Below are 72089 nucleotides of genomic sequence, written 5' to 3'. Positions count from 1 at the left end.
CTGCTTTGTCCCCTGCTTGCAGAAAGAGCAGCCCGTTGGAGCTAGCTGGTAGGAGCTTGGAACCAGGATGGACCAGCAGCTCCCTATCAGCTCCCCTAAATTCCCTGTGCAGCCACCCAGCAGGCTATCAATTGCTGGGCAGTTCAGCTGCCCCTCCCCGCACTGCTGTGTGCTGCTCCTGCCCTCTGCCTTGGAGCTGTTCCTGGGAGCCTCCTGCTTGCTGTGCGGTGGGGGAGGGAGAAGGGGTGTCCCTCTCCACCCCACTCCTTTACCCCATATGGCCATCTCCACAGATCAGTGGGGGGGACATGACAGGGCTCAGAACGGAGGGAGCTTGCTGGCAGCAGCTGCTGTCTCAACTTGCTGATCTACTTAAAAAGGCAATGTACCTTTAGTGGGATCAGCTTTCTTAAATGCACGTTTCTCTCTCTGCCATGCTGTCTCCCCTCCCTCCATTCGTGCTGCCTTGTAGAGTGTGAGGCTACATTAACAATGTGTTAATCCTCAAGGGCTCAGCCGAGTGCTAGTTCATCATCTAGCAGTAAGGTGTTCCCTGGGAAATATCCCACCCTCTTCCACCCTCTGACTTCACCACCTCAACCAAGCTTCAGAGTCATCATTGCTGTGTACAGTATTAAATTATTTGTTTCAAACTTATACTGTTTATATGGTTGTGTGTATGTATATGTATATATATATATATATATATATATATATATATATATATATATATATATATAGTCTTATGTCTGGCAAAAAAAAATTCCCTGGAACCTAACACCCGCCCTCATCAAACCTTCCCCAATTTACTTTAATTCTTATGGGGAAATTGGATTCACTTAACATCATTTTGCTTAAAGTAGCATTTTTCAGGAACATAACTACAACATTAAGAGAAGAATTACTGTATTTGGAACTGATGTTGAAATACTGTGTCCAGTTCAGGTGCCAACAATTCAAGAATCATGTTGATCAATTGAAGAGGGCTCAGAGAAGAGCCACAACATTGATTAAAGGTTTAGAAAACATGCCTGATAGTGAGAGTCTCAAAGAGCTCAATTTAGCTTAACAAAGAGATGGTTAATTGGTGGCTTGATTAGGCTATAAATATATATGTGGGGAACAAATATTTGATTTTGGTCTAGCAGAGAAAGGCATAACATGATCAAATGGCTGGACACTGAAGCTAGACAAATTCAGACTGAAAATAAAGTGTCCATTTTAGACAGGATAATTAACCATTGGAACTATTTAGGGAGGGTTGTGGTGGATTCTCCATCAGTTGCCATTTTAAAATCAAGATTGAATGTTTTTCTCAAGATCTGCTCTATGAATTATTTGTGGAAAGTTCTCTTCCCTGTGTTATACAAGAGGTCAGCTAGATGATAACAGTGGTCCCTTATGGCCTTGGAATATATGAATCTATGAAATTTTAGCAAAACTAGAGGAGAGCAACAAAAATGATAAAAGCTTTGGAGGATATTACCTATGAGGAAAGATTTAAAAACTGGGTATTGTTTAGTTTTGAGGAAAAAAGACTGAGGTGGGACTTGATAACAGTCTTCAAATATGTTGTGTTGTTAGAAAGAGGACTGGAATCAATTGTTATCCATGTCCATTGAAGATAGGACAAAATGTAATTGGCTTTACCTGTGGCAAGAGAGATTTAGGTTACATGAGGAATACTTTTAAACCATTTGGATAGTTAAGTATTGAGATAAGTTACCAAGGGATGTTGTAAAATACCCATCATCAGAGATTTTTAAGAACAGGTTAGACAAACACCTATCAGGATCTAGGTGTACTTTGTCCTGCCTCGATGTGTGTGTGGGTGTAAACTAGATGATCTCTCAAGGTCCCTCCCTGCCCTACATTTCTATGAGACAGGTGCTTATTTGCTTTAATAAATTAATATATGAATTTTGGATGAAAAAAAGTTTTCAGTTTGCATAAATCCAGGCATTTCTAGCCAACAGGAAAAGAGCATGTCATGGAGTTGCAGTTAACTTCAGTTCTAGACTATATTTTAATACTTTTGTTTAGTAAGAAAACACAGTATGCAAAGCACATAGCTAACTCAATCAGTTTACAGAGTAGCAGCCGTGTTAGTCTGTATTCGCAAAAAGAAAAGGAGTACTTGTGGCACCTTAGAGACTAACAAATTTATTAGAGCATAAGCTTTCGTGAGCTACAGCTCACTTCATCCGATGAAGTGAGCTGTAGCTCACGAAAGCTTATGCTCTAATAAATTTGTTAGTCTCTAAGGTGCCACAAGTACTCCTTTTCAATCAGTTTAAAAACTCTCAAGGTATGGCAACTCTTGTCTCCTGCTCTTAATCCATTTTTTCTCCCAACATCCTATTTCCTTCACACACACACCCTGAGACCACCACTACAGTTTCATAATTTTCTTTCTTCTCCATCACTTTAATGCTGAACCATATCTAATACGGGTGAGAATCTAAAAATATAACATCCATTGATCTTCCCTTTCTCCAAGACCTCCTTGCCTGAATACGTTGTGGTTGGAAATAATGAGTGTGCACTTTTACACCTGTTCACACACCATATCTTCTAAAATGGCTTCACAGATTTTCCTGACAACTGAATACAAAAATGAATGGTCTCTAGTTTCCATGTTGTTCTTGTGACTCTGTATAAACTGTGGATTAAGTTATCTGCTACCTTCCAGTCAGAAATTTTCCCAAAGCCAATAAATTGGCAAAAATACTTTAAATTTGGCTGATTTCCTTAATTAGTTCCTTTCAAATGCATTTATATAGAGCTATAATTCTATAAACATAGGCTTTTTTTAGGAGCCAATTCTTCTATTACTTGAACACTATTTAACATCTCAAGTTCCAAGAATAATGACTACCACTCCTTAGATAAAGTGCAATCTTTTTCTTTTAAAAAAATGCAAAATACTATTTCTAGTACTGGATTTCTCTCCAATCGGACTATAAGCGGACAAAGTTACCTTATCTGCTTGTCCCTTTTGTCTACTGTATATTTCAAAACACATTGTTCCTTTCTGTTCCTATTAGTGTCTGTTCTTATTTCTGATTATTTTCATACCTCTCTCCTCCTCTTTCAGAGTTTCTTTGTATCTTTTAAGTACATTAGTCTTTCTCAATGGTTTCTGTATTTGTTATAGATCTTTTTTGTCCTGTGTCTCTTTTGCTGTATATTTATTCTGTACTTTGATTTTTCTTTCCAATGCTTTGAGTTAGATCATGCCCAGCTCTTTCACAGGTGCACAGGAGTGGAGGAGGACATGCCCCCACTTCACTATGCTGAGCCCAGATCATTTTCATCCCTGGCACTCAGAGAGAGCAATGGCAGTTCCAAGGTGACAGTGGCACTAGCCTCCTCAAACAGGTGGCCAGCACACAGAGGGGAGGGTTTGCTACATTCTTTCAATAGGTAGAACAGCAGCATAATTCTTCTGGGAGCCCCTACAGAGGAGATGCACCTTTACATCCACAGTTTAGACATTTATGTTAACACCAGGAGTTTTGTCACCCTGAAGTGATGGAACAGGACAAGATGAGATATCCTTAAATAAGATAACACCCTGTATGTCTGATGGACTGATTTTGAAGCCTGTAGACAATATCAGTGGGGCAATAGAAGAGAAACTGACTGAGAGATTATATAATTCATGGATATACTGATTGCCACTTATTTCTTGTTATCAGAGGTACAAAGCTCCTTTGTTTTCATTGCCATTGCTAAAGAAACCTGAATTGATTTGATTACATTTTATCTTGTTCTTGAATCAGTTTTCTACTAAATACTTCCTCCAGTAGTTTTTCCCCAAACAACATTGGAGCAGGCAGAAGCTTTGAATGCATCTCTTTTCTGATCTGTAGCCATCATCTTTATCCATTGGTCAATACATAATAAAAAGAGTTTTAAGTCATGTATCAACTTGCCCTCCTTTTTATTTATGTTTCTTATTGAGAACGGAATAGTTGTTGTAGCTTGTAAATTGTTTCATCTATAATAATTTTATGATGCATTGTAAGCAACAGCTGCTGTCTTATTTTTCTTTATCAAATCTGACATCAAAGCTAATTGTGCAGCCAAACAAAGCGTAGCCATCTTTCTTATGGGTGTAGCTGGGATGTATTTAGCGTGTGATCTTGTTCCCATACAAGTCAGTGCGAGTGTGACAAATGCAATGTGTTGGAAATATGGACCATTCAAAGAGTTGTTGAAATATGGGAGATGCTGTAGACACACAGAATATTCAATGACTATTATATCAAATGTATAAATGTTACATGAATTTTTATGGGTTGGCTAGTGATTGCATTCCTGGCTTAATGGAAGAACTAAAATCACTGGTGATATTTAATGCAAATTTCTTATAAGGGGTCACAAGTCGGTAGAAGTTTCATCCTCTGGGGGAAAGTGCATATACTGGATTGAGCTGCTTCTAGAGGCCTGGCAAACAAAGAACTGTATGAACTTTGTGACCACCCTGATGTGAAAAGATTGGGTCACTCACCCTTGATCCAAGAACTGACATGAGATTGTGACTTATCAGGCCAGACCCTGTGAGAGGCTCTGAAATACTTTGGAAACTGGTTTACACATGGAAGATGGGTGACACGTGGTAAGCCAGACGTGTATCAACTGTTTCTGTTTTTAAGATATGTTTTTTCTGTAATGCTTTTGTCACTCTTTAACCCTGTCATTGCCCCTGGGGGCTTGTCTACACTGGCACTTTACAGTGCTGCAACTTTCTCGCTTGGGGGTGTGAAAAAACACCCCCCTGAGCACTGCAAGTTTCAACGCTGTAAAGTGCGAGTGTAGAAAGTGTAGACAGACCTTTAAATGCTCTCAGCCAAACGAGTCCAGAGCATGAGGACACACAGAATGCAGACTCTGGGCTCTTTCCACCACAGTGTTGCCATTGGGAGGACACAGAATTCAGGTGTCCCCTGCAGAAGAGGCAAGCACAGAGATATTTAAGGGAGTGCACAGTCAAAGTTGGGAATGCTGGAATTCAGCAGGTCTGTACATTTCTGACAATACAGACATTGAAAAGTTTTATCATTTTGAGTGGTATAAATATTTTTGATGTATTGGAGAAAAAAAGTGTATATGGATACTGGTTCTTTGCTACGCCTTTTGAAGGGTGAGAGGAGGTTTGGAGGAAGGATAGAAATGTACAATATGTGCCAGATAGGCTGAGTTGCTGTAATAACCTTATCTCTTTTATGACTTGTGTATTTAAATTCAGTGACTTAGTATTGCATTACAAGTATATTTTTAAACTTCTCCTTGGGTTTTTTACTTCAGTGTGATGGCATGAAGATCACACCAGTGCACCCCCTTTCCATCAGGTGTGGCAATGTAAGTAAGTCCTGCTTCCCCCGGGTTTTAAACAACTCCAGACAGACCTTGTTTTTTAATCAAAGAGGACTCCATTCCCCTTCCAAGGGTCTCATTTATTAACAGCAGCAATCAGCATAAATAGGAGCTTACTCAGATACACTCAGGGACATTCACTGCCTCTGGTTCAGTTCAACTAAGAATCTCGGGCTCCTTCCTTCGAAGACTCTTTCTTGCACTTGGAAACAGTCTGTCTCTGGAACCCTTCCCAGCTCTATCTCTGGGTTAATCCTTTACAATCCTTCCTTAAGCAGGGGCCCCAGTTCTCTTCTTTGGAACTTGGCTGTATTACTTAGTCCTTCAGAGTATGTCTACAAGGAAATAAAAGATCTGCAGCTGGCCTGGGTCAGCTGACTTAGGCTTATGGGGATTTGGGGGTTATACAATTATAGCATAGATGTTCAGGCAAGATCCCAGCCTCTGAGACCCCACAATGGGGGAGAGTCTCAGTGTCTAGGCTCAAATTTGAGCCTGAACATCTTCACTATAATCTTTCACCCCCACATATGGACTAGAACCTGGTTTAGCAGAGTCTAGGAAGTTGATGTCCCTACAGTGCTACATAGTATTCCACAGAGCACTGTGGAGACTGGGTGCCACAGGAAGTACCACCCAAAGAACCAAGAGTGACACTATCCTGCAGCCAGGCAATTATTTAACCCCGGAGGGTGCCCCAGGAAAGTTGTCTGCACAACTTATGTCTGCATAAGACTTCAGCCCTCACCTTGTCTTCTGATCTGTGGTCTCTCACCCTGATTCTTGCCTGCAGCCTCATAACTAACTCTGGTCTGCGACTCTGGCCTGTCTCTTGCTTATTGAACTTGGCTCTAACGTTTCCTGTGACCCCGCCCTGCTCACTGACTCAGTCCTTGATGTATGGACCCCAGCCCAGCTGTGACTGCTAGGCCAGACAGACTATGCCCTGGTACCTGACAACCACAGATGACCGGGGCTCTGAGACTTGGGGCTTTGGGATATTTATTGCAGTGTACATGTATCTGTATGCTCTTCAACAGGAGTCCTCAATGCCCCTCACTGGAGCTGGGTTCTATTAATCAGATTCTCTGGTCCTTCTTAAGCAGCAGCCCTCTGCTCTCCTCTCTGGAGCTGAATTGTGGTGAGCCAGATGCTGTAGGGCCTCTGCCAGCTTCTCCCTCAGCTGGCCCCTTTCCCTTAACTAGCCAAAAAAGCAAATACAGTTTTAGGTTGCACTAACAGATGCAAGTCACAGGAGGTGACGGTATCACTCTGCTCAGGGCTGCTTAGGCCTCAGCTGGAGTATGGTGTTCAATTTTGGTCACTAATGTATAGAAAAGATGTGGAGAAACTGGAAAGGATCCAGAGGCGAGAGACAAAGATGATTGAAGAGTTGGAATGCAAGCCATATGAGCAAAGGCTGAAGGAACTAGATATGTTTAGTTTGGAAAAGAGAAGATTAAGGGGGAACATGATAGCGGTCTTCAAATACTTGAAAGCTGCCATAAAAAGATGGACAACAGTCGTTCTCTTTTGCCACACAGGGCAGGACAAGAGGCAGTGGGTTCAAACTACAGCACAGCAGATTTAGATTAAATCTCAGGAAAAACTTCCTAATTGCAAGAACAGTAGGACAATGTAACAGGTGGGCTAGGGAGGTTGTGGAAGCTTCTTCACTGAAGGTTTTCAGAAGGAGGCTGGATAGCCATCTGTCCTGGATGGTTTACACGCAACAAATCCTGCATCTTGGTAGGGGGTTAAACTAGATGATACCTGCAGGTTAAGGGAGTTTTGCCCTATCCTTTCTTCAAGACTCCTGGTCCCAGGCCCTTAAAGATGCAGAAACAGGATTTCCTTCCAAGCACTGTTCATTCCCAGGACTGCTTCCTCTCTGTGCACTTCCTCCCTTAGGTCCTAACATTTATATCTCTTGGGCCTTTCACAAAAATATGAGAAAACCAAGCCTTGGGTTCTCCTCTGTTGCAAGTACAGAGTCCTGTGAATATAGCCCCCATGTAGTTCTTGGCACACCATTGTGGCAGGTTCCCTCCGGGGTACCACCTGGAACTGGGATACCACCAAGCACCCTGACCCAGCAGCCTGGGCTCCCTCTCACACTGTACTGCTGTGACAAGCTGCAAAGCCCTCCAGCCTGCACTTTCACCAGGTGAGGACACACCCAGCTGCAGTTACACGCAGGCTGTCTAACCACCAGCTTCCAAGTGGAGGACTCCAGAGCAGTACTGTCCTGTCCTGGTCAAATCTGGCTAGTATGTGGATTTAATACCCGGTTTGCCTCTCCCTCAATGTGAAGAGGACAATGCACACTTGTGGTAACCAAGCAGAGATTTTCCCCAAGCACTCCAGTCAAAGCTCACTGGTTTAAATTAAAACAAAAACAAATTTGTTAAAACTACAGAAGATTGATTTTAAGTTATTATAAGGGATAGCAAACAGATCAAAGCAGATTACCTAGCAAATAAATAAAAAATGCAAACTATGCTTATTATACTAGATAAATTGGATATGAATTAGCAGATTCTCACCCTAAGAGATGGTTCAAGCAGGCTGCAGATCCTTATGGGGCAAGCTGCACTTGCTTTACAGCTTGGAATCCTCAAGTATTTCATACACAGGGTAGAAATTCCTTTAGCAGGGTCAGCGCTTCCTCCAGTCCAGTCTTTGTTCCTCAGGTGTTTCCAGGAGTCTTCTTGTGTGGGGAGTGAAGAACCCCAGATGATGTTATATAGCTGTTGCATATTGTGGGAACCCTTTGTGCCAAATCTTGATTCCCAGACCTGTCTGTGGAAAAATACTGACATCCCAAGATTAAGTAAAACATCATGTGGCCTGGTCAAATGTCCTTGTAGAGTCATAGTAGCCATCACTCATAGGCTGTCTGTAGCGTTCTCAGGAAGGCTCATCAGGTGGGAGATAAGCTTCTCCTAAGGCCTATTGTTCTTTCTAATGGCCCATTACCCTGAATAGGCCCTTTTCAACCAGCTATTTAGACAGAAAGCATCTTGTTTGGTGGGTGTTATACAGATGTAATTACATATGAAGTATAGATACATAGTATTTATAACTTCAGATACAAAAATGATACATGCATACAAATAGAATAATCATAGAATCATAGAATATCAGGGTTGGAAGGGACCTCAAGGGATCATCTAGTCCAACCCCCTGCTCAAAGCAGGACCAATCCCCAATTTTTTCCCCAAATGGCCCCCTCAGGGATTGAACTCACAACCCTGGGTTTAGCAAGCTAATGCTCAAACCACTGAGCTATCCCTCCCCCCCTCCATATTCAGCAAATCATAACCTTTTGAATGACATCTCACATAACGACAGGTTTCAGAGTAGCAGCCGTGTTAGTCTGTATTCGCAAAAAGAAAAGGAATACTTGTGGCACCTTAGAGACTAACAAATTTATTTGAGCATAAGCTTTCGTGAGCTACAGCTCACAATGCATCTGATGAAGTGAGCTGTAGCTCATGAAAGCTTATGCTCAAATAAATTTGTTAGTCTCTAAGGTGCCACAAGTATTCCATCTCACATAACCTGTCTTGTATAAAATGCATCATAATTATGCTATAACCATATCACCATAATATGACTATGAAGAATATGGGGTGCAGTGTCATAACCATAATTTACAATATGTGGACCAGACCATCTAGTACTATAGCCCATCTACAGTAGTTAGCAAAACTAGGACTTCATCCTGCTTAAACTTTAAGGCTACTTTCTGATCTTGTGAGAAGATCTCCCTGATAGGCACACGCATATGCATCCCTCTGAATTAAGGATGTCATTATCTCTGTTCCATTTCCTTACAGGATCCCCAAAGATTAATGACTCTACGGTGTTGCCTACAGCTAGAGTAGCTCACACAGCAACCCCATTTTGGTTCCTTTTATAGCTCCACTACTTTGTGAATGATGTTCAGCTCAGCAGGGATACTCATTTTTTTCTTTGAGGTAGATCTCTTCCACGCCTGTGTGTCCTGACTGGGGCTTTGCACAGTCTCTTGGAAGTCTCCAGTTAGCAATTTCTATTATCTTCTCTTTTACACATTCTGATTCTTGATGACTTGGTGTTTCTTCAGCCACAGTCATACTGCCCTTTTCCTCAGCTGACTGGCATAGCTTGGTGTCCCACTGATTCTTTTTCTGATGTAGCCAGCCTCCTCTTTCTCTGATACTTCCAGTTTATTCCCTGGGGGTCATCACATTTGTCTCTAAGCCTTTTGGCTTTTTGTCTGTCTCTGGATTGCTTTTTACTTTAGGCTGGATTTTCAGCTGGATTTACTCCTGGAAGAATTTTCCACCACTGCGTGTGTGCAGAAACATATCCCCTCACAGATTCTCTTTGCTTTCCTGCAGAAAAATGGTTTCCATGAGGAAACAAAGAGAAGCTGCACCAGTGCTCACTTGTGTTTGGGCACCCGGTAGCATTGCCATCCCTCCAGGATTGTCCTGCAGTCTCCAGGAATTAAAGTTTAATCTTTAATTAAAGATTATATCATGTGATGAAACCCCCAGAAACTTCCCCTGGCTACAGGAAGCTCTGAACCATGGATGGAGCGAGTTTGACAAGGGGGTCTGAGTACAGGGGGTGAGGCTTGCTGGCGTGGGGGTTCTGGGTGCGGGGGGATGAGGCAGTGGGTGCAGAGGCACAGGGGTTGGGCAGACAAGGGGAGCAGCTCCCTGCATTGTGACCCCTCCCCCCCACTTCCTGGTTCCATTGCTCCTCAGCCACAGGGGGAGGGGTCATTGTATGGGGAGCTGTTCCCCCTGTCCAATCAAACCCTGTGCATCTAGACCTCCCCCCGCACCCATCCCCCCCGAGCCTCACCTCTCGGCACCCAGAACCCCCCACCGAGCCCCTCCCGAGCCTCACCCCCTGCATTGGGAGCCCCCCACACCCAGACCCCCAACCAGCTGCACCCTTACCTCCACTTCACCAGCTGCACCGAAACGCTCTGGTGATGTAGACTTCACTACAGAGTCCCATTCCCCCTGCCCCCAGAATCCCCCAATGAATCCCCCCACTGTACATCCAGATCACCTCCCCCCCCAGAACTCCCCACTGAGCTGCCTGCACCCAGATTGTGCCACACAGAACCCTGGTACTCGTGAGAGAATTCTGCACTAAAAATTAAAAACTCTGTGCCAAAATTTTTAAAATTTGAAAATTCTGCAAATTTTATTTGTCAAAATAACAGAGATGCTATTATGTCAATTAACAAAGATGTATACAGTAATGATACATTTCCTCTTTCATAACAACCAATTCAGCCATATCCCAATGAGAGATTTAAAACCACATGTATATGCTTAATATACAGGTTGTTAGACCTAGCCGACTAATGGTCTTTATAATGGTAGGTTGAAGTATTGTTGACTGGTCTGATATGTATAACACACTTTATCTTTCTTCTTCAGATGCTCAGAGGTTTCTTCACTGTGTCTTGATATATTCTGGTGTCTCCATTCTGTTTAAGGAACAGCTTAAGTTGGTTAACATGATATAAAAATGTTTTACATTTCTCTATGTGAAACATGGCTCTCTTATTTCTTATATAGCAGTATTCTGAGATAAAAATAATATAAAGTAATAAAAATAGTCTTAAGTTATATAACAAGGCAGGCAAATAACTTAATAGGGATTTATCAAGTTTTAAATAAAAACGTGGCATCTTGACTCATTAAATGTTTAATCATTTTGTTTACTTTTTTGTTTTCCAAAATACTTTCCTGTAATAACTTTAACTATAAAAGATAAGGCATTAAGAGCTTAAATACCATTTTGACACCATTCTTCTTTAATTGTAAGTTTATCTATATGTCAAGTATGTTGTCTTATGTTCTGTGTTGTCACATGACTAATTTTGTTTTTATTTGCAACAAAAATCAATTTTATACTCAATTATATTTTATTTTTAACAAGAGTGGGTACTACATTATTTAACTAGTATGGTAGGGTTATACACCACCATTTTTTTGGGCAGAGCTCAAAAAGGCCTCCGATATAAATATATGTTCATATAGTTTATCTCAATAATTCAATTGCAATTTTTTAAAATTAATCAAAGGCATTTTGTTTAAAGGAAAAAACTGTAGGGAAAATCTCAACATGAATGCAAAGGCAACATTGATAAAATCAGAACTTTTTAGCTATTTCTAAATTTATGTGCACCTTTTTAAATATTAAATACAGTTATAAGTGTGTTATAGACAAAAAGTTTTGACATCTTTCTCTCATCCGGTCTGGACAGGGGCTGTCTTTCTCAATTGGAACAGACCAAACACCAAATTTTCTAATATAGACTCCCTCTATAATCAGCTCCCCACAGCATGCTTCTAATGCTACACAAGCTCTAACTTTTATGTCAGAATAATGTCTGCTGTCATTTGGTTTAAGAATCTCGAATCAATTTCTCTCAGGATAATGATTCTCTTAATTTCCTTTTCTTTTATTATTTGGATTGAAGTTGCCAGACCAGATGAGAGAGAGAGAGAGAGATTTTAAGGCAGTGATGTGACTGAATGTTTGATGCATGTAGTTTGCAGTCTCTTGTCCTTTTAAGAAAACTACAATTTTTCCTCCCACAAGTTACACTAATAGTTTTTAATATTTAACAACAACATATATTTAAATACACTAGTCTTCTTTCTGATGTTTATCAAATCGTTCCAACAGAGCTCTTAGTATACTTCCTGGTAGTTTTTGGTGTCTGTCTCTTAGCGTTTCAATGGCAATCTTAGTCTGTTGAGAGAAAGAAAGAAAGAGGGGGAAACCTTTTATATTTCAAGAATCACTACTTTAATCATCATCCTCTTCCAGTTTTCCAAGGATGCTAAAGATATACATAAACTCTGTGGAAAATGTTGGGGGAGGAGAAGGCAGGAAGAGTAAATTCTTCACAAGATCCCATGAAGCCCATGCTGAGGAACAGTCTCATTCCCACACACCTGTGTATTTTCCCCTGTGATAACCAAGCATACTAAACAGCCAGATCTACATATGCAAAAGTGACAGGTTTCAGAGTAGCAGCCGTGTTAGTCTGTATTCGCAAAAAGAAAAGGAGTACTTGTGGCACCTTAGAGACTAACAAATTTATTTGAGCATAAACTTTCGTGAGCTATAGCTCACTTCATCGGAAGTGAGCTGTAGCTCACGAAAGCTTATGCTCAAATAAATTCGCATATATGCAAAAGTGACATGAAAATATTAGCTCACTACCATTCCATCTTGCAAACCCTTAGGCATATGCATAACTCAGGAGATTAATTTCGTTCGCTTCAATAGGACTTCAGATACAAGTGAAATTATTCACTTATATTTGCAGGTTGAGCCCTTAAACTGTGTGACTCGATATAATTTCATATTTAAGTTTCACAGTTTTTCAACTGGAGTTGTTATAAAGATCTTTTAACAAAGCTATCACTGTGGAAATCTATTCAGATGTAAAACCTCTGATGCAAGGTGTAGAAGGCAGTTTTCCTCTTCAAAAACAGCTACTATCTTTTCAACCCCTCTTTTAAATGTTTACCGTTCATTAAAATATGCATCAAATAAAAAGGGAGGTGTAGGATGTAAAAGGATAGTTCCTTAAGCAGTTTACAAACCCTGGATTTTCAGACATGTTAAATCTCATCTACTGAATAATTTTGCTCAGACTAAAATCTGATGAATATTCAGCCTCAACCCTTTCCTTTGCTCTGTTGTAATGAATAGGGCCCAGAGGGCCTTCTCCGCTTATGAGCTTAACGGATGGAAAGTGGGTAGAAGTTCATAATTGTCACAATCCCTTGCTTTACAACATTATTTAAGAAAAGGAAAAAGGAGATTGAATTAAACAGAGAGGATCTACTGACAGCACCCAAGGACTGTACTTAACATCATGTTTGGTAAACAGAGGAGAATGGGACTGGAACTCAATGGACCAAAATTGGTTCTTCAATTAGGACTGGAAATTAGTCCTAACTGGTGGACAAAATGGGCTATTCTGCCCATCACCCCCTTTTGGGATCCTTTTAGAGACTTTGTGAGACAAAAGGAAAAACCATTAGCACTACTGCAGCTGCTGCTGGGGGATTTTCATCTGACACATGGACCTTGGCACACCAGTTGGAATGCCTAACCAAGGCCATCCTTAGACATATGTGGCTGCGCACTTGAAAATTTGGGACATCTCTGGGTCTTACAGTCCACCCACCTGCCTCTTCCTATCCCTGTTCTGACCCTCCCTGCAGGCTCCCACAGCTAGCTGCTGCAGCCTGATGTCTCTTACTCTGGAGGGGATCTAGTAACTTAAAAGTGAAAAAGACTTACAGCCTGCCAGACCGATTAGCAGAACATTGAAACTGTTAAAGAGCCATTCAAGTGGTAATGAACCCATTTAACAGGCATTTGCCAACCCCCAGGTATGTACTGTCAGTTTCTGAATTTACTGACAAAAACAGTTGTGCATTACTGTAATATTTACAAAAAGAAAAGGAGTACTTGTGGCACCTTAGAGACTAACAAATTTATCAGAGCATAAGCTTTCCAGAGCTACAGCTCACTTCATCAGATGCATCCGATGAAGTGAGCTGTAGCTCATGAAAGCTTATGCTCTAATAATTTGTTAGTCTCTAAGGTGCCACAAGTACTCCTTTTCTTTTGCGAATACAGACTAACACGGCTGCTACTCTGAAACCTGTAATATTTACTTAGAACATGTTAGTCTACAGGACCTTAGTTTAAAATATGCTTTAAAAATATTTCATTAGTGTGTTGCTGAAGATGATAAAATCACATCTCTAAAAAAAATCCTTGCATAGATTTTTAGATGCACTATCTGAGTATCCATCTTTAGCCTTAAATGCTTGGATCTTCAGACATAATTTTTTAAATAAAGGGATCACCCTTATCTAAAATACACATTTTAATGTTAATTACTATAACACAAAAAACTTGCTTCCAAAGTCTTCCTATCCTTTCTGTCCACCACTTTCTCCCTTCACACCCCTGCTGAAGAGAGCCCAAAGGACAACGCCCCTTTCCTGACAGATAGCTGGACAAACAAGTTTCAGAGTAGCAGCCGTGTTAGTCTGTATTCACAAAAAGAAAAGGAGTACTTGTGGCACCTTAGAGACTAACAAATTTATTTGAGCATAAGCTTTCGTGAGCTACAGCATCTGATGAAGTGAGCTGTAGCTCACGAAAGCTTATGCTCAAATAAATTTGTTAGTCTCTAAGGTGCCACAAGTACTCCTTTTCTCTTTGGACAAACAAGTTTACCTTTCTTCTGACTATTTGAGGAACTAGTTTTAAGAGAACCCTCTAGCAAAATCAGTACCTAAGATAAATATAAAATCCTTTGTTATGCCTAACATCTTTAGAAACATATTTTTTAAAGTTGGTGAAATTTCATAAACATGTCTTTTGTTATGGAGATCACACAAAGTAAATTAGTGTTCCCTTTTTCTAAAAACAATGAACATTGCTATGAACACACTAACCCTCTATGACTGATTAATTTAAAATCATGTCTTTGTTTTAGTGAGTTAAATATGGAATTATTACCTTATGAAGGCTTAAGAGTACATTTAAAATATAAAATCATCTTAGAAATACTGATTAAGAAAATATAAAGCAGAGAAGAGCTGCATCATGTATTCCATAATAGTTAAGGATGTATTCAGCACAACAGCTGACTTGCCCTTACTACACAGTTTTTGCAAATAAATCCCTGACAAACTTCAGTGTATATCAAAAAACCTATAACTGACATTTTTTATTCCCAAATTTAGTGCTTTTCATTAGGTCCCTTCTGTGTGTCCAGTCTTCACCTTCTGGCATGCAGTGGAAAACATGGCTCCACCTTTTTTAGAAAGAAATTGCAGAAGAGTGTTTTTTTCAATGTGATTTGCTTCATTTGGGTTCAGGGATTTGGCTGGAAGGGGGTGATCAGGGAGGGAAGAGGAGAGACACAGTGGGGAGAGGGCGGGGCCTGGAGCAGTGTGGGGTGGGGCCTGGAGCAGAGCAGGGGTGGTGTATGGGCGGGGCCACTGGCGGGCTGGGGAGCTAACCTCACCAAGTGGCAGCTTCGCCCACAACCCGACAGCAGGTAAGAGAAGGTCGGCTCCCACACGCTAAGCGTGCGCTTCAGTCTCCTTAGGCAGGGGCCGTATTCACAGAGCTGAATGCGTTGGCATGATGCATTCTGCATGACGGAGAGGATACAGGAGTCTCTGCTGTGAACTGTGAGAGTCTGCTGCCGTGAGGCGGGTTGGGCGGCTTGGTATCCTTTGCTGCCTCGTCCTTCCTCCTCCCCCCCCCCCCGGGCTGCGAGCCCAGGCTGCGGTTGGGCATAGGGGCACCAGTTTAATAATATTGCATAGGGCCCCATAAACTCTAAGGATGACCCTGTGCCTAACCATCACCATTGCCCCAGCAAGGACCCCAACTTGATACATGAGGTCCAACTCTGTCCTCCTCTCTCGTGTCCCCCTTTCTGTCCTCACCATCTACCTCTCTCAGCTTTCTGCCTAATCCGGAGACCAAAAGCATCACATGGTCCCAGCATAACAAGGTGAGACAGTCCATCCAACTCTGCCAGTCAGAGAACGACTGGCAAAGGCAAGGGACCTGAACCTGTACGAGGAGACTTTGGCAAACCAATAAAGTGCCTGAAACTACTATGGCTTATTGCTAAAAGCAGCCAAGTATCTGGAGATCAAGATACTTTCAAATCTGGAGGGGGGGGAAAGGCTTTTGTCTGTCTGTGTGATCCCTTTGCTGGGAACAGATCAAGGATGCTAGCCCTCCAACTCCTGTAAAGTTAGTAAGTAATCTAGCTAGAAAATGCATTAGGTTTTCTTTGTTTTGGCTTATGAAATTTGCTGTGCTGGAGGAAATGTGTATTCCTGTTTTTGTGTCTTTTTGTAACTTAAGGTTTTGCCTAGAGGGATTCTCTGTTTTGAATCTGACTGCCCGTAAGATTATCTTCTGTTCTGATCTTACAGAGTTGTTCTCTTATTTTTTTTGTTCTAATAAAAGTTCTGTTTTTTTAAGAATCTGATTGGGTTTTTTTGGGTCTGAAAAATCCAAGGCTGGTTTGTGCTTATCTTGTTTTTTCCTCAAGCTCCCCAGGAAAGGGGGTGTAAGGGCTTGGGGGGATATTTTGGGGAAATTGGAACTCCAAGTGGTCCTTTCCCTGTTCTTTGTCTAAATCACTTGGTGGTGGCAGCATACTGTTCAAGGACAAGGCAAAGTTTGTGCCTTGGGAAAGTTTTTAACCTAAGCTGGTAAAAATAAGCTTAGGGAGTCTTTCATGCAGGTCCCCACATCTGTACCCTAGAGTTCAGAGTAGGGAGGGAACCCTGACAGAACCTAAGTATTTTCACTCAGATCAAAATAAAATGAGATGTATTATAAACAAGATACCTAAATTCAACCTACTTTGTGCCACACAGGACTTTTTTTTTTTTTTTGGTTCAAGACATATATTCCCAATCTTTTTCCTAAGGTAGGACACACCATATCAGAGAATTTTTTTCTCTGATATGAATCTGATCTGATAGGAATGATCGAGATAGTATCCCACTGGCAACTAAGCTGATTGCTTACATCCAAAAGTAACTTCACAGAAGTATTTCCATCTCTTTGACTGAGGGAGTGCATCTTCACAGGGTTTACAACTTAGCAGTGATTGCAGACACTCAGCTGCTGTTGGACAATAATATGACAGCAATAACCCAGTCAGCTTTTTACCTTCTTTGTCTGATTAGGACCTTGTATCCTTTAAAGACACACCTCTGCCATTTGCACCCTTATTACCCAAGAGTAGACTTTTGCAATGTGCTTTCTTTAGAGCTACACATTAAAAGCATTCAGAGAGGAACACTAGGGCAGAAAACAGTGGAACTCTGATTGAGTAAGGCATCATTCTGGGAATACATGACATCAGTACTCTGGGATTTGTGTAATGGTCTCTGGGTGGAATTTAAGGTGTTGGCTATGACTTAGGAAGCCTTAAATAGCCTGTGACCTGCCTACCTGAGAAATTGCCTCTCTCCCTGTGCCATAATGCCACAGCTGTGGTCACCAGAGGCACTCAAGCTGAATCCCCTTCATTGGAAGGGAGAGAGTAGTGGATAGCAGGGCATTCTCTGTGAGGGCTCTAAGATTTTAGAACTTGCTCTAAATAGCTGCCAGACATCTGTTAGATGGGTTTTTGGAGGGGGCTGAAGTATACCGTCTGGAACTACAAATGTGTGGAAAGAAGCTCTTCTGTGGCTGGCTGGCTGGGAGAGTTCTTCTCTGAAAGATTGTTTTAATGCTGCTGGGGTTTTGTTGTAATATTAAGTATGTGTTAGGCACCAGAGCCTTGTGTGGGCATTTATAAAGTTATTAATTTACGTCAGTTTAAATAATGTAATGTAATGCAATGTATTTTAGCTTCTTTTAAGACAGTTTACCATCTGGAAACAAGGAGCACAGCCACGACCTTGTGATTAGCCAACTCTTCACCGACCAACAGCAAGTGCTCCACAGAACACAGTTCAGAAACCTCTGGTGTAAAGTATTGAGGGAGAAGGCCAGGGAGGATGGTGATGAGAGTCGAACAATGCACAAATCTGTGGAGGAATCTAACAGTATAAGATAGTGTTATCAGGATAAAATGATATTTCAGCTGGAGATACGTTATTGAATAAAAGTACACTATGTAAGATGGCTGATGTACTGTAAGAAAGTTTACTTCATAAGAAACCAATAGACATGGAATTTAATATCAAATACTTCAGACCTAACTGACATAATTTAAACTAGGACTGTAGGCTCCCGAAAGTTTCAAAGAGAACATCCAACTTACCTTATCATCTAGTTCCGTAGCTGTTATATTTGGATTATATGGAATGGGATCTCCAACATATGTGCGAAGTTTCATTGGGAACCCTCCATATCCAGGAATGAGTGGCAATCGAGAATGTTCATATAACCACCTAAAAAACCCTGTGAATTAAAAAAAAAAAAGCGGGACGTGGTGGTGTTACATTTTGGGAGAGAACCTTAGAAGCCAGCAGAGTCCCTGAATCAGAATGATTCTGGATTGCAACTAACAAATTTTAAATGATATAGGTGTTTGATGAAAGACTACATAAGGTAGGTCAAACAATATGCAGCACACATAATCTTGAAAAGAATTATCTACTCTTACATTACCCTCCTGCATACTCATGATCAGGTTAAGATGGGTCACCATGTAGAGAACAATTAATGCTTAGTCCACTAAATGCATATTCAGATTATATAACCCATGTGCACTTCAGTTTACATGACAAAGAAATAGTTACTAGGGTTAAAAGAAAACAACAGATTCGAAAGAAATTCACAAGACTAGTATTTCCCAGAAACAGATGATTTTGAAAATATAAATAAAAGAAAAACTCCAAGAATTTGAAAAGATGCATATGAAGTAAATCTTACCTATTTTTCCAAGTGTCTGATATCCTTCCTGAATATTCTGTGTAAACAAAGGGATGATGGGCTAAGAAATAAGGAAAAAGAAGTGGTAAGACTTTGGACAATAGTTCAGCCTCCATTTTTGTTTTAAATATTTCATCATCTATGTAGAGGGACATTCTGAATCTATATTACATGGTTATAGTCCACTTTACCATCCCGTTAAGTCAAAATGAAACTGATACGTTATCATGTCTAGAAACTCAAAAGGAGTCGCATGTTTGTCAGGAAAAACTACAGCTACTTTGTAGCAGATGAGGTTCCATTTGCTGAAGGTTCTTAGATCCTATGTCACATGTTGCTGTTATCACGAACACCAAAAGAACACTGACAGGATAACATTTAGAAGCAGAAAAAATAATTCCACAGATATCAGAATTTTCAATTTCAAGAGTTTGTTCAACAATTTTTTTCAGTGCCAAGAAGTCAGAATTAGTGATTTAGACAAACAATCATCCAGACATATATTATTTTGGTAACGAAATCTTGCAAAAATCCTATAGAAAACAGACTACGCAATGTAAGATCTTACTTTTACTATGAAACACCTGCAAATCTTGTGGCAGGGGACAAGAAAGGATGATCATGTGTAACTGAATGTTTCCTTTCTAATGCCTTTAATATTTAAAATAGTTTTAAGTTGTAATTTCTCAGAGAATTATATTTCCTCAAATATGATGCAGATCATTGTCTCTCTAAAGCATATATTGAGCTAGTAGAGGTCACATCACGTCACAGCAGAGGTTCTTCCTAAATGTTATGTTGAGACAGTGTCTTCATTATTGTTATTATAGATCGAGTGCCAACCACATACATGGCATGGTATAAAACTTTGCTTCCCCTTCAGTTCCTATCCCAACAGGTTATCAGAGACATGAATTAGAGCAGAGATTCTTAAACTTTTTTATAGTGTAGAGCAGTGGTTCTCAAAGCCGGTCTGCCGCTTGTGCAGGGAAAGTCCCTGGAGGGCCAGACCGGTTTGTTTACCTGCCATGTCCACAGGTTCGGCCAATCACGGCTCCCACTGGCCGCGGTTTGCCGCTCTAGGCCAATGGGGGCTGCAGAAAGCAGCACGGGCCAAGGGACGTGCTGGCCGTCCTTCCCGCAGCCCCCATTGGCCTGGAGCAGCAAACCGTGGCCAGTGGGAGCCACGATTGGCCGAACTTGCGGACACAGCAGGTAAACAAACCGGTCCGGCCCACCAGGGGCTTTTCCTGCACAAGCAGTGGACCGGCTTTGAGAACCACTGGTGTAGACCACATCTTAACAGAGAGTGTATTTCTTGTGCAACATCCCTACAACAACTGCTGAGAGGGAAAAGTAACATCAGGATCTATCAAGCGTTCTTAATTACACTACCCACCTGGTGAAGTGAAGAAACAGATTGACAGAGCCGGAAGGGTACCCAGAAGTCCCCTACTACAAGACAGGACTAACAAAGAAAGTAACAGAATGCCACTTGCCATCACCTACAGCCCCAAAATAAAACCTTTCCAGCGCATCATCAAGGATCTGCAACCTATCCTGAAGGACTATCCCTCACTCTCACAGACCTTGGGAGACAGGCCAGTCCTCGCTTACAGACAGCCACCCTAACCTGAAGCAAATACTCACCAGCAACTACACGCCACACAACAAAAACACCAACCCAGGAACCAAAGCCTGCACCAAAGCCCGGTGCCAACTCTGTCCACATATCTATTCAAGGGACACCATCATAGGACCTAACCACATCAGCCACACGATCAGGGGCTTGTTCATCTGCACATCTACCAATGTGATATATGCCATCATGTGCCAGCAATGCCCCTCTGCCATGTACATTGGCCAAACCGGACAGTCTCTACACAAGAGAATAAATGGACACAAATCTGACATCAGGAATCATAACATTCAAAAACCAGTAGGAGAACACTTCAGTCTCTCTGGTCACTTAATAACAGACCTAAAAGGGGCAATTCTTCAACAAAAAATTCAAAAACAGACTCCAATGTAAAACTGCAGAACTGGAATAAATTTGCAAAATGGACACCATCAGATAAAGTCACTACAAAACCTAAATTTTAGAGGGAACCAAAGCTGGACCTAATGGGGCTCCAGTTCCTGGAGCACTTCAATTGTTTTGACTTACCGGAAGCCACAGGAGTCAAGACTGGCCTCTTGGACTTTGGATCCAACAACTGTCCAGATCCAGAGGGATGAGAAGAAGGAACTATAATTGAGTCTGTCTGTTCTGGCAGACTCTGAGTCTAAAAGTCTGGCAAATAGAACACCTAGAAGGAGAGAATCCCTCTCTTGAGGTACCACATGTGGTCGTCAGACACAGGGAAGACAGTGGGACATGAAGTGGACCTCTTGAATCCCATCTTCTCCTTCAGTTCTGCCATAACCTGGAACCGAGCTATGCACTAACTGACTATACCTAGACTAACACTAACTAGGTACAAGAAAGAACACTTCAGACAGAAAGGACACCAGATCCAAAGAGACTGGAGCAGTTCACTTCCATCCAGACATGCAGTTTGAAGGAACTGAGGTGGTGAAGAGCTCAGGTCACCCCACCCCTTATAGCCTCATTTTCAAAACATTTGGAGATGGTGACAGGTATATATATATCTTCCTACTGTATTTTCCACTGCATACATCCGATGAAATGGGTTTTAGCCCACGGAAGCTTATGCCCAAATAAATTTGTTAGTCTCTAAGGTGCCACAAGTACTCCTCGTTTTTTTTAATGATACAGACTAACAGAGCTACCACTCTGAAACCTATTCTCAAGCAGTGCTACTCAACCTTTTTGATGACAGGGACTGGCTTCCTAACTGCCTTCCTAAAGTGAGTCAGCAAGATCTCAAGGGACCAGTCGTTGAGAAACACTGTTTTGGAGAAACAGTTAGCTGCCCCCCAATAATAGGGAGCAGGCAGGATACCCAACTAAAACAGTCAGAATAATAGATCCTTATGTATGAGAAATGCTTTTTGTCAAGAGGGATAGCTCAGTGGTTTGAGCATTGGCCTGCTAAACCTAGGGTTGTAAGCTCAGTCCTTGAGAGGGCCATTTAGGGATCTGGGGCAAAAATTGGGGATTGGTCCTGCTTTGAGCAGGGGGTTGGACAAGATGACCTCCTGAGGTCCCTTCCAACCCTGATATTCTGTGAAGAACCATCTCTTCAGATTTTATTCCTAATGGACATCAGGGTTACCTGCTTTCAGAAGTGATATTTGCTTTTTAAAATATGAACCAGGCTTTTTCAAAGAAAATTAAGAAAAAAATATGGTTTAAGAACTTAAACTACTAACAAAATACCCATACCACTTTAAATTCACAAAAAGCACATGTTTAAATATATAGAGATCAGTCAAGGACCTGTCAAAAACTGGTTGGTGTAACAAAAGATGGTCTCTTAATAAAAAAAATATGCCAAGTGTGGGGATATTCTGGGGCACTTTCTTTAGGTAGGAGGTTGCCTAATAAAGGAATGCACTCCAAGCTGGAAGTTTTGTTTGTTTAACATGCCAAATGTAGGTTCAGAGTCCTGCATTCTCCTGCAAGAGCAGACAGTGATACAACAAGAGTTCTTTAAATATTTCAGTTCCCTTTTCTGCTTTAGGTGTTGCAATGTTATGAACACTTGCAAAAAAAAATACACAACACTGAGCAGAGGTCCTGACAAGTAAATGAAATAAGAAGTGATTTTTCAACTATGCTATTTTACCGTGTATTTGTATATATACTTTAGTTATCGATGTAGAATCTTAACTATTTCCTTGTATTTGTTTAAAAAAAGCATCTCAGTTCATCCCAAAGTGTAATTTTAGTCTAAAAAGACTATGTAAAAGTAGCATCTTACTCACAGATTAAAACTAGAAGAAAGGAATAAGTGGCTTTCCCATCTACAGTAACTCCTAGCTTAACACTGTAGTTACGTTCCTGAAAAATGCGACTTTAAGCGAAACGATGTTAAGCTAATCCAATTTCCCCATAAGAATTAATGTAAATAGTGGGGGTTAGGTTCCAGGGAAATTTTTTTCCCCAAACAAAAGACTAATATATATATATACACACACACACACACACACACATACATACACAGTATAAGTTTTAAACAAACAATACTGGTACACAGCGATGATAATTGTGAAGCTTGGTTGAGGTGGTGAAGTCAGAGGGTGGGATATTTCCCAGGGAATGCCTTACTGCTAAATGATGAACTAGCAATCGGCTGAGCCCTCAAGGGTTAACCCATTATTGTTAATGTAGCCTCACACTCTACAAGGCAGCACGAATGGAGAAAGGGGAGATAGCATGGCAGACAGAGACAGAGACACACACCCTGTGTGTGTGAGAGAGAGAGAGAGATGCACATTGTCCCTTTAAGTACCCTGACCCCACTCTAAGTACATTGCCTTTTAAAGTAGATCAGCAAGTTGAGACAGCAGCTGCTGCTGAGCTCCGTCCTGAGCCCTGTCATGTCCCATCTGCACCCCCACCCCTGCTCTACGGGAATGGGGTAAGTGGGGTGCAGGAGCAGGGGGAGGGGGACACCCTGACATTAGCCCCCCTCTTCCTCTCCGCCCCGTACAGCAAGCAGGAGGCTCCGGGGAGCAGCTCCAAGGCAGAGGGCAGGAGCAGCACATGACAGTGAGGGGAGCAACAGCTAAAATGCCAGAAATGGACAGCCTGCTGGGCAGCTGCCACACAGGGCACTTAGGGGAGCGGGAGCTGAGAGGGGGGCTGCCGATCCACCCTGGTTCCAAGACCCCACCAGCTAGCTCCAACAGGCTGCTATTCCTGCAAGCAATGGACAAAGCAGGCATTGCGCAACTTTAAACAAGCTTATTCCCTCATTGATCAGCAACGTAACCACGAAACATCGTTAACTGGGATGACTTTAGGTGAGGAGTGACTGTATTTGTACAGAATCTAAGTACTGATTTCCCCCTTGCAGAATCCCAAAGCCTAGGCTCCAGCCTGAACCCGAATCTCTAAACCGCAATTAAACAGCCACTGAGCCCGGGCCCAAGTCAGCAGACACAGGCCAGCCGCAAGTTTTAACTGTAGTGTAGACATAGTCTGAGAAGCTGAAACACACTGATTCTGCTACAAAGGCCTTACACTTTCATGAGCAGGGGAAGGGAGAGAAAATTCAAGGCCAAAAGGAGTTAACTCCTTCATTTAAATGAAGTGTTGATGCCTGTGTGTCTTAGTTTTACCCCTCAAAACTAATTTGTGTCTGGAAATTCTTGGAAGCTTCAACACTCCCCTCTCACCCACACCAAAACTTGTGAACTTTGAGCAGCAAGTAGCATGATAAATAGCCTCACCAAACCATACAGAGAGGAATTATTAACAACTCCCTGTTTCAGATGTGATGCATTGGTCTTTTGTGCTGTCATATTGTATCACAAACTTACATCCAAATACGCTGCCTACTTTCAATCCCAAGCAGGGTCCAGTGTATTCCATGATTGGAGAATCTGATGCAGAATTTACTCCTTGGTGCACAATTGTGCTCCAGAATCTTAGCGCTCTCTTGTTTAATTGTTTCTAGCCTTTATGTTTGCAGAGATAACCTTGACAACGTGAAGTGAGTAAATCAATGAAATAATGTCTTCCTGAGTCTACAGAGAGTAATACCTGTAAGAGGTGTAAACTGCTCTGCTCATCTCAATCACAGCACCATGAATTCAGTCTCCTTCTCTCCCCATGAGTGCCAAGTATTGGAAGGAGACAGAAGCGTATGATGGTGGGCTGGGTTGCCAAGACCCAACACCAAGGCCCAATGAAGCTAGCTATGTGCACCACTTTCCCTGATACATACTGGGGGTAGGAGAGGGACATTCTTACTCAGACTGCCTTGCCAACACGGTAGGAGCCAAAATCCTGGGAATTAAACTGGGTCATTGGAGAGATTAATCAAAATCCCAACCTCAAATAATCACTATTCAGTTCAACATCAAGGAGTATTTTCAGCTATAAATGACAGGGTCTGTTGTGTGTGCTGTGGCAGGGAAAGACAGGGAGAATTAAGGGTGTTTTCTAGAAGTGAATAAGTTATTAATATTGGCACCGAATTTAGGGGTTGTTACTGCAGAATTTGGTTCCAGTGCACCTATTGCAGGCCTTGACATTGTTTATTGGATGCCTACTAGCCAGAGATAAATATAAACAACTAGCTAAATCCCTGCATGTAAGATGCAGAGGTAAGGTGTTATCGAGAAGGACAGACCCCCTAACCCCAGGCTTTTGGGAAAGGGGAGGATGCAGAAATTTCTGCTAGGATGCTGACCGTAGTCTCTGTTTGTGGGTTTCATCTTTCATATCAGCCTCTAGATAGCGGAAGTCATAGAAATTTAAAATTTTCTGTATCAGGGGAGTTTTTCAGGCTCTGTATCTACTGCATTAACTTTATCCATTATGCCTATGATTCTAATTTAAGCAAAAAACCCACAATCGATCATATGTCTGGCAGTTCTAATATTTATAAACCCACACCAGTACTTATGTTCCTTTTCTACAGTAGGCTTTTTCTTAAAAATTTCCCACCACTGCTACGAGAAGGGGAATCACAATGATGATAAGAACATTTTTACATAGAAGTCAAGTGTAGACTCAGCTAGGGAGTAACAAACAGCATTAAATGATAAAAGCTTTTGTTATTACCAGCTTGGGCTGGATAAGAACCAATGGCCTACCTGAAAGCCTCCATCATTCCTATTATCTATGATGGCTCAAAATTCCCAGGAAATGTCAACAAATTCTCATATCTATCAGTGATCCCCATCTGAGTGCAACTATAGTTCAGCCACAAAAAGTTCAGGATACCAGTTTTTAATAATCAAATGATAGCATCTCACAATACAATAGTGTTCAGAGAAAAATGTCTTACCATGCCACAGTTTTCCACACATACTAAATACAGATGCCACCATGAACCTTTTGTTGTCCCATGACTTACTGGAGAAATCCTCATCTAGGCCATTCTTTCTCTTGTAAATGTGCAGGAGACAATTTAAAAAACAACTAACGCTTATAAAAATTAAAATAGGTGCAAAGAATATTATGTGTAACACCCAGAAGCCGAAGCCGATATATTATAAATAGTGGTACTCCACACCAGTCCATTGTTCTAATATGCAAGTCAGCCAGGTCGAACTCATCACTGATTCCTGCCATGAAGTAAGGGATTCACTTTTACTTAACATCTTCTGTTAAAAATATTAGGCAAACGGAGTCAAACTCTCTTCGTAATCAAAGCAGCTTCTTAATCTTGCCACTAGAAAGAGAGAAAACACTGTTCATTTATTCCTGCTACTACCAGAGAAGTTGAAGACATGCTTTCATTGTATTTAAATGATGTTCTTAATATCCTGTTTTTCTCATGTGAAGTAGGACTTTGATAGAAGTATTTTTAAACACAGTGCAGTAGTGCCAGAGGAAAATCAGCAGAAGAAGGGACTGACCACAGCCGAGGAATCCTGGCAGTGGCCAGTGATGGACTGAAGTTTCATGGAAGGCCTGTGCAAGGGGGTAAGGAGCAACACTGATGGGCATTAGGTGATGGTTAGAGAGAGGGAGCGCTGAAAGAATAGACCTGAGACGCAAGCATTTTTATTCAGAACAAGATTCAATGAGTGGTCCCACAACTCTTAAATTGGAAACCTGCCATTGTATTTGACAAATATTCTTATATGGACACTATCAACTTTAAATCAAATCAATTTTAACAATAGTCAGTTAGAAATAGTTTCAGCTCCTAGCTGTGCACCTGAACCCATATGCCATTGTTTGTGAGTTTGCAATCACATTTTAGTCTTTAATTATATTTTCTTCCCTTTGCTCCATGGAAAACCCAACCAAGAGAACCTGATTGGCTGCACAAGAGGACTGGTGAAACTGTCTACATAAAAAGAAAAGGAGTACTTGTGGCACCTTAGACACTAACAAATTTTGTGAGCTACAGCTTATGCTCAAATAAATTTGTTAGTCTCTAAGGTGCCACAAGCACTCCTTTTCTTTTTGCAAATATAGACTAACACGGCTGCTACTCTGAAACCTGTCTATACACAGAATGCAATCATGTGAACATAGGAATTGTCAGATGGGCCAGTGTTTTAATTTGGTCCAGTGTTCTGTCTCTATCAGTGACCATTACAAGATGCAAGAAACGCTGAAGTAGGCATTTATGGAATAACTGCTCCTATTCTGTTCTCTTTATACTCTACAGCACACCCATCATTCTGGTAATCTAGTGCCCATCAATTAGAAGTTAGTTAATCCCTGAAGAATAAGAGTTGATCACTTCAATTTTCTTAAATATTACCTAACCTTCCTGCAGATGCTCCCTGAATCCATATAAACATCTAACTTCTGTGTGTCTGTGTGGCCTGCTAAACTCTTGGCCTAAATGATATATTGTGGCAGAGTTTCCACGTTCTAAATATGCATTAGGTAAAAGATCCTTTTATCCCTTTTAAATGGGAGCATGTTAATTTCCTTGAAAGTCCCATTGCTGCCTTATGAGAGAGAATAGCGTTGAGAGAAGCTTAGCAAACCATCGCCTCTTCTGCCTCCAGCTCTAAACAGTCCCAATCTTCCCAACCTCTCTACCTACACAAGCTTTCCCCTGCTTCTCAGCTTCATTTTGTTTGTTGCCCCTGGCTGAGCCCCCTCTAGTGTGTCAAATGCACAAACTAAACTAAAGGAACCGCTGTAGTCACGCGAGCCGCCCCATGGCGCAGGGCACAAGGCGCAGGGAGGCGCCTGCGCAGGGCAGAGGCTGCGCTGCGGCCCGGGGAACGGGAAGGCCGCGGCTGCTCCGCGGGCCGCTGTCACGCTGCGTGGGGCGCGCTCGCCTCAGTGGAGCAGCCGCCGCTTGGAGCCCGCCCATCCCCACACGTGCCCCCTGCGCTCAAGGATTCCTGCGGCTCACCTGGCTCTGGCTCTGAGCTCCGCGCTCCGCTTTGTCTCCAGCACCGCTGGGTCCCGGCCAGGGTGAGCAGGGCGCGGGGGCGGCACCCGGCAGAAAGGCTGGTGCCAGCTCCGGCTGCTTGTGAAAAGTGCCCAGAGGCACAAGCGGGAGCCACCCCTCCTGTCCTGGGCCCTATCGCCGGGGCCCCCAGCCTTGGGAGCGAGCATGAACCAGGATTGAAAAAACACCCCCGGGAACAACAGAAGTTTTAGCGATGAACAGCGCGGTCCTGGGACCTCGAGGAAGCTACCACCCCACTTGGGGGTGGTTTTATTTTGTAGACGGGAGAGCTCGCTCCCAGCGATATAGAGCGGCCACCCACCTTACCACCGGGTGGGTGCAACGAAAAAGCCGTGCCATTGTAAAGGTTGCAGTGTAGACAACCACTATTCCTCTCCCTTCCACCCCGAATGATAAAACCTAGTCCCGAGGCTCATAAGCCTCCGATAGTAGCACCCTGGTCTCCACTACGAGTTTAGGTCGAATTTAGCAGCGTTAGATCGATTTAACCCTGCACCTGTCCACACAACGAAGCCATTTTTTCTTTTACTTAAAGGGCTCTTAAAATCGATTTCTATACCCCTCCCCCGACGAGGGGATTAGCATTGAAATTGACCTTGCCAAGTCGAATTTGGAATAGTGTGGTCGCAATTCGACGGTATTGGCCTCAGGGAGCTATCCCAGAGTGCTCCATTGTGACCGCTCTGGACAGCGCTCTCAACTCAGATGCACTGGCCAGGTAGACAGGAAAAGGCCCACGAACTTTTGAATCTCATTTCCTGTTTGGCCAGCGTGGCAAGCTGCAGGTGAGCGCAGATCTCATCAGCACAGGTGACCATGCAGTTCCAGAATCGCAAAAGAGCTCCAGCATGGACCGAACAGGAGGTATGGGAGTTGATCGCTGTATGGGGAGACAAATCCATGCTATCTGAACTCCATTCCAAAAGACGAAATGCCCAAACATTTGAAAAAAATCTCCCAAGGGTATGAAGGACAGAGGCTATAACAGGGACCCGCAGCAGTGCAGCATGAAACATAAGAAACTTAAGCAAGCCTACCAAAAACCAGAGATCCAAACAGCCACTCAGGATCAAAGCCCCAGACAGGCCACTTCTATGATTAGCTGCATGCCATTCTACGGGCTGCAGCCACCACTACTCAATTCCTGTGCTTTGACTCCACGCAGCAGGGATGCACACTTTGGGGACAAGGAAGATGAAGAGGAGGAGGAGGCGGCTGAAGATAGCGCACAGCAAGCAAGTGGAGAAACCGTTTTCCCCGAGAGCCAGGAACTGTTTCTCACCCTGGGCCTGGAGCCAGTACCCCCTGAACCCACCGAAGGTGGGCTCCCGGACCCGCCAGGCGGAGAAGGGACCTCTGGTGAGTGTACCTTTGTAAATATAATACATGGTTTAAAAGCAAGCGTGTTTAATGATTGATTTGCCCTGAAGACTTGGGATGCATTCACGGCCAGTACAGCTACTGGAAAAGTCTGCTAGTATGTCTGGGGATGGAGCAGAAATCCTCCAGGGCCATCTCCTTACAGCTCTCCTGGATGGTCACTCCTCATGGTCACCTGGTTGAAGTAGGGTAATTTTATTAAGTGGACATTCAGAGATGGCTGTTCCTGCTGGGTTTTGTGCCTGTGGCTGAACAGAAATCTTCCCTGCTGTTAGCCACGCAGTGGGAGGAGGGGTGACGTGATCATCCCAGAGAATTGGGTGTATGGGGGGGGTAGTTGGGTTTGTGCTACATGTTAACCTGAAAACTGCAGCCCCTCCTTTAAATTGCCAATCCATTTTAAATGGCCAACCCAATGGCTGCTTGGTATGAGAAATGAGGGCGCTGCTGTTTGAAACCATTCCCACATGTTATGAAGGTTAAAGATGCCAAAAGACTGTGGCTTACCATGGCTGCCTGCAAGCCGAATTCTGTTGCCCGGCCCTGCGTGTGTGATCTCTCACACCAAACCAGCAGACCCTCAATATAAGAGGCAAAATGCAACCTTGTACCAAATGCACATGTGCTATGTAATGTTAACAGCAAGGTTCACCATGAAAGAGTCTACCCATTGTTCTCTAAAATGTGTCTTTTTAACTCCTACTCTCTCTTTTTTTCCCTCCCGCAGCTGCAAATGTTTCAACGTTCACGCTATCATCTCTGTCCCAGAGGCTAGCGAAGATTAGAAGGCAAAAAAATTGCACTCACGATGAAATGTTCTCTGAGCTTATGCAGTCCTCCCTCATTGAAAGATCCCAGCAGAATGCATGGAGGCAAGCAATGTCAGAGTCCAGGAAAGCACAATATGAACGCAAGGACAGGTGGCGGGTTGAAGATGATAGATGGTGTCAGCTTTCTGACAGAAGGCAGGAGGCAATGCTGAGACTACTGGAGGATAAAACTAATATGCTCTGGCGTATGGTTGAGCTGCAGGAAAAGCAGGAGCACAGACCATCACTACAGTCCCTGTGTAACCAACCACCCTCCTCCCCAAGTTCCATAGCCTCCTCACCCAGACTAAAAACACGGTGGGGGGGGTCTCTGGGCACCCAAACACTTCACCCCAGAGGACTGCCCAGACAGTTAGCTGGCATTCAGTAAGTTTTAAAGTGCAGTGTGGCCTTGTCCTTCCCTCCTCCCTGACCCTTCCCAGGCTACCTTGGCAGTTATCCCCCTATTTGTATGATGAATTAATAAAGAATGCATGAATTTTCAACAACAATGACTTTATTGCTTCTGCAAGCAGTGATCGAAGGGGGGAGGGGAGGGCGGTTGGCTTACAGGGAAGTAGAGTGAACCAAGGGGGCAGGTTTTCATCAAGGAGAAACAGACATAACTTTCACACCATAGCCTTGCCAGTCATGCAACTGGTTTTCAAAGTTTCTCTGATGCACCCTCCTGTACTCTTCTAATCGCCCTGGTGTCTGGCTGCACGTAATCAGTGGCCAGGTGATTTGCCTGAACCTCCCACCCCGCCATAAATGTCTCCCCCTTACTCTCACAGATATTGTGGAGCGCACAGCAAGCAGTAATAACAATGGGAATATTGTTTTTGCTGAGGTCTAACCAAGTCAGTAAACTGCGCCAGCGCGCTTTTAAACATCCAAATGCACATTCTACCGCCATTCTGCACTTGCTCAGCCTATAATTGAACAGCTCCTGACTACTGTCCAGGCTGCCTGTGTATGGCTTCATGAGCCATGGCATTAAGGGGTAGGCTGGGTCCCCAAGGATAACTATAGGCATTTCAACTTCCCCAAAGGTTATTTTCCTGTCTGGGAAGAAAGTCCCTTGCTGCAGCTGTTGAAACAGACCAGATTTCCTGAAGATGCGAGCATCATGTACCTTTCCCGGCCATCCCACGTTGATGCTGGTGAAACGTCCCTTGTGATCCACCAGTGCTTGCAGCACTATTGAAAAGTACCCCTTGCGGTTTATGTACTCGCTGCCTTGGTGGTCTGGTGCCAAGATAGGGATATGGGTTCTGTCTATTGCTCCACCAGAGTTAGAGAATCCCATTGCAGCAAAGTCATCCACTATGACCTGCACATTTCCCAGAGTCACTACCCTTGATAGCAGCAGCTCAGTGATTGTGTTGGCTACTTGGATCACAGCAGCCCCCACAATAGATTTACCCACTCCAAATTGATTCCTGACTGACCGGTAGCTGTCTGGCGTTGCAAGCTTCCACAGGGCTATCGTCACTCACTTGTGAATGGTGAGGGCTGCTCCATCTTAGTATTCTTGTGCTTCAGGGCAGGGGAAAGCAAATCACAAAGTTCCATGAAAGTGCCCATACGCATGCGAAAGTTTCACAGCCACTGGGAATCGTCCCAGACCTGCAACACTATGCGGTTCCACCAGTCTGTGCTTGTTTCCTGGGTCCAGAATCGGCATTCCACGGCATAAACCTGCCCCATTACCACCATGATGTCCAAATTGCCGGGGCACGTACTTTGAGAGAAGTCTGTGTCCATGTCCTCATCACTCTCGTCACCGCGCTGCCATCGCCTCCTCACCTGCTTTTGCAGGTGCTTGTTCTGCATATACTGCTGGATAACGCGCGTGGTGTTTACGATCATAACTGCTGCGGTGATCTGAGCAGGCTCCATGCTTGCCGTGGTATGGCATCTGCAGGAGAGCAGAGTGGCGGCGGGTGGATGACAATGCTGACAGCAATATGGCACCTGCACGGAAAAAGGCCGTTACTTTCACGGAAGGAGGGAGGGGGGAGCAAGGGGTAGGCTGGCAGCAGATGGTGCAGTACGACTGCTAGCCGTCATCATCTCCTGGGTGCTTGCCACCAGACAGTGCAGTACGACTGTAGCCATCATCGTTTCTAGGCAGACTAAATCTCCATGAGACAAAACTTAAGAAGAGAATGACCTGGAGTCACTCCTATTTATGTCCAGGCACCCCTGACAGACCTCACCAAGGTCGGCCAAGAGCACCCAGGAGATGACGACAATGATGGCTACCAGTCGTACTGCACCGTCTGCTGCCACAAGGCAATGAGCTGCTGCTGTGTAGCAATGCAGTACCACGTCTGCCAGCACCCAGGAGACATATGGTGACGGTGAGCTGAGCAGGCTTCATGCTTGCCGTGGTATGGCGTCTGCACAGGTAACCCAGGAAAAAAAGGCGAGAAATGATTGTCTGCCGATGCTTTCACGGAGGGGGGCGGGGCCTGACAACATGTACCCAGAACCACCCGCGGCAATGTTTTTGCCCCATCAAGCATTGGGATCTCAACACAGAATTCCAATGGGCAGCAGAGACTGCGGGAACTGTGGGATAGCTGCCACAGTGCAACGCTCTGGAACTTGACGCTAGCTTCGGTATTGTGGATGCACTCCGCTGTCTTAATGGTCTTAAGTGGGGACACACACAATCGACTGTATAAAATCTATTTCTAAAAAATCGACCTATAAATTCGACCTAATTTCGAAGTGAAGACATACCCGCACGAGAGGTATTTTGTTTCGACGGCTCAACTCTGGTTGAAGCAAGGAGAGGGAAGGAAATGGTCACACATATTACAGTACTTCTTTCCAGAGACAGCCTAAGAACTACTAAAACCTTGGCAATATGATTAACATTGAGAAGACGGATTGAAAAACCAAAGGAAAACAACATGTCAGTGCTGAGTTGCTTCTTTGACCAACTGGATTCCTCAGCTGGAAGTGGCATAGGAGAAATGCACTTTCCATTTTGTAAAAAAGAAACATTGTTGATTTAGCTGATAAAGCCAAAAATTGAGGGGTTAGCTGCTTTTCTACCCTTGCTTCAATTTGATCACAAGTGGAAATAAGATATCTGTTTGAATCTTTATCACAAAGGCCTTCCTCAGTGACTGGGGAAAAGCTTCCTTGGCCATATGATTCTGCAAGGCATGGGTGACTGTATATTTATTTTATTCATTTGGTGTCACACCCTGTCAGGGTTCCCTCCCCACTCTGCACTCTAGAGTACAGACGTGGGGACCCACATGAGAGATCCCCTAAGATTATTTCTACCAGCTTAGGTTAAAAACTCCCCAAGGCACAAATTCTTCCTTGTACCTTGGATTAGTACACTGCCACCAACAGGTGATTTAGACAAACTCCAGGAAAGGATCGCTTGGAGTTCCTATTCCCCTCTAATATCCCTCCAATCCCCCACACCCCCTTTCCTGGGAGGCTTGAGAATAACAAGATGAGCACAGACCAACCTTGGGGTTTTTAGGACACTAAAGAAAACCCCAATCAGATTCTAAAAGAAACAGAACTTTATTATAAAGAAAAAAGGTAAAAGAAGCACCCTCTGTAAAATTAGAATGGAAGATAATCTTACAGGGCAATCAGATTCAAAAACACAGAGGATTTCCCTCTGGGCCAAACTTTAAAGTTACAAAAAGAAACCAGGAATACACCTTCCTATCAACACAGAGAAAATCACAAGCCAAAACAAAAATAAGCTAATGCATTCCCTTGCTAGTATTTACTAATTCTAATGGAGTTGGATTGCTTGCTTCCTTGATCTGTGTCCAGCAAGCACACAGAACAGACAGACCAAAACCTTCCCCCCCCAGATTTGAAAGTATCTTGTCCCCTTATTCTTTGGTTCTTTGGTCAGGTGCCAGCCAGGTTACCTGAGCTTCTTAACCCTTTACAGGTAAAAGGATTTTGTGCCTCTGGCCAGGAGGGATTTTATAGTACTGTATACAGGAAGGTTGTTACCCTTCCCTTTATATTTATGACACACCTAAATGCTTTCCTTAGATTTTCTTGAAATGTGCTAATAAACTGTTTAAATAAAACTGACCCCTGTATTGCTATCCCCAGTCATTCAGAAATAATTAATCAGACACCTCCAAAATCAGAGTGTTACCAACTCTCATGATTTTGTCATGATTCTCTTGCTAATTATTGTTTTCCTTACACCTCAACTCCTGGAGTAAAGTGGAAATGTAATGCTTTCAGCCTTCATTCTTAAAGAAAAAATAAGTTTCTAGCCCTCGTGGCTGTGGAGACAGCTTCAAAATGTGACACCGGTATTCCCTAAGTTTCAACAAGCAGAAGGCAAATAAAACATCAAATCTATTATTTTTACATAATCTCATCATTTTAAAGCCAATCTCATGATTTTTGGTGAGCCTGATTCATGATTTTTGAACATTTGGGGTTGGCAATACTGAAATCATGATTAGTTTAAAAATCCATGAGATTTTAAAAACATAAGGCATTGTGAGTTCCTTTCTTTTTGCCTTCTGAGCTTTTAGGTTACTTTGCTCATATTTTCATAGATTCCAAGGCCAGAAGGGACCATTGTTACCATGTAGTCTGACCTCTATATAACAAAGGCCACAGAACTGACCCAAAGTAATTCCTAAAGTATATATTTTAGAAAAACATCCAGTCTTGATTTAAAAATTATCAGTGATGGAGAATCTATCACGACCCTTGCCATATAGTTCCAGGGGGTAATTACTTTCACTGTTAGATATTTACACTTTATTTCCAGTCTGAATTTGTCTAGCTTCAGCTTCCAGCCACTGAATTGTATTAAACCTTTCTTTGCTAGACTGAAGAGCTCATTATTAAATATTTGTTCTTCATGTAAGTACTCATAATCTGTAGTTCTTCTCTGAACTCTCTCCAGTTTATCAACATCCTTCTAGAATTGTAGACACCAGAAGTGGGCATAGTATTCCAGAAGCAGTGCCACCAAAAACAGAGGTAAAATAACCTCTCTACTCCTATTTAAGACTCCCCTGTAATGCTAGTTCTACCATTTCCATCTACTAATGGGCCATTACCATTGTCAGGATTGTTTTTCTTTCTAATATACGTAAACGCCTTATTGCCTTAACTCTGCTAAGGATTGCATTCGCCCTTTTGGCCACAGCATTACATTGGGAGCTTATGTTCAGCTGACTATCCACCATGATCCCCAAAATCATTGCTTCCCAAGATAGAGCCCCTCACCCTCAGCCCCATCCTGTTAGTATGGCCTACATTCTTCATTCCTATATGTATATATTCATATTTATCCATATTAAACCACCTATTATTGTTTGAGCCCAGTTACCAAGAAATACAGATTGCTCTGTAGTAGTGACCAGTCCTCTTCATTATTTACCAGTACCCCAAATTTTGTGTCATCTGCAAACTTTATCAGCAATAATTTTATGTTTTCTCATAGGTCTTTGGTAAAAATATTAAATAGCATAGGGCCAAGAATATATCACTGCAGGACCCCACTAAAAACACACCCACTCGATAATGATTCTCTGTTTACAATTACATTTTAAACTCATCAATTAGTCAGCTTTTAATCCATTTAATGCATGCCATGTTAATTTTATATTGTTCTAGTTTTTTAATCAAAATGTCATGCATTACCAAGTCAAATGCCTTACAGAAGTCTAAGTATATTACATCAACACTATTGCCTTTATCAACCAAACTTATAATTTAATCAAAATAGATGTCAGGTTAGACAGGATCTGTTTTCCATAAACTCATGTGATTGGTATCAATCATATTACCCTCCTTTAATTCTTTATCAGCCACTCGCAGTTGATGTCAGACTTGCAGCCCTATAATTACGTGGGTCATCCTGTTTACCCTTTTAAAATATTGGCAGAACATTAGCTTTCTCCCAGTCTTCTGGAACTTCCCTAATGTGCCAAGACTTAATAAAAAATCAACATTAGCAGTCCAGCAAACTCCTCAGCCAGCTCTTTTAAAATTCTTGAATGCAAGTTATATGGAACTGCTCAATTAAAAATGTCTAACTGTAGTAGTTGCTATTTAGCATAATCCTGAGATGAGACTATATGATCTGTTTTCCTCCCAAATACAGAACAAATATTTATTTATTGAACACATCTGCCTTTTCTGAATTGTTACTGCTAGTTCTACCATTTCCATCTACTAATGGGCCACTACCATTGTCAGGATTATTTTCTTTCTAATATACGTAAACGCCTTATTGCCTTAACTCTGCTAGACACAGATTTCTCCTTGGGTCACTTTGCTTGCTTAATCAGTTTTCTATAGCTCCTAACTTCTGACTTATATTCATTACTATCAACTTCCCCTTTCTTCCATTCATGATGTATTATATTTAATAATGATGCTCTTTTCAAGCTCTTTTCCTTAACTTTGAGTGCTAGAAGCTTTTATTAAAAATGAGAACAGATTATTATGCAATTATGCAGGACTGTGTGAGCTGAGGCTTTAAGAAAAACCAAACTGTTGTGACATTTGCAAAGTAATAATTTAAATTGTGGGAGTTGACTGCACCGCCTGCCCCTGTAATGCTTCTGGCACTGACACTTAAATCCTGTCAGTGGAGTTGCTTACCAAATGGCCAGAATAGTGTTACATTGCTAAGATACACCCTGAGGCTCCAACCCAAAAGCATTTAAGCATGCGTGTAACTCTAAGCAGGTGACTATTTCTACTGGATACCTGAATGCTTTGCTCCACTGGGGCCTCAATGACTCATTTACTGAGTGAGCTATTTTGAGCCTTGAGAGATATGGGCTCCTACAAATCTCTCCTTCACAGAGGTTGGATTGTGCAAGTAATGGACAGCACACAGTTGCACTGCCCCAGGAGCACCTATGAAAGTCACAGTGTAGCTCCTTTCAGAGTAGCAGCCGTGTTAGTCTGTATTCGCAAAAAGAAAAGGACTACTTGTGGAACCTCCTGTTTCTCCCTTGTTCCATAGGGGAAGGCAATTTCCCCTGCATTTCTCCTCCATGTCACTTCAGCTGTGCTGGCTGCAGTGGCAGGTGCACTGGGTGTGGTGGAGCCAAGCCTCCTCTCCCATCAGTGAGAAGAAGAGCAGCAGCTACTCTCCTCCCTATGTATGGTCTGATGAAGCAGATAATCCATGCAAGGGAGTATGAGCAATTCTCACTCCCACTTTAGTCCCATGTGTAAACATACAGTCAGGCTCAACTGCATCAGTAAATTTATTATATCACATTGTATGCATTGTCACTCAGGTCACAGATATCCATTCTTTTGTTACATCAAGATTACATTACAGTCAAGGCCCCCTGTGTAATAGAATTATACAGTCACATACACTGCTGCATAATTTTGCTACAGAATCTAAGATTTCATTGAAGAAGTCTCTAGTTTTGTGGTACTAAGATAATTTTCAAAATCTGAACTGAATGTACAGTGATATAGAGGCATCTGCTTGAGTTTGAAGACAACTTGAAACAATCTCTCTGAGAGCTGTGGACTGCCCCCTGCAATCACTATGGAGTGTCAGCTTTGAAGCCTAATGATGACACTTCAAATATTAAATATTTGGCTGCTGATTGTTTTACCCCAAATATCACCCTAATGTTCTCTTCTGTGGTTGTTGGATGTAGTGGCAGATATTGCACTGAGGGTACAGTAGAGCAGTCGGTTACTGTCAAGATTTACTGCTATGAGGAATGTTGTGGGTAAATTGGGAAACTGAGTCACAAGTCCATCCAATTAGGCTTAACCAGTAAATTTTGCCTTTATGTATACTCAAGTGGGACCACATCCTGCAAGAAATATTTCCCAAACACCCTTTGTGGCTTTCAGACAACCCCCCTACCTAATCAAGCTCATCATCAGATGCAAGTTTCCTACAGACCAAGACCCACCAACCTCAAAATGGCACCAGACTGCCATAACAACAGATGCAAAACCTGCAGCCACATATCACTGCTACAGTGATCAATACCCCTACAACACACCTTTCAAGATCCAGGGTCTGTGATGGGGTTTCTACCCCACACAAGGCTGAAGGGTTCAGATGGCCAGGTGGGGCCTAGGCACTTAGTTGCTCCACCTGCAGGGGGACCCAGGGAGCAAGGAGGACTAATTAGAGACAAGGCCCAGCTGGACAGGAATAAGAGAGGCCTGTATAAAGACTAGTAGCTGAGCAGAGAAGGGAACTGTAGAGAGTGTCACTGCAGTCACTATCAAGGTGAGAAGCTGAAGTAGGAAATAGCCCAGGAATACAGCAGCGAGGTTCAGGAATGTGCAGACTTGACTGCTGTTGTAGGCTCCCTGGGCTGGAACCCGGTGTACAGGGTGGGTCTGGGTTCCCCTACCAGCCCCGGAGGAAATGGCACCATTAAGGGGCAGTGAATAGGAAGACTGCCTAGGACAGTGACTCTAGAGAGATTTTGATACCCTGGAAGGAGGAAGACTACAGTGACCTGACTGGAGGGCCAAGCCTCAAAGTGAAGGTAGTTGAGCCCTGAGAGAGCAAGACACCAAGAGAGTGACAGAGTGCCACACAGGCAGGGGCATTGGCTTCTCAGAGCTAATCCCCAAATGTGGCCAGAAGGCATGGGCATAGTTTAGGGGATTATGGTGGGGAGTGCATTACTCTGCTCAGCCAACGGGGAGGAGAAGGAGCTCTGTTCTTCCCATGCTGTACCTAGGGTTGTCAACTTTCTAGTTGCAGAAAACCAACATCTTTGCCCCGCCCCCATTAAAAGTCCAAATTGGCTGCCTGCCCATCTCCACGCAGCTCCCAAAAGCAGCCGGCACATCATTCTGGCTCCTAGGCGTAGGGGGCGGTCATGGGGCTCCATGCGCTGGCCCCTGCCCCGAGCGCCAACTCCGCAGCTTCCATTGTCTTGGAACTTCCAAATATAGCAGTCAAACTATTCCTATGCCAAAAGGAGGCATCACCCAGCGGTGAGTAGACTAGCCCTGTGACAGGGTCATACACATGCCTATCACAATGTGTGGTGTGCCTCATTTAGTGCATTACATGACTCAATAACAACTATGGGGTGAAACCAAACAATCACTAAGCTCTCTAATGAACTCACCAGCAATATCCTAAAAGACAGAAACACCATATCACCCCATGGGCGAACACTTTTCACAAAACAATCACTCCATATCTGACCTCTCAGTCCTCAAAGGAAATCTGCACAACATGTTAAAAAGATGAGCCTGGGAGCCTGAATTCATAACTACTAGACTTAAAAATCATGGCCATAAAGACATTGGATTTATGGTTTATTACAATAATCTGTAACTCAATAACATCCCTTTTTTTGTCCTATGACCGCAGGGTTGTTAATGGGCCAATTCACCTTGAATGGTCCCTTAGAGTACATGTTAACTAGTTATGCTAAACAGAGAGGGGGGTCTGTACTCACAAGACAGCGTGCTGACACACTCTCAGCACCCCAAAAACCCACGGTCTCTCCCCCCACGTATACACAACACACTCCACCCCACCCCCTCCCCCATTTGAAAAGCATGTTGCAGCCACTTGAATGCTGGGATAGCTGCTCATAATGCACCGCTCCCAATGCAGCTGCAAGTGCTGCAAATGTGGCCAACGCCATGCGCTTGCAGCTGTCAGTGTGGACAGACTGGAGCGCTTTCCCTACTGCTCTGTACAAGGCTGGTTTAACCCAGGGCGCTCTACATCTGCAAGTTAGCAAGCTCTCAGTACTTTTCCCAGACCTGAAGAAGAGCTGGTCTCTTTCACCTGCAGAAGTTGGTCCATAAAAGATATTATTTCACCTACCTTGTGACATCAGAAATCCTGACATAAGGAATCATAACATTCAAAAACCAGTAGGAGAAACACTTTAATCTTCCTGGACATGCAATAACAGACCTAAAAGTGTAATTCTTCAACAAAAAAACTTCAAAAACAGACTCCAACATGAAATCTGTAGCTTTTAACTACCTAATTGCTGTCCATACAGAGACAATTACAATCTTTTTAAATTTTCCTTTAGTTTTGAGAAATGAAAATATAAAGCCCCGCACTTCGCCATTCTGCATGTTTCCTAAGTGCTTCATTAATTTGCTTCTCTGATATTTCCTGGTTTCTGTTTTTATCCCATATGGCACAGTCATTTGAAAACAAGGAAATGCCTATTCCTGCACTCATTCTTTGTGAGAGATTATTTATCATTACATTGAATTAAGATAGGGATGATGACACTTTCCTGGGGAGTGCCATTTGTGATCGCTAGAGTAGGCACAGATTGCCAAATCTAATATTTAGGAGTTTCTGTGGAAAAAGGACAGTCTGTAAATAAGGATAGAATTTGGGTGATAGCATCCTTACCCATCCCCACAGATGAGGCAGTTTTGCTATCCTTGAATCTTGGTATAGATTCAAGTACCTGAAGCTGAGGCTGTCACTCAGAAACATAATTACAGTCCTTGTGATACAGGAGGCCATTCTGTATTCGCACTTGGAGTCAGGTCAGGTACCCACATTGTTCAGGGTCTGGCAGATCTGGGTTGCAAACAGGTAATCGGAGAACAGGGAGCAGATTGAGGACATTAGATTGCTGTTTATCATCCTGTTGACAAAGTTGAACGCCTTGAGCACGGTAGCCAAGAGCTCTTCATCAGGCCAGGAGACCTAGACAGATAGTCCTCTCCTTTCCTCTTCTTCTGATCCTAAAGGTCCTTAATAGACTCTTATACAAGGACAGATAGTTCTCTGCAGCTTTTGGCCTTTCTTGTCCCAATGAACTAATCATGCTTTTAATAAGAGATTCAGTACTGCTTCCTAAAACCTCAAATTTCCTGTTCTACAGCAATCTAAACGCTTCAATCCCCTGGCATGGATGTTGACCACAGAGATTGAAAAGTAGGAATTTCCCTCAAGTCATTACTACTCAGCTAAAATTTGATGCCCTACCACTTCTAAAGTATTTTACAGAATTTGTAGAATTCTCTATCTAGAGCTCTAGTAGAAATGTTTCTAGCCATTGGTTTGGCTCCTGAGTCTAGCTTATTGCAAGAAGGATTAAATTAAGGAAAACACCAATTCTTCAGTACCTTAAAGATCCAAGACTCTTCAAGAAGTTTGGTGTGATTTCCAAGGAAGCTTTAGACTCTCCTCCTACCCCGCCAACCCCCCAGCAGGGCCGTCCTTACCCATACGCAAACTATGCAGCTGCATAGGCACCAGGAAATTTTGGGCACCAATTGCCCCAAATTTCCTGGTGCCCTACACAGCTGCGTGCTACTCCACCAGTCCAGCCTGATCCCTGGCCAGCTGAGCCAGCCAGGAAAAGCTGCACCATTCCCTGCCCTGCACCCACTCATCCCTTCCCCATAGTCCCCTGCCCCCGTCCCACCTCTTCCTGCCCCAGCCCCACCCACTCCACCCCTTCCCTTGAGCTATGTCCCGGGGGACTGCAGCAGGGGTTGGGCGTGCCCTGCACTCACTGGGCAACAGGAAGAGGAGTGACCCAGCCCCAGCCTGCTCCACTTCCACTGGCTGGTGCTGGGGGGCAGTGGGAAACTGCCCCCCAAGTCCCAGGCTGGGAGCCAGGGGAGCAGAGCAGAGCGGGCGGGGTCACCCCACTTCCTACCACCCCATGAGTGTGGGATCAGTCCTGCCGTGCAATCATCAGGCGGCAAGAAGTGGAGCAAACCCGGCCCCAACCCACTCCATTTCACCGGCCTCGTTCTAGGGGGCAGTTTGCCCCATCCCCCCCGAAGCCCCAAGCCTGCTCCTGCCCACACAGACCTTGAGTGCAGTCATCCCCCCGCGCAGAGGCCTGGGGCCAGCCCCCCCCCCCCCCGCACGGGGGGTGCTGCGTAGGGCACCACAATGTCTAGGCACAGCCCTTCCCCCAGGGATAAGTCTAGATTAATTCTCCATCTCCCCTTTAAAAGAAAGGATACTTGTGGCACATTAGAGACTAACAACATTTATTTGAGCATAAGCTTTCATGAGCTACAGCTCACTTCATCGGATGCATCAGCTCACGAAAGCTTATGCTCAAATAAATGTGTTAGTCTTTAGGGTGCACAAGTACTCCTTTTCTTTTTTCAAATACAGACTAACACGGCTGCTACTCTGAAACTTCTCCCCTTTGTAATCTAGGTTTAATACTAAAAACCCTCTGTTTCCTCCCCTTGAAAATGCAGCTACTTTTCTTTAGACAGTTAACTTTTAAAATTGCTTTTCCTAGCAATTATTGCATGCACTGGAAGTATAGGTGAATTAACAGATATCCTCCTGGGTGAAAAGCCAGTGATTCTTTTTCTACTTTTGTCCTAAAGTTTATTTGCATTTCACATGAAGTGTAAGTACACCTTTTCCCCCCTCTGTGAGTTACACCATTCCTTAGATTTTTTTTGCAGGTCAAAGGGCACATTCAAACGCCAACATTTAACTGTGTGAAGCCAATTAGTAACATGGTTGGCTCTTAATATAGATTAGCCTCTGTCAAAAGTTCATAGAATATCAGGGTTGGAAGGGACCTCAGGAGGTCATCTAGTCCAACCCCCTGCTCAAAGCAGGACCAATCCCCAACTAAATCATCCCAGCCAGGGCTTTGTCAAGCCTGACCTTAAAAACTTCTAAGGAAGGAGATTCCACCACCTCCCTATGTAACACATTCCAGTGTTTCACCACCCTCCTAGTGAAAAAAGTTTTCCTAATATCCAACCGAAACCTCACCCACTAAAACTTGAGACCATTACTCCTCATTCTGTCATCTGCTACCACTGAGAACAGTCTAGATCCATCCTCTTTGGAACCCCCTTTCAGGTAGTTGAAAGCAGCTATCAAATCCCACCCTTCATTCTTCTCTTCCGCAGACTAAACAATCCCAGTTCCCTCAGCCTCTCCTCATAAGTCATGTGTTCCAGTCCCCTAATCATTTTGTTGCCCTCCTCTGGATGCTTTCCAATTTTTCCACATCCTTCTTATAGTGTGGGGCCCAAAACTGGACACAGTACTCCAGATGAGGCCTCACCAATGTCGAATAGAAGGGAACAATCACGTCCTTTGATCTGCTGGCAATGCCCCTACTTATACAGCCCACAATGCCATTGTCCTTCTTGGCTACAAGGGCACACTGTTGACTCATATCCAGCTTCTCGTCCACTGTAACCCTAGGTCCTTTTCTGCAGAACTGCTGCCTAGCCATTCGGTCCCTAGTCTGTAGCGGTGCATGGGATTCTTCCATCCTAAGTGCAGGACCCTGCACTTGTCCTTGTTGAACCTCATCAGATTTCTTCTGGCCCAGTCCTCTAATTTGTGTAGGTCCCTCTGTATCCTTCCCTACCCTCCAGCATATCTACCTCTCCTCCCAGTTTAGTGTCAACTGCAACTTGCTGAGGTGCAATCCACGCCATCCTTCAGAGCATTAATGAAGATATTGAACTAAACTGGCCCCAGGACCGACCCTTGGGGCACTCCGTTTGATACCAGCTGCCAACTAGACATGGAGCCATTGATAACTACCCGTGGAGCCCGACAATCTAGCCAACTTTCTATCCACCTTATAGTCCATTCATCCAGCCCATACTTCTTTAACTTGCTGGCAAGAATACTGTGGGAGACCGTGTTAAAAGCTTTGCTAAAGTCAAGGCACAACACGTCCACTGCTTTCCCCTCATCCACAGAGCCAATTATCTCGTCGTAGAAGGCAATTAGATTAGTCAGGCATGACTTGCCCTTGGTGAATCCATGCTGACTGTTCCTGATCACTTTTCTCTCCTCTAAGTGCTTCAGAATTGATTTCTTGAGGACCTGATCCATGATTTTTCCAGGGACTGAGGTGAGGCTGACTGGCCTGTAGTTCCCAGGATCCTCCTTCTTCCCTTTTTGAAAGATGGGCACTACATTAGCTTTTTTCCAGTCATCCGGGACCTCCCCCAAACACCATGAATTTTCAGAGATAATGGCCAATGGCTCTGCAATCACATCCACCAACCCATTTAGCATTCTCGGATGCAGCGCATCTGGCCCCATGGACTTGTGCTCGCCGAGCTTTTCTAAATAGTCCTGAACCACTTCTTTCTCTACAGAGGGCTGGTCACCTCCTCCATATTCTATGCTGCCCAGTGTAGTAGTCTGGGAGCTGACCTTGTTCGTGAAGACAGAGGCAAAAAAAAAGCATTAAGTACATTAGCTTTTTCCACATCCTCTGTCATTAGGTTGCCTTCCTCATTCAGAAAGGGGCCCACACTTTCCTTGATTTTCTTCTTGTTGCTAACATACCTGAAGAAATCCTTCTTGTTACTCTTAACATCTCTAGCTAGCTGCAACTCCAAGTGTGATTTGGCCTTCCTGATTTCACTCCTGCATGCCTGAGCACTATTTTTATACTCCTCCCCGGTCATTTGTCCAATCTTCCACGTCTTGTAAGCTTCTTTTGTGTTTAAGATCAGCAAGGATTCACTGTTAAGCCAAGCTAGTCGCCTGCCATATTTACTATTGTTTCTATACATCGGGATGGTTTGTCCCTGTAACCTCAATAAGGATTCTTTAAAATACAGCCAGCTCTCCTGGACTGCTTTCCCCCTCATGTTATTCTCCCAGGGGATCCCCCATCAGTTCCCTGAGGTTGTCAAAGTCTGCTTTTCTGAAGTCTGTGTGAGGTCCCTTTTGGTGGCACATTTTCACTGAATTGGCTCTCCTTTATTTAACACATGCTAACCCAGTCCATCAACTTAAGATAAAATGAATCAATCAGCCCTTAAACTCCAGGAATTGCAATCTCCTTTATCGGGTCCCTGGAGGCAGCCTAGTGCAGGGCTGTTGCCCCTCGGTCATCCAGGCTCTTCTGCCTCCCATCACTCTCTGTTCTGTGACCAGCCACCTTCTATTCGTATCCAGCAAGTACTCTATGCACTACTGTTTGGAAACCTCAGGTGTAAATTACTGAGGGAGAGTGGCAGGGAGGAGGCAGGTTGTGAGAAAACTAGAGCTGGTGAATCTCAGAATTTCCATTCCACAGGAAATCCCAACATTTTAAAATCTCTTTTAGTCCTGAATCAGAATGAAAAAAGTAAAAATTTCCTGCACAACAAAATTTTTGAAATTTTTGTTTTGGAAATTTCAACACTACTTTATCAAAACTTTTATTTATATTATAATATAAAAGTCAAAATGACAACATTTAAATTAAGCACTTTGCAAGAGCCAGAAGAGGGAGCTGAGGGCAGCACACCTTCAGGGCTGTACAGTGAGAACAGGGTACACTATGACACCCCTTGGTCACAAACCAACAGTTATTTAAGGCTATATCTACAGTTAATTTCCTTTATCAGGTGTGTTTTTATTCTTATAGTCATTCTTGACATGGTCTGAAGGAGCAACTGTAGATAGACCATAAAAAGGTTTGTGACACCAGGTCAGTAGGTCCTCTCTAGTTGTAGACTTCCAGCTTTCTTTGGAAGTTTTAAATAACAAAATCATATCTTTTGGGAGGGGTGGAAGAAGGAAAGAAGGACAGGAAGTCCTTCCCCCTCAAACTACTCAAACTAAACAAGTCAAAAAGAAGCAAAACTCCCCAATAGGCAATTTCAATCCAAATAATCAAAGGAAATGGAAATGTTTGTTAAACTGAGAGAAATCCATTGGAGATATTTAACCACAATAGCAGACAACTTTATCCTGACATAAAAAGTTAGAGCTTATGTAACATTAGGAGCACACAGTGAAAAGCTGATTATAGTTGGAGTTTATAGTTTATAGAGGGAGTCAGCATCACAAAATTGGTTTTACATCTGTTTCCCCTTGTTGATGGCAGAAAGACAGCCCATGTCCAGACTAGATAAGACATAGATATGTTTTAAGAAAAATTATATGATTATTTAATGCATGTATTTTGTAATATCTTGTGGGGAGAAAAATTTTAATTTTTAAAAGTAAAAGTTATGGTAAATTATGTAGTTTTCAATATTTTACAACAAAATATGTAAATTTAAACATATGGTCATCTTTCCAAGTCAATTGACCTGGGCTCTGAGACTCGGCATTGCAGGTTTTCTTTGCGGTGTTAGACATACCCTTGCTACCCAGCCTACTGCTCCCAAGGAGTCAGGGCCACGGGCCACAGTTCCAGAGGGGATACATTTCTAGTACAAGAGTCAGAACTGCTGAGGTACACATCAAAGGTGCGGATTTTTCCTACAACTGAGTAAAGTAGTTATACTGACCTAATCTCCTAGTGGAGACCATGCCTGAATCAGTGCAAACTTGTGTTTAGAAAAAAGCCTTTGTTTCATAAAAAGTAATGGACTGTTCAACACTGATATATTTACAGAAGGATATCTCCTATTTCACCTACCTTTCTAGTGGAAAGTAAATTTAAAAGATAAACCTGCTTTAAAAAAAAATTCACCCTAACCAAATTTGAGCACTGCACCACCCAATATAACCAACACCTGTCCATTCTGTCCCTACCACAGTGCACAGGGCTTGCTTTAGGAATTTAAGGAGGGCTGATGAGCAGGGCTCCCAAGTCTCACGAATCTCACATAACATTCATCATTCATCAGCCCTGTCACACCTTCCTGCAGTCCAGCTGGGATGTCACAGTCTTGCAGTCCTATGAGATTTGCTCTGCAGTACGTCATCCCACACGCCAGGGGATGCTGTGGCAGTGCACAGTTACAGGTAGCTAGGTGCCCCCTTTTCTCACCTCGTGCTGATGTCGGGTTCTCCGCTGGATTGCAGCCAGCCACGCGGCGAGGGGCGTCTGCACGCCCATGGCCGGCACCGGTGAGCAGAGCGCAGGCCTCGCCGGCACCGGCACCGGCACCGGCACCTGACTCCCGGCCCCTGCTTCGCGCCCCGCACCCACCTGCCGCCCCCGACTCCCAGCTGCCCCCGACACCCACCTGCCGCCCCGACGCCCCCACCCAACTGCCCCGACCACCCCACCCACCTGTCCCGACTCCCAGCTGCCACCGACACCCACCTGCTGGCCCCCGAGGCCGCCACCCAACTGCCCCGACACCTCCCACCCACTGTCCCGACTCCCACTGCCCGACACCCCACCTGCCGGCGCCCCACCGCCCCCACCCAACTGCCCCGACCACCCACCCACCTGTCCCGACTCCCAACGCCCCACCACCTAACCGCCCCCCGACGCCCCCCACTCACCTCTCCCGACTCCCAACTGCCCCAACATCCAACTGCCCCCGTCCCCCACCCACCTGTCCCGACTCCCAACTGCCCCGACACCCACCTGCCGCCCCCGACACCCCCACCCAACTGCCCCGACGTCCCCCACCCACCTGTCCTGACTCCCAACTGCCCCGACACCCACCTGCCAGCCCCCAACGCCCCCACAACTGCCCCGACGTTCCCCACCCACCTGTCCTGACTTCCAATTGCCCCGAAAAACCACCTGCCGGCCCCCCACGCCCCCCCCACCTGCCCCGACACCCCACCTGCCCCGACACCCCACCTGCCCCGACACCCCACCTGCCAGCCCCCAACGCCCCCATCCAACTGCCCCGACACCCCTACCCACCTGTCCCCAATGCTCCCACCCAACTGTCCTCGACACCTCCCACCCAACTTTCCTGACTCCCAGCTGCCACCGACACCCCACCTGCTGGCCCCCACGCCCCCACCCAACTGCCCCGACCCCCCCACCCAACTGTCCTGACTCCCAACTGCCCCGACACCCACTGCCGCCCCCGACATCCCACCCAACTGTCCCGACTCCCAACTGCCCCGACCCCCACCTGCCGGCCCCCAACGCCCCCACCTACCTGTCCCGACTCCCAACTGCCCCGACCCACCTGCCGCCTCCAACCCCCCCACCCACCTGTCCTGACTGCCAACTGCCCCCAACCCCCCCACCCAACTGTCCCCGACGCTCCTACCCATCTATCCCAACACCCCCATCCACCTGTCGTGACTCCCAACTGTCCCCAACACCACCACCCAACTGTCCCTGAGGCCCCTACCCAACTGCCACATCACATCCCACTCACCTCTCCTGACTCCCAACTGCCCCCGACATCCCCACCCAACTGTTCCCGAAGCCCCGACACCCCCATCCATCTGTCCTGACTCCCAACTGCCCCTGACACACCTACCCAAATGTTCCCGTTGCCCCGACCCAACTGCCCCAACACCGCCCAACCTCCTGTCCCAACACCCCCCCACCCATGTACTGACTCCCAACTGCCCCGACATTCCCACCCAACTGTCCCCGACACCCGTACCCATCTGCCCCAACACCCTCCACCGACCTGTCCTGACTCCCAACTGCCCCTGACACACCCACCCAACTGTTCCCGTTTCCCCTACCCAGCTGTCTCAACACCCCTACCCATCTATCCTGACTCCAAACTGCCCCCGACACCCCAACCCACCTGCTCCGAACACTCCCACCCGACTGCCCCCGACACTCCCACCCGACTGCCCCCGACACTCCCCACCCACCGGTTGACTCCCGACACCCCCACGCAACTGTCCCCGACACCCATACCCAACTGTCCCAACACCGCCCAACCTCCTGTCCCAACACCCCCCACCCATCTGTACTGACTCCCAACTACCCCTGACATTCCCACCGAACTGTCCCCGACACCCGTACCCATCTGCCCCAACACCCTCCACCCCTGTCCTGACTCCCAACTGCCCCGACATCCCCACCCAACTGCCCCCACTACCACCCAACTGTCCTGACTCCCAACTACCCCAACACCACCCACCCAACTGCCACTGACACCCCTACCCAATTGTCTTGACATCCAACTGCCCCGGCACCTCCACCCAATTGCCCCAGGCACTCTCAACTGCCCCCAACATCTCACCCAACTGTCCTGACTCCCAACTGCTCCAGGACCCACAACTGCCCTAGACATCCCAACCACCCCGTCAATCCCCCACCCAACACCCTCCAACTTCCCCAACACCACCACCCAACTACCCCAATACTCCTACCCAATTGCCCTGACATCCTCACCCCACTGCCCCAACCCACCATCCCCCTGTCCTGAAATCCATCTGCCCTGGCATCCCCCACCCAAATGCCCCCAAAACCCCACCCACTGCTCCCCAACCCAGCTACCTGACAGTCCCGCCCAATGTTCTGGCACCCCAGCCTAACTACTCCTCCCCTACCTAAGTGCCCAATGCACCTGCCTACCACTTGACACCCTTATCCATCACTCAAGTATCCTACCATATACCCTCACCCAACTGCTCCACAGACAATCCCATCCACCCACCCACCATCAGAAATCCCTAATCCATCTGCCTCGACAGTCCTACACAGCACCAACAACCCCACATAACTGCCCCAACATCCTCACACCACCAACAGGACATTCTCTGCACACCACCACCACCCAAATACCCTGACACCCCCACCTACCTCACCCACAACCAGACACCCCCAGTGAGCTGTCCCAAACCCGCCACCACACACAGCCCCACCCAACTGCCCAAACACAGCCAACACACCTGCCCCAACAACCCCCCCCAACTGCCTATCTGTACCAACACCCCCCTCCCTAACCTCCTTCATAGGCTTGGGCAGCAGATTTGGCCTAGCTGTACTTCCACTATGATAGAGGGGTGTGTCAGGCCAATTTGAGTGACCCCAGAAATCTGCTGCCCTAGGTAGCTGCCTAGTTTGCTTTCAAACTAACAGCAGCTCTGCCAGCACCCCGCACCCAAACTGCCTACACTACCCCAACACCCTACTACCCCGACACCATTAACCAGCCTGTTCCAACTCAGCCTGTCCCACCCCACCCTCTGCCCCCAGTCTTCTGCCATATAACCCAAAACTACACAAGCCCCACCACATCCAACTGTCCCACTCCCATAACACCCCTCCCCCACAACTGCCCCAGGCACTTTCCCACCCAGCCCACTAACATCCTCCCACCAATCTGCCTCAAGACCCTCTGACCCAGCCCACTACTAGGCATTCTCACATGCCAACCAACTGCCCCTCCACAGTTCCACTGGTCCTAGCATTGTCCATTCTTTTGTTTGCTTTTCTCACAACTATCTCCCACACTTCCCATGTATGTGACTCCATCCCCAAACTGCACCTTACGACTATTCATTACCTTCTCTTTCAAAACCCTCTCTAACACCCACTTCTTCTGTGAAAGCTACAAGAAATTACCAAAGACTTAAGGATAGGTTGGGGGCATTAGAGATACAGTAATATTATATCTATTATTTTTAAACAAACACCTATGTATATAATATATATAAACATGGAACATATTTTGTATATCACTTGTAGTCTTAGACTCTGATCCTGACAATGCTTATGAACATGCTTAACTTTAAGCATCTGAGTATTCCTACTGAAGTCAAGCATACATTTGTGGGATCAGAGCTTTGGACTGGAAGCTGCTTGGGACAGAGACAGTGTCTTAATATGTGCTTAATTACAGTGCCCAGTAGAATGGGACGCTATCTAATATAAATAAAATAACATGTATTTATTAACTATAGTATTAGCCATATCTCAAAGTCCTAGTTTATATAGGACAGTCAGTTAATGTTAAGAACGCCATTTAAATGAAGTAAAAATGTGTGGAACTTCTTTGCTAGTAGTAAGAATAAAGGATAATGTCATCTTTTTCTAGTGGAAAAGCTAAGAAAGCTGCTTTGATTATGAAGAGTTTTGGACTTAGTTTGTTTCATTCTCTTTTTACCAGGAGATGCTAAGCAGAAGTAAATCCATTATTTTAGAGCAGAAACTTGTAAACTATATGACCTATCTGACTTGCACACTGGAAGAATTGACTGGTCTGGAGTACCGTAAGACTATCTGGATTATGTTCTACTTCCTATTTATAATGCTGCTTGCATTTCATATTGTTCTGTTTAGTGTTCTCTACCTTTCCAGTCTTCTTCTTCATGTTACAAGAGAAAGAATGACCTAAAGGGGGATTCCAGTAAGTTATGGGACAATGGGAGGCAAATGGTGGTATGCCTCTGGGCTTGTATGGAAAATTATGGCATGGTAAGCAAGATGTTTTCTTTAAACATAAATCCAAACCCTCTTAGATAAAGTGAAGTCACTAAAGAAAACCCTGGTTCTCCAAACAAATACTAGCTGGCTACGTCCTACCCAACTTTGCCATGCTGGCTGCTCCTTTAACTATTCACTGGCTGGTTCAGTGTGACAAGGTCTTTTTTATGATAAAAAAAAAAAAAAATCCTGTGTCAATGCCCTGTAATTCACTCAGACATCTTGGTGAGATTGCTATGGGAGTTAGAACACCAGCCATCAAAGTGGGAAGGTATGTAGTGGGTGGTACAAACACTTTGGGCCCCAAAGAAAGGTGCTTTTGGACCTGGTTCACCACACCAAACCCCCAATTTCTGTAAAAAAAACAAGGCAATATCCACATAGGTCTCTTTGCCTCACGCAATGAATGGCTAACCTTTCACACATCCCCTCCACCCCTGCCCCCAATCTTGTTCATGATTTCCAGAACCCCAGGTCTCTCAGGCAGAATCTATTCTATCCAAATGATCTCAGGGTCATATTCATGTTTCCTATCCTTCCAATAACTATTGTGAACCCAAGACAGTTTGCTGTGCAGGTTTATTTCCCTCTTACACAGTTTCTTCAGTAACAGCATCACCTTATAATCAACATTACCTTGATATCAGTGGCATAGCAAATAAGATGTTAATCTTTGGCACAGTTTCCTCTATAACTTCCTGCAGGTATCTAGTAAGAAACTTATGTTAAATCACAGCATGACTGGTAGACACTAATTGCACTTTGTGTACTTGACAGGTTATGAGCTTCATGGTGTGGAAAAAATCCCAGAAGGACCAGGGCTATTTATTACCATGGTGCCACTCCTATAGACTATTTGTACTTTATGGCTAGATTATGTAACCAGAAGGGCAGACTCTGCCACTCAGTAGCTGATCATTTCACCTTTAAAATACCAGGTAAAGCACTTTCATTGTACTGGGCAGGTGAAGGGAAGGGAGGAGAGTTAGAAATATTTTAAATTCAAAGATGGTGAAATTCATACATTAATACTAGAGATACGTACATCAGTACAGGCATTCAGATTTCTTTCCAGTGTATACTACAAAAAATAGTGTAATTACAAATGTTTGAGGAAATCTGAGGTCTTCTGAAGTTTGTAACAGCTATTGGTTCACAGATTTCCAAAAACTTTGCATGTGGCATTAACATAAAGAAGAGGCAGTGTCCTTTCTTCTGTTAAGTATCCCACTTAATATTTTTGTTAAAATTAAGGCTGTTGTAAGTGAAAAGAATGCTTTATTAAACTAGTTTTATTATTGACTTTCAAAGTTGTAAACTATATAAATAGGGCCCTACCAATTCATGGCCCATGAAATCTGGTATCTCCTGTGAAATCTGGTCTTTTGTGTACTTTTACTCTATACTATATAGATTTCACAGAGGAGACAGCGTTTCTCAAACTGGGGGTCCCAACCCAAAAGGGGTCTTGGGAAGGGTCATAAGGTTAATGTAGAGGGGGCCGCCCAGCTCTGAAGGCAGCAGCACAGAAATAAGGGTGGCAGGGTATGGTATTGCCACTCTTACTTCAGAGCTGAGTGGCCAGAGAGTGGCAGCTTCTGGTTAGGCACCCAGCTCCAAAAGCAGTGCCTTGCCAGCAGCAGTACAGAAGTAAGGGTGGCAATACCATACTTTATTTCACATTGACCTTGTGACACCCTCCCCCGACAACCTCCTTTTAACTTTCAAATTTAAATATCAGAAATCATGAAATTTATGATTTTTTAAATCTTCTGGCCATGAAATTGACCAAAGTGGACCGTGAATTTGGTAAGGCGCTATATAGAAACTATTCTAATGAATAAACTTTCTGTATCAGCATGATAAAATGTTATATTTTACTTATAGGAATGTGTGCTATGTATCAACATTCTTCCTCTTAAGACATTTATCCTCCAACACACACATACACGTGTTACTATGTGTTTATATTAGAGAAGGCAAAGTCAAAGAAATGCACCTTGCACCTGAATTGATGATGTTTATGATAGTCCTTAGTTCCTGGGGGGTTCATTCCAAAGTCTCAGACTCCCCCCCAGAGAAAGTTTTGTCTCCTGCACAGACAAGTTTTACTCTTATTGTTGAGAATTCCATTGTGCCAGGGGAGTGCAGTCATCAGCCATGGTCTTCATTCCAGAACTTTAGATGGTTTTTCACATATCCTGGGCCCAGGTCATGGAGTTCTTTGAAGATCAGGACTGAGACCTTGAACTTGATGCAATATTCTATTCAATATGCTATTGGAAGTCAGTATAGAGAGTGGAGGACAGATTCCTGGTAGCCAGTGTTGCTGAAGAAATGCATTCTGGCATTCTGTACTAGCTGGAGTTTCCTAAATGCTGACTGTTTCATGCCCAGGTATATTGCTTTCTGTTAGCCAACCAGGAGGTGATGAAGGCATGAATAACTGAGGCCAGGTCTTCATAGAATCATAGAACTGTAGGGCTGGAAGGGACCTTGAGAGATCATCAAGTCCAGCACACTGTGCTAAGGCAGGACCAACTTAGCCTAGACTATCCCTGACAGGTGTTTGCCCAACCTGTTCTTTTAAAAACCTACAGTAATGGGGATTCCACAACCTCCCTTGGAAGCCTATTCCAAAACTTAATGACCTCTATCGTTAGGAAGTTTTTCCTAATATCTAACTTAAATCTCCTTTGCTGCAGATAATTCATTACATCTTGTCTTACCTTGAGTGGACATGGAGAACAACTGATCACTGTCCTACTTGCAACAGTCCTTAACATATTTGAAGACTATTACCAGATCTCCTCCTCAGTCTTCTTTTCTCCAGACTAAACATGCCCAATCTTTTAGCCTTCCTCGTAGGTCAGGTTTTCTGAGCCTTTTATCATTTTTGTTGCTCTCCTCTGGACTCATTCTAATTTATCCATATCTTTCCTAAAGTGTAGCATCCAGAATTGGACAGTTATCCATCTGAGGCCTCACCAGTGCCAAGTAGTGCGGGCCAGTTACCTCCCATGTCTTACATAAGAAACTCCTGTTAATACACCCCAGAATGATGTTAACCTTTTTCACAACTACATCACATTGTTCACTCATATTCAATTTGTGATGGACTATAAACCCCAGATCCTTTTCATCAGTACTATCACCTAGCCAGTTATTCCCTATTTTGTAGTTGTATATTTGATTCATCGCTCATCTAAGTCTTTGGAAACCACCAGTAATAGAGTGGGGATGAATTTACCTGGCAATTTTTATGTATATCAGCACTTTTTCTGGAATAGGTATATTTCAAGTTTATTTGAATTATATCTTTCAGCTGATGTTCTAAAAGCCATCAGCTTGCACTGATCAGGGCTGCTCGCTATCAAATTCCTCTGGTAGTATTCTAGCCATCTTAGCTGTTTATTCATTGTAGGACAAAGGCCTCTCTTGACAGTAAGCTTGTCCATCATACTATAGTATACTGTATAACAGAACCAACATGTGAGGAGGAGATGTGGGGGTCGCAAGCCCCCCCCCCCCGAATGCTCGGTCACATGGTGCAGCCAGGCCCCCTCCCTGCGGGGCAGCTGAGCCAGTGAGCTGCGAGCTGCACCAGGCAGGGAGAAGCAGAGGTGGAAGAATAGCCTGAGAGCTGCAGGAGGGGCTGCTGCTTTCCGGGAGGGGGGCACTGCTTTCCGAGTGGGGATGCAGTGTCAATGGGCGTGACTCCAGCTGTTCCATGGTTGTGCCCCCTCCCGCATCAGTAGGCACTGGCCATCTCTGCTGTCTATACCATATAGGTTCTTATAGTGATCTCACCTGTGGGAACACGATGTATCTGTGAGCTAGTTAAGAATATTTATCAGCTAGTCAAGGCCGCGGTGAACCTTTAATGAGCTTTGAGAAAGAGTTACAGGCTGGGACGTGATCCAGGCAAACTGGCAACACCAGACTTTGTTGACAACAGATAGCGGACAGCTGTACTCCAATCAAGAGGAAGGACGCACGTGCATGGCCCGTGCTGAGGCTGCTCAACCAACGAGATGTCTCCGCTACCGGGTGATGGACTTTGGAGGGGGTTGAAAATATTATGTAAAAGGAGTATATAAAAGCAATGAGAGAATAACAGATAAACGGCTTTGCTACCAACCATATTGGCTGATGTGCTTTGTCCGGCTCGCATGAGAACCCCAACAAATGGTGACCCCGACGGGATCCCTTCTGAAAAGGCGAGGGTTCTAGCCGCGGCAGGAGGTACCAGCTTTTCGGCTCCTGGGCATCCGAGAGTGACGCAAGTGCGCACAGGTGAGCGGCTTTAAGTAGCAATGGGTACCACTGTATCAGCTGAAGAGAAAACCGTGCATGAATTTTTACTTCGTATCATAGAGAGACAGTAACTGCAGAATCCTTGTCTCATCTGCTGAAATGGGGACAGAGGAGAGGGTTTCTGAAGAGGCCAAACTATGCTTTTGATGGACAAGTGTGGGAGCGATTGGGACAGGATCTTTGGGACTCCGTTGCCCATGGGAATAAGGAGGCTGTGTCCTTAGCCAGACCTGGCGCAAGGTTAAGAAAGCTATAGCGGCCCTTGCTGCTGAGGCGGAGGTGCAAGCGACGATTACTGAGACGTTCCGCCCTAAACCTAAGGATGATCCCCCACAGGTTCTTCCTGTGGGAGCCCGAGATTTCTTCGGCGCCTCCGAGACTGTAATTCCCGTGGCTCCTTCCGCGCCCAATCTGGCGCTGGACCCAAGTACTGTTCTGCTCCACCAGATGATGTGCCTATGGATGCCACCGAGCATGTCGACCGTTCTTGGGTTAGAGACATGCCTAGTATGACCCCCACCTGTCATTTCGGATACGCTTCAGTGGGATCCGGGGCAGTCAGTGCCCTTTGCAAAATACGTGTTCCGCCGATGTTACCTTATATAGTCACTCAGAATATTTAGCTTTGATGAATACCGTTGCAGGCATTCCTGGCTTTTCAACTTATTACTCGGTACAAACCTTGAATGCATTAGCTTGTTTTGCTGTTAAAGCGCTTAATGCTACATCACAGGCAATTGCTCTTTTAAGTATGGAACAGCAGGAATTGAGAGATGCCATTTTAGATAATCGAGCTGCGATTGATTTTCTATTGCTTAAGCATCATATGGGATGTGAATCTTTTAAACATATGTGTTGTTTTAATCTTACGGATAATAGCCGATCCATTGAGGAGCGCCTGGATGAATTGACTTCTCTCACTGAGCACATCCGTCAAGATACCGGGTTTGCGGGATTTTGGGACTGGCTTACAGGGTGGTTGCCTTCTTTGGGGTGGCTTCGGCAATTATTTGGAATTATAGTTTTTGTATGTATTGGTCTTATTTGCCTTTGTTGCTGCCTGCAATGTCTCCCCTCCTTGTTTGATATATTCCGTAAAATGCATCGCTCCGCCCCCGTTAGGTCACCCCTGTTAATGAACGAGAATTGGATGGAACTACGCAAGTGACCGGTGGTCCGTGTATCATGTGGTAAAAAGGGGGGAGATGTGGGAACACGGTGTATCTGTGAGCTAGTTAAGAATATTTATCAGCTAGTCAAGGCCATGGTGAACCTTAATGAGCTTTGAGAAAGAGTTACAGGCTGGGACGTGATCCAGGCAAACTGGCAACACCAGACTTTGTTGACAACAGATAGTGGACAGCTGTGCTCCAATCAAGAGGAAGGACGCACGTGCATGGCCCGTGCTGAGGCTGCTCAACCAACGAGATGTCTCCGCTACCGGGTGATGGACTTTGGAGGGGGTTGAAAATATTATGTAAAAGGAGTGTATAAAAGCAATGAGAGAATAACAGATAAACGGCTTTGCTACCAACCATATTGGCTGATGTGCTTTGTCCGGCTCGCATGAGAACCCCAACACTCACCACCATAGTGTCTAAGTGCCTTCCAGTAGTGCATTAAGTGGTGTGACTAACATCGTTTGTAGTTTGTCACATGTTTATTCTCTTTGTAGTTTGTCACATGTTAATAAACACTCTTCTCAGGGGAACAATTTTGTGTACAGTGTAGTGTTCTGTTGCAGTAGGGGTTTCTGTTGTTTCTTTTTTTTTTCTTTTTTTAATCTACATGGTGCTATGTTGTTTATATTAGAGAAAGCAAGGTGGAAGAAATGCACCTTACACTTGCTACTGAAGATGGGGAGGTCTGTGATGGTCCTTCGTTACTATGAGAGTGCATTCTACAGTCTCAGACCAGCCTTCAAGAAAGCCTGGTTTGCACAGATGAGTTTTACCTTTAAGGTGGAATGTTTCATTGTGCTGAGAAGTGACGTTGCTGACCACAGTCTTCAGCTATGCTACTGAGCACCCTGAAGATAAGAACTAAGTCCTTGAATGTGACTTGATATTCTACGGAAAGCCAGTGGAGGATAGGTTTGATGTGATCACTGTAGCCCATGTTGCTGAGGAGATGTGCTGGAGCATTCCTTACTAGTTGAATTTCCCTAAGGACTGATGGCTTCATGCCCAAGTTGTAGCCAGAACTTTGCTATAGTTTGAAGTGCAAATGCCTTTCCATACAATGGTGGCTGAACATGTCAGAGTGTCAGTGCCAATAATATAGGAGGATTTTGTTATGCTAGACTTGTTGCTACTGACTATAACAAAATGTCTTGTTTGATCGATATTTAAAGTGTAGCCAACTATACAAAATTGGTTGACTGTGAGGACTAAAGGGGCATATGTGTGGACTACCAATAGGTGGCTTATTAGATTTGTCTTCATTACTACCCTGGGTGTCTGGTCATCCCAGGCACTGATGTCTGGATAAGAAACATCCGGTTCACACAACTTTCCAATTGTATATAAACAAAAATCAAACAATAACATAATATATAAACAAATCAAATTAAGATTAATCAAGTTAGTATCAATTTACCAATCTAATTATCGGGTTAATTACTACCAAATATAATCATTCCGTATCTGCTTTATCTAATCATTTGGGAAGGTGGCATACCTTTTTAGCTATCAGCCCTAAAATAACAGGGTACTATCAATCTCAAGGCCTATTGATATTACAGTAAAAAAGTTATGTTAAAAGAACATTCAGGTTGAAAAATCAAGCAGTCAAAAGTCAGGAAATGTCAGAATTAAGGTTGCTCATGCAACGTTACTTTGTCATCCTTGTACGTACACATTATGATACAGTCTCTAATTACAAAAAGAAAAGGAGTACTTGTGGCACCTTAGAGACTAACAAATTTATTTGAGCATAAATTTTCGTGAGCTAAAGCTTTCGTGAGCTACAGCTCACTTCATCAGATGAAGTGAGCTGTAGTTCACGAAAGTTTATGCTCAAATAAATTTTAGTCTCTAAGGTGCCACAAGTACTCCTTTTTTTTGCGAATACAGACTAACACGGCTGCTACTTTGAAACCTCTCTAATTACATGATCATACTATTTTCCCACAAGACCTCTGCCTTATTCAGTGCACAAAATAGACTATGCTCTGAAAATGCCTTAGAGTTGTGTAGGCTGTTGGTTGTAAGACCCTGTCCCTATTTGTTGCAGATATTGGAAGGTGTATTGTGAAAGAGGCAGGGGGCTACAGAAAGAGAAGGGGTGGTCTCATAGTTAAGGCAGCTGAATACCACTCTGGAGAATTAGATTCTATCCCTGCCTCTGCCACAGACTTCCTATGTGATTCTGGGCAAGTCATTTAAACCAAACTTTTCAGAGGGGGTCACTAATTGTGTTTTGCATTTTGGGCACCCAGTTTGAGATCCTGATTCGCCAGATGATTTGCAAAAGTGCTGAGCATTCACAGCTCAGCTGAAGTCATTGGGAACTGTGCTCTGAACATATAAAGTGATATAGAATGCTAAATACTCTGAAAAATCAGGCCATATCTTTTCCAAATTGGGCACTTCAAATTAGTGGACACTTCGGAGCTTAATTTCTCTGTACCTCTGTTCCTCATCTGTAAAATGAGGATAATAATAGTGCCTCATCTCACAGGATTATTATGAAGATATATTCTTCAAATTCTGTGCAGCACTCAGATACTGAAGTGATGAATGCCTGTGATGGGTATACAAACCTGGCACTGGCCAAGTGAGGGTTAATGAACAGCTCTGGGCCAGACTGTTCAGCCCCACTTCAATCTTCAATGAGTGGGATGGCCTAAAGGGGAGAACCATAGCTAAAGTAGTGGCATATCTGGGAGAAGACCATCTACCAGAGAAGAGTTTAATTCAGAGCAGGGATTGCTCAAACAATTACTTCCTGCTGGAGCCCTCTGAGGGGAAGGTGGGCCTGATGCAGAATGATTACTTTGGCACTATTACCAATGACTCACTTGTGGGGGCTGCACAGGCCTATGACCTGCCAGAGGAAAAGGAAGGAAAAGAATCTTGTGTGTTGGTTGTTTTCCTTTGGATCTTTGATAGCCCAGGAAAGAGTAGACTTCCACAGGACTAGGTCAGAGGGCTGAGTCTCTCACACCCAGATCCATGCTGTTGACCTGCCAGGCATTGCTGACCAGAGGCTGGGTGTATTCAACACACTGTCACGCCCTAGGGGGCACTATGGGAGACCAACTCCAATAGCAATGCCATGAATTTTCCCAGGGCTTTTTTTATAATGTAGTATTCAGAGCAGGGTCTTAAGAATGCATGATGAGTAAGTCATGTGGCCATTAACTGAATGATGACACAGCTAAAACAAAATACTGAATAATTACCTATCCAATGAGTCTATCCTGTACATGCTGAGGCAGGATCCCTTTGGGAAACAATAATTTGTGGTCACATAATTAGAGACTGTATCATAAGTATACTTATGGTGGGGGGCAAATTAAGGTTTCAGAGTCATCCTTAAGTGTGGCATTTCTTTATTAGTGCTTGACTTTGCAAACTTAACATTTTTTGTATGTAACTCCCTGAGGTTTAAAAATGCACAATTCAAAATAAATAGAAATTTCATCCTGAGTCATCAAATTCTGTACATAGGTCATCAGCATGGTTGGATCCTTCAGATCTACAGTATAGACTTCTGCCACTTGAGCTAATAGAGTAACTGATAGGAGTAGTAGGTTGTCATCCTTTAAGTGGACAAGCCACTAGAGGGAAATGAGACATACATTTTACCAGGTGATTTTAGAGATATTTGCTGACAGCAGAGACATATGAGACTCAGGAATTTTACATTTCAGTCCAGGCTTTGGTGAGGAGTGTGTTATAGTGGTAACAGATCCTTCTACATCTAGCCTGAAACCTCTTATTTCTGTCCCCTCCAGCCTGGCCTTTCCCCAGCCTTCTCCACCTTCCAGCCTGTTTCAGTCCTTCATAGAATCATAGAATATCAGGGTTGGAAGGGACCCCAGAAGGTCATCTAGTCCAACCCCTGGTCAAAGCAGGACCAAGTCCCAGTTAAATCATCCCAGCCAGGGCTTTGTCAAGCCTGACCTTAAAAACCTCTAAGGAAGGAGATTCTACCACCTCCCTAGGTAACGCATTCCAGTGTTTCACCACCCTCTTAGTGAAAAAGTTTTTCCTAATATCCAATCTAAACCTCCCCCATTGCAACTTGAGACCATTACTCCTCGTTCTGTCATCTGCTACCATTGAGAACAGTCTAGAGCCATCCTCTTTGAAACCCCCTTTCAGGTAGTTGAAAGCAGCTATCAAATCCCCCCTCATTCTTCTCTTCTGCAGACTAAACAATCCCCGCTCCCTCAGCCTCTCTCATAAGTCATGTGCTCTAGACCCCTAATCATTTTCGTTGCCCTTCGTTGTACTCTTTCCAATTTATCCACATCCTTCCTGTAGTGTGGGGCCCAAAACTGGACACAGTACTCCAGATGAGGCCTCACCAGTGTCGAATAGAGGGGAACGATCACGTCCCTCGATCTGCTCGCTATGCCCCTACTTATACAACCCAAAATGCCATTGGCCTTCTTGGCAACAAGGGCACACTGAATCATATCCAGCTTCTCGTCCACTGTCACCCCTAGGTCCTTTTCCGCAGAACTGCTGCCGAGCCATTCGGTCCCTAGTCTGTAGCGGTGCATTGGATTCTTCCATCCTAAGTGCAGGACCCTGCATTTATCCTTATTGAACCTCATTAGATTTCTTCCTCTTGGCTCCCTTTCCATCCCAGCTTCTGTCTGTCTCCCATCCAAACTCCTCACTCCTCTGCGTCTAGTCCAGCAACTTCCTTATCTTCCATGCTGCCTGAGCACCAGCAGTGGGGAGATTGAGAGTACAGGCAAGACGATATCCTTGCCTTCAGTTTCAATCCCTAGCAACAACAAAACGCCAGTAGCTGAGGTGAGCAGCTCCAGGAAGAGTTCTGCTCAGCTCCAGGATGGAGAATACTAAATAGCTCTGAGGGGATAGCGCATGTGCAGTCTAGTTAACACGTGGCGTCCTCAATTACTTTGTCAGTCAGTCATGCACACAAAGGAGAATCCCTTGTTATGACTAAGCAATAGTTCTTTTCCACAGCAATAGTTCTTTCTTTATATTTGGTTTTCATTGACTGTCAGCAATTCAACTTTAACAAAATTCCCTAAGACGTAAATCTGGGCGAAAGGTTAGACTAATGCTATCAGAAAAAAAGGTCTGTTACTCTTAAAAATCATTGCTTGGAGTTCAGTTTCCACATGCAGGCCTATCTGCTTCACATGATGTTTAGCCACTTTTTTTTCCTAAGGTAAGCAGTTCTTAATGTAAGGTGATCCTTTATAATGTAAACTGGACACATTTCTTACAGGTATTAAACTGCTTTTAGATATTTTTGGTGTGATGCATGGTGGAAGAGAAGAATGTGTTCAAATTTTGAAGAATGGCCACTTATTGGGTGTTTCACCAGGCGGAGTTCGAGAAGCATTCTTTAGTGATGAAAACTACAACCTCTTGTGGGGTAATCGCAAAGGCTTTGCTCAGGTGGCTATAGATGCAAAAGTGGTAAGTACCACCTCCTGAATGTACATACAGACCCCATATTTTCTATCTTGAACATGGGATCTATAGACTAACAAAATAGTTGTTTTTAAGTATGTATTATAAAATAATGGATTTCTCTTGCCCACAGTGTCAGAGGGTGCTTCTTCAGCTACCCATGAGCAGCGCTGACTAGCCTGTTTTCGTGGCCTCTTACTCAAAAACACACATACAGTCTGTTTCTTTTCCACCACATGAACCTTTAATCCTTGCTTTCTAAACAGTATTGAACATAGCACAGGTATTGAGCAGGAGGAGCCTGTCACAAAGCTTTCTTCCCTCCGAGCTTTTCACAACTGCCTGTTCCTCCCAAATATATATACACCCAGTTACTGCATCAATTGTCTCATTAGCCCAGCAGTTACCACCAAAGGTCAGTAATCTCCACTAGGAACATATTGATTGACTCCAGTCAAACCTGCAGCCTTCTCTGTGCTGCAGCATCTTCAGTGAACAGGGGACTACAGCCAGCACTCAGTCACACAGTCTATACCTTCATGTTCATCCCTTTACAAGCATATGATAAATTTTGTACAAAGTATGCTCTGTGAGGCATCATTTGAAAACTCACAATTTGCTGATCATTATTGTCATAGTAAAATATGTGTGGCAACATTGCATGTCAAGTTATAAGATTCCTCTCTATGGTATCACTGATATGTTCCACGTCTGGGGAGCAGCCACAAACCAGTTCCTCAGAGGCAAAAGGCTAGCCAACGCCTCAGCTGGGTGTCAACAAAATCAAATGGACCATCAGCTGGTTAAGTGGTCATACTTTGGGATATGTGCAAAAATTATATCTTGACAAAGAAACAGCTGGGGGTTCCCATCCACCCAGACTTTGTCTCCTGAACCTCAGCTGGAGATGATCCTCAAAGAGGGGAAAAAATTATAAGAAGGGAGAGCAGCTGCCCAAAATTATCTCTCCCTTTCTCTCTAACCATCCACAACACCAGAAGAAAAAAAGAAATAGCTTTGGACTGGGAGAAGGATCCTGACTGAAAGAAATTCAGCTGGTAAAACTGCTGAAACATGTGGTGAGAGAGACCTGGGCTTTGAATTCACTTAGCTTGTTAAGTTAGGTTTCATAGTAGCAGCCGTGTTAGTCTGTATTCACAAAAAGAAAAGGAGTACTTGTGGCACAAATTTGTTAGTCTCTAAGGTGCCACAAGTACTCCTTTTCTTCTTGTTAAGTTAGGCATTAGTCACATTTTACTTTTATTATTTTTGTAACCAGTTCTGACTTTTATACCTCATTACTTGTAATTACTTAAAATCTATTTTTGTAGTTAATAAATTTGTTTTATTGTTTTATGTAAACCAGTGGTTCTCAAACTTTGTACTAGTGACCCCTTTCACACAGCAAGCCTCTGAGTGCGACCCCCCTTATGAATCAAAAACACTTCTTTATATATTTATCACCATTATAAATGCTGGAGGCAAAATGGGGTTTGGGGTAGAGGCTGACAGCTTGCAACTCCCCATGTAATAACCTCGCAACCCCCTGAGGGGTTCCAACCCCCAGTTTGAGAACCCCTGATCTAAACCAGTGTGTTTGGACTGAAATGTTTGGGAAACTCCATTTGGGAATAGGATTTGTGCATATAATTTTCTATTAATAAAATGACATACTTTATATGAGCATGTATTGTTAAAGAGTGAGGTGGGCAGTTCAAGACGTACATTTCTGGGAAAGTCTGGGACTGGGAACTTGCTGGTGTTTCTCTGCAGTGTAATTCGTGAGTGGCTGGCTATAGTATTCATACCCTATAACTGGGAGTAACTTAGATGCTGGAGGGTGTGTGAGCAGACCAGAAGTGGTAACTCACAAAGCAAAGCAGTGTAAAAGGCACCTCAGGGTGGAGAACTGAGGGGACACAGCTGTTCATGGTCCAGATTATACCCTGGGTAATGTCAGTGACATAAATAAATTCAAACTCAGTTAACGTTTTTATTTTCATATCAAACCTGAACAGAGATAGCAACATAGCTTGAAAAGTACACTACCACAACTTTGTGGCAAGCACAACAGCAGGCTTGTCAATCTCTGAGACTGCTCTTGTGTACACAAGAGCAATCTGAATAGAACATTTCAGTGTTTCAATTGATCATCCCCAACCAAGTAATATATACTTACCTGTAAAGCAATAGTCTCGTTTGTTATATAGTCTTGACTTTTAGGCAAAACCACCACCACCAAAAAAAAAAAAAATCCACCAGGATTATGTCTCTGAAGCAGTCTCTTTGGAATGGTTCTGTGCTATTTATGGAATCTGTTCTTTCTGTTTCTAAATGTTATGCTGATAACCAATGTTGTTTTAGTGGTGTACTTTGGGACCCTATCCAACACCCCTTTAAGTCAATGGAAAGATTCTTATTCAGAATTACCCCATTTAAGTTAGATCAGGCCCATGGTACGTAACTAGCTGTAATTTTTCTAAGCAAACACAATACTACTTCATTTGCTAATACAAATTTACCAGTGTTCATTTCACATTTAGATGAGATGATAACATTTGCCATGACCATGCGATATAGATGGAATACCTCTCTATTCAGAAATGAACTAAATTTGTTAAAATTAAAAAAAAAAATGAACTAACTTCTAATAAAAATTAGAGTGAAATGTTGTCCACAATCCTCACCACTTTTTCTCGTTTAATAGCCCATCATCCTATGTTCACACAGAATCTTCGGGAAGGATATAGGACACTTGGAAAAATATGTAAGATATAATACATATGTATCCCTTAAAGTTTAGAATTTTTAAAATATGTGCAATATGTACTATATGTCGAACTATACTTGTAAAACTATGGAGACTCTGTTCTGTTTAACTCTGGTAACTTTTATTTTATTATTATGTATTAATATGGGTGCAAACCAAATATGCATGAGATAAAGCAAGGATAAGTAGAGGGTTGTTTCAGCATCACCACCCAAGATTCTATGCTCTGCAAATTGTCTTGCTTATTTTGTCATGGTAAAATTGTCACTTGCAAACTAAGCAATCCAGGCATTACTTGGATTCAGGGACTCAGCTAGCTTTTAACCTGTTGCTTACCATTTACAATTTGTTTTTAAACTCACAGGGTCATTTAGGTGCCTTTATGAATATTCTCGACTGCCAGTAGTTCCTCTATACGGAGGGTTCCCAGTCAAATTTCGCACATATATTGGAGATCCCATACCATATGATCCAAATATAACTGCTGCGGAACTAGCTGAAAGGTACAGTCATTTGAATTTCTGAATAGTCAAATCTCCAGTATTCTATATTTAAATTGTTGCTTTTCAAGGGTAGAAGGCAAAAATAAAATGTCTGTTAGTTTTTTATAAAGTAAATCTTTTTATAGCCATGTCATCTGTTACAGAGTGAACTGTTGCCCGCTAACAGACACCAGTGGCTGTAATTGGTAATCTGTGGCTGTCATTGGCTCCTGACCTCATTGTCTTAAATTGTCATAATTCTTCATGAGATTTGCTACAGTGTTTTAATTAGAGCAGGTAAAAAAATTATGATTGGACAGTTTTGTGATAGGAAATGCTGATTCAACTAAATCAAAACTTTTGTGCGGAATGTATTGATTTCATAAATTTTTTTGAAAAATTATCAAAGCAATCATTTTGGCTGATGTGTTGCTATAGATATAAAACATTTTCATTATGGTTGTGCTGATATTTCTGAAAAAAGGTTTCTGCGAACTTTTTGTTAGGCAGGAAAGTTTGAACTTCTCATTTTCTTCATTCCAATTGGGACAAAAGGCATTTTGCAATGCATAATTTCCCTGTGGAAGGAAATTGGAGTTTCAACCAGCTCTAGTTTTAATACTCAAACCCTCCTCCCCTGCCACTCTCCCTCAGTAATTTACACCAGAGGTTTCCAAACAGTGATACACAAAGTACTTGCTGGTTATTTATGCAGAGTAGCACCAATGCTGGTTGGACTTATACCAGCTGCTAAATTATGTTGAAAGAAGTAAAAATTTTCATTAAAAGCTTTCCCAATTTCTTTTCCATGGAAGCTATTAGCTTGTCACAGGGATGTTATCTGGTTTCAAAGAGAAGAGAGGTGATTCACATAATCATGACACAGAGGTGAAGAGTTTGGGAAACCTATTTTATACTCTTCAGTATAAAGTGGAAAATTGGAGTGGAAAATGTGATGCAAAGGCACAGTCAGTTTCGGGAAACCTTGAATACTGTCAGCAGGCAACCGGCCTCTTTAAAGGGAGATGGGGCCAGCCCACCTGTGCAATAATGAATTAGCATCTTCCCAGACTGAAGGGTAGAGATAAGGAAGCCAGCTGATGCCTATTAAGCACCTGAGCCTTACAAAGGACAGGCATCAGTCTGGGATTGAACTACACAGGGCAGAAATAGGCAAAGGTTTCATAAAACTCAGCCCTCTCTCAATGGTTCTCCAAGCCGGTCCGCCGCTTGTTCAGGGAAAGCCCCTGGCGGCCCGACCGGTTTGTTTATCTGCCGCTGTCCACAGTTTGGCCAATCGCGGCTCCCAGTGGCCACGGTTCGCCGCTCCAGGTCAATGGGGCTGCGGGAAGCGGCGCGGGCCAAGCGATGTGCTGGCTGCCCTTCCCGCAGCCCCCATTGGCCTGGAACAGTGAACTGCAGCCACTGGGAGCTGCGATATGCCGAAACCTGCAGATGCAGCACGTAAACAACCAGCCCCGGCCCACCAGGGGCTTTCCCTGAGCAAGCGGTGGACGGCCTTGAGAACCACTGGCCTATCTGACACATCTACTATTTAAATCCTACTTCTAACCTCATCAAGACATAGCAGAGCCCTTCAAATGTGTAGCAAAGGACCCAGAATCCTAGTCTCTTTTTGCCTTCAAAAATAGACGATCACACCTCTGAAAATGATAAACATTTTTCAGTTCTTAATATATGGACCTACTGAATTCCAGCATTCCCAACCGTTACTGTCTGCTACTAAGTTGCTCCCTTAAATATTTCAGTTTTACTTCTCAGGTTGCCTCTTCTGCATGGGGGATAACTCCCTGACAAAATTTGATCAGCCACAACCTCATCCTTCTTCAAATTCCTCCTTAAAACACTCCACTGCCACATACTTACAAAAGCCAGCATGCTAATCGTACACTAGTTAGATGACAAGCTATGATTATTTCTTCAATATCCTTTCCTACACCCTTCCTATAAAACCAATTTTAAAAATGCACATAACAGTAAGCAAAGATGAATAGTTCTTTCATGTTATCATTTGGCTTTGTGCATAACCCCATGCCCTACTTTTTCATGTGTTTCTCTTTAGATAATAAATCAGGGCAAAGTTCTCTCTTTTCTGTTTGTACCAGTCTCAATAATGATTGGGGCCTTTGGTACTAACATAGTATAAATGTTTATTTCTATTACTACTACTATTACAGATGGCGCTAACAATTTTTACTTCCATACAACAAATAATCTGAATATACATTATTCTATCTTCCCTTCAGATAGTCAGTAAATTCAGTACAGGCATGGTCTTCTCCCTTCCAGACTTTCCAAGTCTTCCTTTACTTAATTTCTTTCTCCATTCTCTCCTAGATTATTTGCTTGTATGGCCTGACAAAGAGTTCACATGCATAGCTAACACTGGGTGTGAACAGGATATAGGGCACAATCCTGCAGTGAGCTCCCTAGGGCACACCCCATTGCAGGATTGGGATCATAGTCAAATATATTGGAGGCTTTTAACAGCTAAATATGAAATACTTTCTCATCATGGGTTTTAAAGGATTTTGAGGGGGATTCCTCCCCTCCCCCTCCTAACAGCATTTTCCACAGACTATTAAAAATATGTATCTTTAGCAAGTATGATAGTGATTCTGTGAGCTGCAATGTTCTTATAAAGAAGTAAAATTCTCTGTTTCTTCTTTCTTTCTTTCCCTTAACAGACAAAGACTGCAATCCAATCTCTAAGAGACAGGCACCAAAAAACACAGGAAATATACTAAGAGCTCTATTGGAACGATTTGATAAACATCAGAAAAATGACTAGTGTGTTTTAAATATGCTGAACATTTACGCATTTGGTAGTAAAAGATCTTTACAATTGCATATGTTACTGTAACTTGTGATTTCTTTTAAGAAGCATTATCATTAATTCTTCAATAATTATTGCTGTGTCTCACCTGATGTGCTCTGGCCATAACAGTACTTTTCCTACCTGCAGAAAACAGGCTAAAAAATTTTTTGTGTGTATGTGATGTTGATTTCCCCATATAAAGTAGGTCACTTCCAGCTATAGTTGGTTTCCCCCCTTTGCTAAAGGCTTGCTACACAAGGAAACTTTCTGGATAGCTCTGCTTCTGGATGTTCTATTTTGGACTAAAAGTCACTTTGTTCAGAAAAATTTGTGTGCTGAGTGCTAAATAAGTATGCTGAGCAGACTAAAATTTAGCAAGAATGTTTGAAACAGCATTTGGTTGGCTAGTGCTCTTTTGCTCATATTTTTCCATTATTACTATTGTAATGCCTTTTACTGTAATGTTGTAATTTATGTTGCAGAAGATTTTCCTTACTGTGAATTTCTAGTTTGTAATTTATTTGTCTTTGACTTAAACTTGAAGAGTTTGAATTTAAGCAGTGAAGAGCAATATTCTTTATGCAGAAATTGCAAGAAACTTAACTACATTCACATGTCTGTTTCCAATCAAGGGAAGACAGATACCTATATAATGATAGAAAATACATTAGATAGTAAGTATCCAATTATCCTATTGCTCTATGGAGATTTTACCCAAACAAGTAGGAATAACTACTGCCCCTACCGTGGTCTGCCAAAATGATTACTAAAACCGGACCTTTGGTTTTAACATTAATTTTTAAATGTTATCCACCACAAAAGGTGTCTTCTTATGGCTCAGTTTTTGCATTCCTATGAACCAATGACTGAATGAGTTTGGGTTGAGAAAGAAGGAAGATCAATGCCCTTGCTGTTCTTTGTAATGTATTTAAAACAAAGAAAGCAATTTACATTTTTTTCCAGTTTTGTTATCAAACTTAAATGTGCAAATACTTTATGTCCTGCTTTGTGCACAGAGAATCAAATTGCCTAACCATTCAAAATGTTTAAATAATTACAGATCAGTTCCTGCAAAGCATTTTGAAATAATGGGGTTTTATCCCTTTTGCTTCTTTAGACAGTTTAGAAGAGTTAATTTTACCAAAAGAGTTTGGATCTATTGGGTTAAAAAAAAACAAACAAAAACCCTTAGGTTCATAAAATGTCAATTCTGGTTTTGCTGGAGAACTTTTTGCGGATATCTGATGTGTACTGTGAGTTCTTCATTAGAAGTTTGGGGTGTTCCTTTGTTGGAGTGTTCCATTGCGTTGTATATAGGTGCTAGCAAAAAGAACAAACAGCTCCCCAACCCTGCCCCAGTGCTTTAATTAGTTCGACTTAAAAACCTTTCCCTGCTCAGCTTCCAGTGCCCTGTGATGTCAAGGATTACTTCTCCAATACCAATCCATTTTGCCTTTATTTTACACAGTCATTGATTTTTAGTATCTATTAATTTTTATTCCCTAAAAGGGCAGACAAAGTTTATCCTGTTATCTTTTAAAATTAATTTTCATTTAATATCCACTTGATGAAAATGGCAAGAGTAAAATCTTATCGAGCAAAATTAGAAATACTGCATCTTTTAGTACAACAAGGTGTTTTATTTAGTATTTAAAATATGTCCATTGAGTTTGAATAGTCAGTGGTCATTTTGCATGAAAGCAAATGCAACTCAGAAGTCTTTAGATGTTTTGTCTTCTTCAAAACCTGATTTTTAAGTGTGGAAACCAGAACAGTGTTCTGGTGTCAAAATCAATGCAATAACTCTTCTCTCAATGTTAATGTACTTGTTTAGTCATTTCAAATCAATTTTGTATGTACAATAGATAAAGTCCTAAATAAAAATAGTTTCAGTTGGAGCCAGAATAGATTCACTTCCATTGAACTGATTTTATATTTACCATGTATGGATTTATTTTCTAGATTATATACAGTGCTATTTATCAAATGTCATCCCCAATGATCACTCATTTTTTCCACTAAAATCCTGATCCAAAGTCCAGTGAAGACAATGGGAAGTCTTTCCACTAATTTCAATGGATTTGGATTAAGCCTTAAGTTCACTTTTGAGTTAATCATGAGTATGTGAACCTCTCCTAGACCTTCAAGTGGTCAAGTAAGAAGTGTTCTGCTTGCCTCTAAAGGAAACTAGAGGTGAGTCTTCATAGCATCTCTTCATGTTGACCTGCTAACTCGTGAAAACTGAAACTTTCTTCTCTTCCCTAGGACTTTACCCTGTTAGTTAACTCACCTTTAGAATATACCTTTTTTTCCCCAATGAAGACAAGGCCTTAGATGTCAGATTAGGGCTAGCCCATGTGAGAAATTTTCCTTTCCTCCCACTCAGCTTAGTAATACATTCTGTTCCTTAGCTGCTTCATTTCCGCATCCAAAAGGTGTCTGTTTCTGTCTGATTGTGAGCAATGACGGAGAAATAAACAGGTAGCAGACTCCACAGGGACAGAACAATGATGAAAAAACCTGGCCTTCTGAAGAGTGACCATATTGGTCCAAGACAGTTGAAAGTGATGTATTTGGTGATCTATTTAGCCTGTGGTTTCTAGCATATTAGAGTTAAGCCTTGAGTTAGGCTTCACATGCCTGCTAGGAAACGGACAACTACACACCCCTACTTAGTCGGAGGTTATATAAGGGTGCATCTCTTTGGCAGGGGATCATCCTTCAGGATAGGTTGTAATCCTTGATGATGTGCTGGAGAGGTTTTAGTTGCCCATCATCAAGGATCTACAACCTATCCCTCATTCTCACAGATCTTGGAGACAGGGCCAGTCCTCGCTTACAGACAGACCCCCAACCTGAAGCAAATACTCAGCAGCAATACACACCACACAACAAAAACACTAACCCAGGAACCTCCCTGCAACAAATCTCGTTGCCAACTCTGTCCACATATCTATTCAAGGGACACCATGATAGGACCTAACCACATCAGCCACACCATCAGGGGCTTGTTCACCTGCACATCTACCCAATGTGATATACGCCATCCTGTGCTGCAATGCCCCTCTGCTATGTACATTGGCCAGACCGGACAGTCTCTATGCAAAAGAATAAATGGACACAAATCAGACGTCAAGAATTATAACATTAAAAAACAGTCTGAGAAACACTTCAACCTCCCTGGACACTCAATAACAGACTTAAGAGTAGCAATGCTTCAACAAAGAAACTTCAAAAAACAAACTCCAACAAGAAACTGCAGAACTGGAATTAATTTGCAAACTGGACACCATCAAATTAGGCCTGAATAAAGACTGGGAATGGATGGGTCATTATACAAATTAAAAACTAAATTTCCCCATGCTAATTTCCCCCCTACTGTTACTCACACCTTCTTCTCAACTGTTTGAAATGGGCTACCCTGATTACCACTACAAAAGTGATTATTTCCTCCTGCTGCTGATAACCCACTTTAATTGAATTGTCTTGTTAGAATTGGTAGGGCAACCCCCATCTTTTCATGGATTATGTATATATATCTTCCTACTGTATTTTCCACTCCTTGCATCTGATGAAGTGGGTTTTAGCCCACGAAAGCTTATGCCCAAATAAATTTGTTATTCTCCAAGGTCCCACAAGGACTCCTTGTTGTTTTTGCTGATACAGACTAACATGGCTACCACTCTGAAACCTTTTGAAGAGTTGTGCACCATCTAACTCAAAGCATTTAGGAAGGAAAAAGTATAACCACACAACAAAAACACTAACCCAGGAACCTCCCTGCAACAAACCTCGTTGACAACTCTGTCCACATATCTATTCAAGGGACACCATGATAGGACCTATAAAGAGAGAAGACAAAAGACCTATAACAAATGCAGAAATCACTGAGAGAGACCAACATGTACTTAAAAGGCACAAAAACAGAA

At 43.4% G+C, this 72089-nt stretch overlaps 1 protein-coding gene and 1 pseudogene across 1 annotated transcript; one reads left to right on the top strand and one right to left on the bottom strand.

The window, feature by feature from the left end:
- Positions 1–11817: 11817 nt before the first annotated feature.
- Positions 11818–28042, bottom strand: LOC122458477 (transmembrane protein 68-like). Its single transcript, XM_043507107.1, has 5 exons — positions 27837–28042; positions 26368–26422; positions 18868–18928; positions 18254–18393; positions 11818–12156 (listed from the first exon to the last, which is right to left on the bottom strand). Exons 1-5 carry the CDS (start codon positions 28040–28042, stop codon positions 12052–12054), a joined length of 567 nt encoding a protein of 188 aa, XP_043363042.1. The 3' UTR covers positions 11818–12051.
- Positions 28043–46770: 18728 nt separating this feature from the next.
- Positions 46771–70045, top strand: LOC119851396 (annotated as a pseudogene).
- The last annotated feature ends 2044 nt before the right edge of the window (positions 70046–72089 follow it).

The sequence above is a fragment of the Dermochelys coriacea genome, chromosome 2 (assembly GCF_009764565.3).
Source record: "Dermochelys coriacea isolate rDerCor1 chromosome 2, rDerCor1.pri.v4, whole genome shotgun sequence".
NCBI classification, from domain to species: Eukaryota; Metazoa; Chordata; order Testudines; family Dermochelyidae; genus Dermochelys; species Dermochelys coriacea.
This window is presented reverse-complemented; position numbering and strand designations above follow the sequence as displayed.

Excerpts from the sequence above, each read along its gene's own strand:
- LOC122458477 (XM_043507107.1), bottom strand. The coding sequence starts at position 28,042 with ATGCTCGCTCCCAAGGCTGGGGGCCCCGGCGATAGGGCCCAGGACAGG. Across the intron at positions 18,929-26,367 it reads GCCAGGATTCCTCGGCTGTG|CCCATCATCCCTTTGTTTAC; the intron begins GTCAGTCCCTTC and ends CTTATTTCTTAG. Across the intron at positions 12,157-18,253 it reads CTACGGAACTAGATGATAAG|ACTAAGATTGCCATTGAAAC; the intron begins GTAAGTTGGATG and ends TTCTCTCAACAG.